Source organism: Hyaena hyaena, unplaced genomic scaffold, assembly GCF_003009895.1.
Source record: "Hyaena hyaena isolate Hyena2069 unplaced genomic scaffold, ASM300989v1 scaffold_32, whole genome shotgun sequence".
NCBI classification, from domain to species: domain Eukaryota; kingdom Metazoa; phylum Chordata; class Mammalia; order Carnivora; family Hyaenidae; genus Hyaena; species Hyaena hyaena.
In genome coordinates this window covers 431,398-503,486 of record NW_024080663.1, presented here as the reverse complement: position 1 = coordinate 503,486, position 72,089 = coordinate 431,398, and the positions used below count along the sequence as shown (strand labels likewise).

At 38.5% G+C, this 72,089-nt stretch overlaps 2 protein-coding genes and 1 pseudogene across 2 annotated transcripts in view; all 3 read right to left on the bottom strand.

Moving 5' to 3' along the window:
- Positions 1-3,346, bottom strand: part of LRRC39 (leucine rich repeat containing 39) — a 20,404-nt gene extending 17,058 nt beyond the window's left edge. Inside the window, exon 1 of the mRNA XM_039228439.1 lies at positions 3,248-3,346. The gene's annotated coding sequence lies outside the window, so the exon portion shown is untranslated. The remainder of the gene's footprint in view (positions 1-3,247) is intronic.
- Positions 3,347-6,456: 3,110 nt separating this feature from the next.
- Positions 6,457-6,735, bottom strand: LOC120229431 (annotated as a pseudogene).
- Positions 6,736-18,376: 11,641 nt separating this feature from the next.
- DBT (dihydrolipoamide branched chain transacylase E2) lies at positions 18,377-69,823 on the bottom strand. The gene is made up of 11 exons (XM_039228482.1): positions 69,773-69,823; positions 64,495-64,618; positions 60,825-60,900; positions 44,497-44,678; positions 34,589-34,710; positions 29,852-30,068; positions 29,041-29,207; positions 25,931-26,008; positions 24,136-24,327; positions 23,924-23,995; positions 18,377-19,223 (listed from the first exon to the last, which is right to left on the bottom strand). The coding sequence occupies exons 1-11, from the start codon at positions 69,821-69,823 to the stop codon at positions 19,056-19,058; spliced, it is 1,449 nt and encodes a 482-aa protein (XP_039084413.1). The 3' UTR covers positions 18,377-19,055.
- Positions 69,824-72,089: the final 2,266 nt, after the last annotated feature.

The following is a 72,089-nucleotide window of genomic DNA, read 5'->3' as shown; positions in this document are numbered from 1 at the left end:
GATGTAATATTGAGGATTGTGACCTGAATCTCAGAAAGGAAAGGAAAATAAAAATAGGGGAGTGGTTATGTAAATTATAGTAGATCCATTTGATGGAATATTCTTTGCCTTACAAATAATTGTACTGATTTTTCTTCAAATTGTATTAGCAATAGTGAATTTGATTCACAATTAATTGAATTATTTCCTTCCAAATTCAGGAAGTCAAAGATGTCCACACTCACAACTATTTGACATTATACTAGAATGCTGAAGAGAAAGGAAGTAAATAGACAGGTATAAAGTTTGGAAAGGAAGAAGCGAAATATGCAGCAGTGTGGGGGAACAGGTACTTTCATACTAAAGGTGTCCATATTTGTTGTTCTCCATGGAAAGAAATTTGGTCATATCTATCAGTCTTACAAATGCACATTCACATTCCTAGGAATTTGTACTGCAATATTTTCAGTTGTAAAATTACATATTATACAGTTATTGACTGTTTTTCATAAAAGCAGAAGATGAGAAATAATATAACTTTTGATCAGTAAGTACATCCATATCATGGGAAATCATATAGCTCCATAAAGGAACTAGAACATTTTATATACTGATGAGCCATGATCTACAAAATGTTGGATGATTTAATATACCATGATTTAATTTTCCCATCCCAGTGAATATGGATATTTGGGTACCAGAGTTTTGCTATTATGAGCCATCTTATTTCCAAAATTCTTGTCCTTAACTTCATGGTGCTCAAGTGGGGCACCGTGCTTCTATTGGGTGTATATGTAGGATTTGAACTGCTGGATCATAGTAAATGTGAATGTTCAAATTTATAAGATAGTGACAAATTGTTTTCCAAAGTGACTGTGCCAATATATACTCTTACTACATTGATGTACATCCTCACCAACACACTGCTGTATGAAATCTTATTATGGTCACAATTTATACTTCCCTGACTACTAAATGCCATAATTTAATACATAATGATTGTCCAATTAAATAAAAGACAAAATCCTGTGTATTATTTATAAGAGGCACATCTAACATAAAAATAGGAAAAGATGGAAAATATAACATAGAAAAAGATCCATGCCTAGATTTATACCCAAGAGAAATGAAAATGTATGTTCACACAAAAACTTGCACGTGAATGTTGAAATTGCATTATTCACAATAGCCAAAAAGTGGAAACAAATGGCTATAAACTGACAATGGATAAACAAAATGTGGTATATCCATACAATGGAATATTATTTGCCCTAAAAAGGAATAAGTACCAATACATGCTACATTGTGGATGAACTTTGAATGAAAGTAGGCTAAGTGAAAGAAACCAGACTCAGAAGACCATGTAGGATCCCCTTTATGTGAAATATCCAGAATATGTAGATCCATAGAGAAAAAAAGTAGATTAGTTACATCCAGGGACTATTCAGAGGGGGAAATAAGGAGTGACTTCTAAGGATACAAAGTTTCTTCTTTGAGTGATAGAAAGCAACTTTTAAAATAAGTCAACCTATAAAAAAGCAAGAAAGACTTATTTATGGCTAAAGAACAGAATGGAGTAAGTATAATACATCTTGAAAATATAAAAATAAATGTAACAGAATGTGGAAAAAGGAAATGGAGGTGTAGAGGAAAGAACACCAAAAGCCACATCTTCAAAGCGGGGAGTCATAGACACTGTCTTATTTTATGCAACGAACTAGAGACTGAAGTATTTAAAGTTCTAAAGGTAATCAGGAGAAAAACTAAAAATAAGTATGTAACTCTGGGAGGCTCTAAGTGAACTTGAGCATCATCTTTTGAAAAAGAAAACAGGAACAATGGAGGTAACTACTGAAAACCAAATCCTGAAATGGTTAAAATGCTTACTTCTAGGGTGATAGAGAGAAACGGGGTAGAGAATATTGCTTTCATTATTAATCTCCTCTAAATTATTAATTTCTTTAAAAGAATGCAGTGTGGGGCATCTAGGTGGCTCAGGCAGTTAAGCGTCCGACTTCGGCTCAGGTCATGGTCTCACGGTTTGTGTATTCGAGCCCCACTTCAGGCTCTGTGCTGACAGTTAGCTCAGAGCCTGGAGCCGGTTTCGGATTCTGTGTCTCCATCTCTCTCTGACCCTCCCCTGTTCATGCTGTCTCTGTCTCTGTCTCTTTCAGAAATAAATAAAACACTTAAAAATTTTTAAAAAAGTATGCAGTGTGAAAAAAATAAAAGTATGCAGCGTGTATGACAGACAGAGACAGAGAGAGGGTGGGAGAAAAACTATTACAGAAGAAAAAAAATTTACAATTTTAGGATGAATATGTAATTGCCAATGTTCAAAAAATTTTAGGACAGGGTCCTTATTTTAAAGCAATGCTTGCACAATTTGCATAGGAACAGATTGCAAGATCTTCCTTTTTGTGAACAAAAAACCTTAGCATACAGGTGCCGATAATCCAAACCCCTGGGTATATCACAGTCAACCTGCAATTTACTGTCTCAGATTTGAGCAAGGTTGAAGTGTTTGTCAAATAGGAAAACATTGTAAAAAAAATTTTTATATAGTTTATTTATTTTTGAGACAGAGAGAAACAGAGCATGAGCAGGGGAGGACAGAAGAGAGGGAGACAGAATCTGAAACAGGCTCCAGGCTCTGAGCTGCCAGCACAGAACCCGACGCGGGGCTCGAACCCATGAACCGCGAGATCATGACCTGAGCCTAAGTCGGACGCTTAACCAAATGAACCACCCAGGTGCCCCAAGAAAGCATTTGTTAAAATCCCAAGTATCTACATGTAAATGTGTATTTTTAAACATATATAACCATTCATATGGTAATTTGGTTTCTCAATTTGCCATTAAACTTTATCCAGCCATCAGTTTTCTCATAACAGCAACCAGTTCCCCTTCGAGGAAAACAAGTCAATAATGACATACGTATTTCTGCCTCTACCATAGGATTGCGTTCCCTCCCATGACTACCACAACACAAAAGCACATAGTATGCCAAGGACATAACTGGGAGAGTCTGCTTTCCAAAGGCAAAAAAAGCAAAAAACGAACAGACAAAAACAAAACAAAACACTAAAAAAAATGCTTCTTAACTTTTAGAGAAATCCATGAATGACTATCAAACCCCAAAAGAGACTTTTAAATTCAATTCCAAGTACAGTTGTGCATTCCAGCAGATTCAGACCCAGTAAAGGCATCATCAGCAATCTCTTTCCATGTGAAGAATGGGAAAAAAGTGTTTTGGAAAAATACTTACCACTGTCAGATGACACAGAAGCTGACATACCCAACGTTAGTGATTATCAGCTGAGAGAGGATTTCAGGGAGAATTGTTTTCAATGTGGGTCCGGATGATTAAAATCCTCAGTCAGACTTGTAACCAAGTGAAATGTAATGTCAGCCTTGTTCTAATTTTAGATCTTGGACAAAGCTGAGAATAGCAAGAATCACATGGAGCTTCTGTGCAAAGATCAAGTGATAACGTATGTGCATGCATTTTTCCACACTGCAAAATGCTGTCTACAGGCCCTTATAAAACTATCAAGCAGAACTATTTGTAAGCTCCAGATATAAAGAACTCCTATTGAAAGTCCTTCTACTTTTCATGACTTACACATTTTGAATATTTGATAGAATTTAATTCATCTCTTCCCAGCAGAGAAACCTGAAAATTTGAGAATGTATGGCATAACAAAAACCCTACCTGGTAAACCACAGATGTGTAAATATTTAAACTAAAAGTAAATGCTTCAGAAAAGAAGAAAAGTGAAGATGTAGACAATAATGGGAAAAGAGGAGCCCCAAGCCCCTGATGCATCCAGGCTCAAATTTAATTCCCTCTCAACTTTTTTCTCTTCAGCCTTCACAGGTAGGAGGTAATTCTGTGTTCTTTCAAAAAAATTATGGGGGTGCCTGGGTGGGTCAGTCGGTTAAGCGTCTGACCTTGGCTCTGATCATGATTTCATGGTTTGTGGGTTCAAGCCCCACATCAGGCTCTGTGCTGACAGCTCAGAGCCTGCTTTGGATCTTCTGTCTCCCCTTCTCTCTTCCCCTCCCCAACTAGTGCACATGTGCGTTTTCTCTGTCTCTCTGAAAAATAAATAAACATTAAAAAATTATTTTGGGGGGCACCTGGATGGCTTGGTTAAGCGTCCAACTTCGGCTCAGGTCATGATCTCGTGGTTCGTGAGTTCAAGCCCTGCATTGAGTTCTATGCAGGCAGCCCAGAGCCTGGAGCCTGTTTCAGATTCTGTATCTCCCCTCTCTCTGCCCCTCCCCTGCTCATGCTCTGTTTCAAAAATAAAAACTATTAAAAATGGAAAAAAATATTTTTTGATATTGGTAATATAAGCACATGGACCAAAATTCAAAAGATAACGAATCCCCACCTAATCCCAACTCTAGCCACTTAGTTCTCTTCTCTGAAGGCAACCATTATTGCCACTTATTTGTGCCACTTATTCCAAAGATGGTCTGTTAATTTACAAACATAAATGTGCCTACATTCATAAAAAGCACACCCCATGCATGCTCTCTCTCTCTCTCTCTCTCTCTCACACACACACACACACACACACACACGCACAAAATGCTAGCATACTATGTATATTTTTCTGTACTGTGTTTTCTTCACTCAGAAAATCTTAGAAATTGTTTCATGTTAGAATAGAGTTGTATAATTCTTTTAAATAACCATGTAGCATTTTGGTGTGTAGTGGACCATCATTTGTTTAGTTATTTGGACACTGGCAATTTTAGTGCTTTTATTTTATTTTTTTAAAAATTTTTTAATGTTTATTTTTTGAAGAGGGTGGAAGGGTAGAGAGAGATTGTGGCCTGAGCTAAAGTCAGATGCTTTATCAGTTGAGCCACCCAGGCACCCCAATTTTAGTGCTTTTAAATGCCTGATTATTCCACAGACATTCTCTAATGCTTCTGTAACAAATAAGCTCAGTTACAAGGGCCACTTAAGACCACAGAAAGAGTAAAGATCACAGAACCTGAACTCTAATCTCCCTTTCCAGAGCGTCTGTACCATTATACACTGTGACTTCCCTGAATATGTTCATACAGTAACATTAAGGTGCAGGGAGAAGTTTTGTTTCTGTTAAGAAAAGTACTAAATTGTCTCTTTGGAAACAATTTAGATTTTTTCTGCCTTTGGCACTGTCTACCATTCCATTTTACTTTGACAGTGTTTCTAGAAAACCCACAAATCCCAAGGTTCTCTCTCTTCCCCTTTTCTAGCTAATTTCCTATGCTCTCATCTAAAGAGGCAATACTATACAGAGTGACACCAACTGAGACATTGTGGAAGTGACTTAATCTAGAGAAATATCAGGGAAAGTGGAAAAAAGTGAACAGATTCACAAGCTATTTATGAGGCATTCTAGACAGAATTTCAGTGATTTGGGGACATAGCGGGTGAGAGAGAAGGAAGAGACAGGCACTATATAGTCCCCTCTCATAGTCTGATGATCCTCCACGTTAGTGAACCCCACTTTGCCAAAGTAGAATTAGGGAGAGAATCCCAGCCTCCCTTGCTGAAGAACTGGGAAATGTGACTAAGGTTCTACTAATCAGGTGCTGTGATTTAGAAGCAAAGAATGTGGGGAAACTCACTGGGTGGCTCAAGTTCAAGTTCATTTTTGCTGGTGTAGGTGTAACAGAGGCAATATATTCTAGGGTCAGTTTTAGCAGCAGGAGTTTCTTGACCACATGGATGCAGCTGGTTCTGGGGGCATCCACAGCAGCTCCCTTACCAGGCCAGTTCCGTGGTGTCATCCCTTGTTTGGTGAATACCCCTTCTTACTTAAACATGCCAGGGAGAATACCGTCATCTGTATCTAAGAAACTGACACCACTATTTTAGCTATTTCTTGGTGTATTTCCAAAAATATGCTTATGCTGCTATTTTTTCATATACTGACTTCAGAATCATCTATTGACTTCATACCGTAGAAGATGAGAATTCTGTGGTCTTAAACTACCCACTCAGTACCATCTACTTCCCCTTCTCCAGTCCTCCCAATATAGTTATATCAAAATTGTTAAATCAGTATTTATTACTATGTAAATATTATTCATAGCTGATCCAAATAATGGAAGTAATTACATTCCTTTCCTTTTGTACTTTTTGGGTCTTTCCTGGAGTTGTATCCTTTTTTATTTGCTTTATTTTCTATGTACCTATCACTATATTTTTATATACTTTTATTTTCATCCAGCCAGATTTATTGAACATAATAAAATTCTGTACACCAAGTGACCTAGACTTTTCTTTCTAAAATTTGACAAGTCAATTTGTTGAGTGTCCAAAAGCAGCTTACTGTAAAATAATAGAAAAGTGCCCAATGCACACTAAATAAATGGCCTAATGACTGGAACTTTAATAGTTCTATTAGATAATTAACATAGGTAGGGTTGAACCCTGATGGCAGGCTGATGTAGAACTGATAGGAGACGTCAAGAGGCCATTTTGTGCACTGCCACTGTGATGCCATCATGTCCCTGGACCATAATGTTTCCATTATCTGATTCTTGACACACCACAGGAATATCGGGGGGGTGGTCTGAGGTTAGCTTAGCTGCTTGCCGGGCTAGAACACTGATCAAACAGCATGCTCTTTGGACTGGGCCCCATGGCAGCCCAGATCAGGTTTTTGTGAAAATGTGCCACAGGCCCCCAGCAACGAATGAACTCCTCATTGTGTCTTCCAAGTGCTACTTGAAGGTCCTCTCCATCCTGCCTGCCATGAGCCCTGGCCTACATCGTTATATACCTGAATATCCTTGGGAAAGTCACATACTCTCTCAGCACTTCAGTTTCTTATTGGCAAAATGTAGATTAAAAATAAGAGCTGAATCTTCATGGGCTTTTGTGAGGATTAAATGAGTGAATACACAAAAGAGCTTGGACAGTGCCTGAACACAGTAAGTATTCAATAAAGGTTAGTTCTTTTTTCAAATTTTTTAATTTATTTTATTAAAAAAAGTTTTTTTTTAAATAAAGGTTAGTTCTTATCACTACCTTCCAACAGTAAAGCCAGGAAAGGAGAAGATGGGAATGGATATGATTGCCGCATGATCATGGAAGAAGGTTAGCTAACTCTGAAAGGATTTTCTCCTGAGACTGAGACAAAAATCAAAGACAATTTTACATTGGAGGAGAGGTAAATGAGCTCATCTTAAATGGCTTCATTCTTCACACAAAGTTATGTATCTCATAGTAGAATGTTGCACAAATTGGATTATCTTCTCCTTCTAGCATTGTGTGTTTCCCAGCTGCTTGGGTTTGCATTCTGAGGTCCCACAGAGATATATTTCATCAGAATCTATGGCCCTGGGGCACCTGAGTGGCTCAGTCGGTTAAGAGTACAACTTCAGTTGAGGTCATGATCTCTTGGTTCGTGGGTTCGAGCCCCATGTCAAGCTCCATGCTGATAGCTCAGAGCCTGAGGCCTGCTTCAGATTCTGTGTCTTCCTCTCTCTCTGCCCCTCCCCTGCTCATGCACTGTCTCTCTCTCTCAAAATAAATAAACATTAAAAAAAAAAAAAAAGAATCCATGGCCCTAACTACAATTGGAATGCTTCTGTTTAGAAAAATGAAACAAATTTAGGAAAGCACCAAGTGGGATGGTCAGGTAAGAGAAGGTATAAAAGCACATTACAGGGGTGCTTGGGTAGCTCAGTCACTTAAGCATCTGACTCTTGGTTTCAGCTCAGGTCATGATCTCATGTTTCGTGGGTTCAAGGTCTGAATCAGGCTCTATGCTGATAGTGTGGAGCCTGCTTGAGATTCTTTCTCTCTTTCCCTGTCTCTCTCCTCCTCCTCAACTCATGCTTTTCTCTCTAAATAAATAAACTAAAAATAAAGCATATTACAAATAAAATGTCATTCCAAAGAACTCAAAGCAGGATCTCAAAGAGATATCTGCACACCCATGTTCATTGCTTCATTATAATACCCAAGAGATAGAAGCAACCAAAATATCCATTGACAGATGAATGGATAAAGGAAACGTGGTGTATATACACAATGGAATATTACACAGCCTTCCAAAAGAAGGAAATTCTGTCACGTACAACATGGAATGAACTTGAGAACATTATGCTATGTGAAATAAGCCAGTCACAAAAAGAACAGTCAATACTGTATGATTCTACTCATATGAAGTAGCTAAAGTGCTCAAAATCTTATAAACCCAAAGTAGAAAGGTGGTTCATGATATGAGGAAATGTACATGATACCATGTTACAAGAAAGAAAGGATATAGCCTCTTTATTCTACTCAGGCCTTCAGTTGACTAGATAATGCCCACCCACACTAGGGAAGGAATCTGCTTTATTCCGACTATAGATTCAAAGGTTAATTTCATCCTCTCAACCAGAAACACCCTCACAGACACACCCAGAATGCTTGGCAAAGGTCTAGGCATCCAGTCAAGTTCACACATAAAATTAACCATTACAGTATCTCTATTTAATGCACGAAGAAAGCAAAGTTTAAAGACAGTGAGGGACTTGTCAAAAACATACTGCTGGAAAATAGCTGAGCTAAATTCCAGTCATGATGGATTTGGCTCCTAGACCTTGACCATTGGGTTATTCTACTTCCTTTAAAAAACAAGTTTATGGAAGTTACATGAAATTATATTGGTAGTGGACACCAACAACATCAAAGCAATTTTTACTATTGCTTAATACATTTTTAGAGGGGCCGGGAGACAGGGAGGAACAGAGGTAAAAGCAGGGAACTGAGATTCAGGCTACATAACTCCATTTCCTTTTCACTCTATTCCATCATGACTTTTATTATACATAAGCATACATTTAGAGAAAGATTATAATAGTTTTAAACGTAAAACAGTAAGATAAAATAGTTATTACTTACTGTTTTTAAAAGCATGTTTTTTTTAAGCTTACTGATTTATCTTCTATAATCTCTATACTCAATGTGAAGCTCAAACTCACAACCCTGAGATCACTCTTCTGACTGAGCCAGCCAGGTGCCCCTAAAAACATGATTATATCAGACCCAGAGCGTTTTTTTACAAAGTGAAATAGAACAATAAAACTAATGATCATTTAGTCAAGCTTTTTCCCATAAATTCTGACAAGATCACAATACTATAAGGAATCATACCAAGAATACAAGCATCTACTTTGTATAACCCATTTATTCAAATAAGAACAAGAATGGGGCGTCTGGGTGGCTCAGTTGGTTGAACATCCGACTTTGGCTCAGGTCATGATCTCATGGTTCGTGGGTTTGAGCCCCGTGTCAAGCTCTGTGGTGATAGCTCAGAGCCTGGAGCCTGCTTCAGATTCTGTCTCCCTGTCTCTCTTCCCCTCCCCTGCTAACACTCTGTCTCTTTCCCTCAAAAATAAATAAACATTAAAAAAAAAAAAAGAACGAGAAAATAATGGAACATAGGGAAAAACAATGGAAAATAAGAGTATATTACCTTGTGATTTTAATCCATAAGGCCCTTTTTATGACTCGTTAGAGTCTCTTTTAAATTTTTAAATTTTTAAGAGAGAGCTTGCACGCACAAGCAGGGGAGGGGCAGAGAGGGAGAAACAGGGAGTCTCAAGCAGGCTCCATGCTATTAGCACAGATGCTCGATGTGGGGCTTGAACTCACAAACTGTGAGGTCATGACCTGAGCCAAAACCAAGAGTTGGTTGCTTAACCTATTCAGCCCCCCAGGTGTCCCTTAAACAAGAATATTTTAAAACCGATTTGTTGAGCTATCGAGTTTTCTGGAACATTGATATTCTAATATTCTCTTATATGAAAATGCTCCAGTCAGGTTGTGTGTGTGTGTGTGTGTGTGTGTACAAGAGAAGGGCAAGTAGACAACATGCTTGCCAAATATTGGGGAGTCACTCTTTCCCACACTTTGATACTTCTATGAGGAAGTTACAGCCACATACTAACTTGCACCACTTGGTCTGACAAAATAGGGACATTTCTTCCAGAGAGGATAGGAAACGCTGTTAGACACCAAATACTTCCCTGAAGCTCAAGTTCTCAGACCCTAGCCGGTCTCACATAACTTCTGCCACCTGACCCCACAGAGTTTGTCTTTAATAACTGACATATTAAGTTATTAAAATGGCTGAGAAAAAAGTTTAATTTTAAATGCGAATTATTTTTTTCTGTTATTAAATATATGTTTTATAACCAAAAGTTAATACATATTAACAAATCAAAACCGCAGAGATACCACCTCATGCTGGTCAGAGTGGCTAAAATGAGCAAATCAGGAGGGTCTAGATGCTGGCGAGGATGTGGAGAAACGGGCACCCTCCTACACTGTTGGTGGGAATGTAAACTGGTACAGCCCCTCTGGAAAACAGTGTGGAGGTTCCTCAAAAAATTAACAATAGAACTCCCCTATGACCCAGCAGTAGCACGGCTATTTAAGAAAAAAATTCATCTGAGCTAATAAGGAAAAAAAATGTACTTATGACTTTAGGGTTTTGTGCTGGTTGTCATTTTACACACACACACACAAACACACACACACACACCCCATTTCCCCTAACCTAATCAATAGTGGAGACACAAGAAATTAGTGTATCCATACCATACACTCATTTATTCTCCAGCCTACAGGGAATTGGCCATAAATTAGAAGGTGATTTGGAAATGAGTTTAAAATCTTCATTTGAGAAAAGCATGCTGGGAGTTTTAATACGTCATTTAACAAACAAAATATATGTGAACCAAACATCATTTCTCTTATGACTAAGTTGGTGCCATAGTTTTCTTGTGTAAAGAATGTTTCGCAGGAAATATAAAACCTAAGCAGTAATCAGAATATTATTCAACTTTCTGCAGCAATTTAAACCTCAAATCAGATGATCAAAGAAGAGAAGCCACTGCAGACTTGTTTCAAAAGAAAAAAAACAAAAAACAAAAGAAAAAACAAAAGAAAGAACACCACCTCTCATATGCCAACCAAATAATGATCCTAAAATTTCACTTTTGGTCAAATAAAGTATTGTAGGCCACATAAAAAAAAATATGTTCTTTTTGCTTTTATTTTTCTGCACAGCATTTTAGTTCTACAGACAGAAAAGCTACGCCAAACTTTTAACTCTTTTTTTTTTAACCTTTTTTTTTTTTAATGTTTTATTTATTTCTAGGAGAGAGAGAGAGACAGCATGAGCAGGGGAGGGTCAGAGAGAGAGGGAGTCACAGACTGAAACAGGCTCCAGGCTCTGAGCTGGCAGTCAGCACAGAGCCAGACGCGGGGCCCGAACCCACGAACCGCGAGATCATGACCTAAGCGAAAGTCGGACGCTTAACCGACTAAGCCACCCAGGCGCCCCAAAACTTTTAACTCTTTAACAACCCCCACCTCCACCAAAATCTTTTGGAAATACCATTTTATTAAAATTAGAATGCATTACATTTATATGCCAATAGTTTTCATTTTCACAACCTTATTAGGGAAACTAGTGCAGCAAATGACCATAGTGGTTTTAAAAAATTATGCTGTCTCTGTGACAGTTTGTTCTGCTCTGCTGTCCAAGCAATGTGTGACCAATGGGGGCCCTTCTAAGCTTGCGCCAGAAACACAATGGGACCAAAGCCAGGTTCCTGTGCAATTTGTGAAGGCCTTGGTTTGCAGAGTTATTAGTGTGGCGACTTAGCTCATCGACTCCTCTGTGTCGCATTTGAATAACTAATGTTTCAAATCATTAGTCATTCTGATTTATATTCATCCCTGCAGTTTCCATTAACTTAATTACCCGTGCCATCACATAGCTGCCTTTGTTAAAGCAGTTTGAACTCTGGCTTCCCTTTCCCAGGAAATGAATTTGCTAGGTTTTCCCAGATGATTGCACTCTTGCAACTTCCACACAGATTTTATAACCTCGATTTTTTTTTAACTTTCCTTTTTGCCACAGTTTGAGAACTGTTTAACACCTATTTAGAACATATTAAGAAGCTTCCTGCAGCAAATTCCAAGTGACGTAGCTTACCGCAAATTTAGCATAGTCTAACGGCTCCTCTGGAAATACAGTGGGTGGAGGCTTTGGGGCTGCTGCAGGGGCGTCGGCCTCCCCCTTCTCAGCCTCCCCGCCTCAGCCTGGGATTAGCTGGAACCCTTCTTTGACCGTCCTGACTTTGCCTCTTATCTAACCTAAATTCTTGATCTCCCACCTGTTCTCATTTCTGCTGTCCTGTCTCTCGTCAAGGCCCAGAACAGCTGTTCCCAATGCTTTGTGTTGTAACATTCCACATGATACTCAGTAAAAGCCTGATATAGATGGCCTCCTTATAACAGAACTGCAATTACTCTTGCTCATGATTGGGATTTGTGGCTCTCCTCTGGACTGTCTCCAAATTCTCCTGCTCAGTTCTAGCAAGCTGGCCTAGAGTCCTCTCACAAGGGTCTGACTAGCACAGGAATTAGCTCGTGGTTAAAACCCTTCTGCTCAGGGGGCGCCTGGGTGGCTTAGTCGGTTAAGCGTCCAGGTTTCGCTTAGGTCATGATCTCGCGGTTCGTGGGTTCGAGCCCCACGTCGGGCTCTGTGCTGACTGCCAGCTCAGAGCCTGGAGCCTGTTTCAGAGTCTGTATCTCCCTCTCTCTCTGACCCTCCCCTGCTCACGCTGTCTCTCTCTCTCTCTCTCCTAGAAATAAAAAAAAAAAAAACCCACAAAACCCTTCTGCTCAGGACTGGAACAGCCTCATAATGAAGTCATTTTCATTTCATTCTGACCTTGCAATCATCAAGGATTCATGCTACCTTCAGTGTTCACCTAAATGGTAATACCTTCTGGAATGTAAAAGAGCTGTGGTGATTTTGTGGAGATAACAATAACATGAGTCACTTCAGGGCTTGGCATAAATAATTCAGAACTGACCTCTCTGATGAGGTATCCCTGAAACTTGTGGTGACCTTGAGACGCTAAAGAGTGAAAATGGGGGCCTAGAGCTCAGGAGAGAGGTGGATGTAGAGAGCACTATTTAGGAGACATCTGGGAGACAGGTGTGGCCAAACCCTTTGCTGAGCACACTGTGATTACAGGTGAGCAGCGGGGAAGGAAGCCAGGTCACAAGGGGTTCAAGGCCACCCATTCCAGAAGTCAGGCAAAAGTAAGTGCAGCGGCAGGTATAGGTAAAGCTAACAATATGATAACGGAGTGTTTTGAGCCTTCTGTTTAGGTAGAGGGAAATTAGCTTTAGAGAAATAGAGAGCTTCTTGGGGGAGGGGATTATTTAAAAAATAAGAACAGTTCAGGGCACCTGGGCAGTTCAGTAGGTTGGGCGTCTGACTCTTGATTTCAGTTCAGGTCATGATCTCACAGTTGTGGGTTTGAGCCCCACATCAGACTCTGGTACTGACAGTGTGGAGCCTACTTGGGATTCTTTCCCTCTCTCTCTCTCTCTCTGCTCCTCACACGTGTGCATGTTCTCTCTCTCTCTCTCTCTCCCCTTCTCTCAAAATAATAAACTTAAAAAAAAGTAAGAACAGTTTTCTCCCTATATTTATTAGTTAGGGCAGCACTATTCAATACCATTTTCCATGGTAATGGAAATATTCGATATCTGCAATGTCCAGTATGGTAGACACTAGCCACATGTGGCTCTTCACATTTAAATTTCAATTAATTATTGTGGCTATTGAGCAAGTGAAATGTGGCTAGTATAACTGAGAAGCTGAAATTTAATCTTGTTTCATTTGAATTAACTGAAATTTAAATGTGAAGAGCTACATGTGGCTAGTGATTATTGCATTGGACAGCTCAGAGTTAGGGTTATTACTACCTAGAAGATTAATCTCAAAATATCAGTGTCTTAAAACAATAAAAGTTATTTCACCTGTATCACTCCAAACCAATCAGTGCTGGGGTGTGGTGGTGGGGAGGCTTTTTGCCAACTATTCATTTGGAGATGTTCATTTCTTCCATCTTGTGTGGCTGCCATCTTCAACATAAAGTCTTCAAGGTTGCTATGGAGAGGAAACAGAGGGAGTATGGAGGATCTCTTGGGGGGTTCTATGGGTCACATTTGGAAATGGTTTACATCACTTCTACCTATTCCAATGGCTAGAAAGAAATTATATGGCTCTACCTAACCACAAACTAAGACAGAAAATATTTAACTGGGTGCCCAAAAAGAAAACAGGTTTATAGGCATACAACATTACCTTGAGACATTTATTAACAAGAAAAAAAATAAATTTGCTGAGGGTTCTGGGCTCAGTCTCCAATAACCTCTCCATGAGGAACTGGAAATGAATCTTTTTTTTTTTTTTTTTACAAATAGTTTATTGTCAAATTAGTTTCCACATAACACTCAGTGCTCATCCCCATAAGTGTCCTCCTCTATGCCCATCCCCCCCTCTCGGAACTGGAAATGAATCTTAACCAATGTGCTGGAGAAGTACATTTGGTACAGTTCTAGATGTGAGGAAGAGACTAAAAGATCAAAATGGGCCATGGGATTAAATATAAAACAAGGATCAGGAGGAAGAAATGGAATTAAAATAGTGAACAGGAAGCTGCTGATAGAGAATCACATCTTCCTCAAAAAGAAAAACAAAGTGTGAGAATATGGACATTCTGAGGTGAAAAGGGGAGAAATGAAAGATCCCTGGGTTGAATCACCTGTGTTCTCTGCAGACAGAAGGAAGAGCTGTCCGCTGGATACAGTAGGGCTGCAGGGGTCCATTTGTGTAGGTGCTTAAATGAAGAGAAACGACTTGGCACAGGCACTGTGAAGAATGGTGAGACTTTTGCTGAAGAATTTGGAAGGAACCTATTTAACCTGGAGACCATGATCTCTCGTAGGATGTCAGGTAAACTGAAATGTGCATTTTCTTTTTTCCTTAATAGGTATCCCTATGGTAAGCCATAGCATCCTGTTAATCTTGGTTTTTCATAGAAATGGGCTTGGAAAACGTAACTTCGACTTTTTCCTTCTGCCATAATTAATATATCAGTATAAGCATAAAACCTCAAAGCTAGTGAACAGATTCTCATGCAAAAATAGATTAGCATGCAAATTTTTTAAGAAAGATGAATAGACTTGAATGCTGACAAAAACTGAGGACTGATGGATGTGGGGGGGAGGGGGGGATGGGCATGGAGGAGGGCACTTTGGGGATGAGCACTGAGTGTTATGTAGAAACTAATTTGACAATAAACTATTTGTAAAAAAAAAAAAAAAAAAAAAAAAAAGAAAGATGAATAGAAGCTACTGAAGCTAGTGATTCATATTTTGACATCAGATGAATTGTCAACACTGCATCATTGGACATTTGAGAATCACATTACTTCTCATTAACATGGAACTAAAGCTAGGAAGAAAATATAAGTATTCTTTGTCAGAGAGACTGTAAAATCTTGGAATCACAACCGACAGTTTAATATTATCTTACTTACCTCCCATTCCCTATTCTACCTCTTCAGCTTCCTCTCTACCCCTCGTCTTAAAGAGCCCTTTTAGAAAACATTCATTATTTACTATGAGGTGGGGTGCCAAGGCAACATCTCACTTTATGTGGTTGACTTTTATTTTTTCATCTGTCCTGATATTCTTCCAGATCCCCTTTCTTATTAGTCGATGTGCTTAAATGGGGCTGACTGATTCCCAGGCTCTAGAGGTGACCGTTATGATTCAAGCCTGGCCAATCAGGGTATTATATTCCCTGGTCCACATTGATAAGCATGAACCAAGCCAGACCAATCAAAACCTTGGGATTTTAACTGGAAACAATGTGAGTTCTAAGGAATGTAAGTCTGGGTACTTGTAGCCATCTTTGTCAACACGCTGGGACAGCTTGACCTGAGAATAAAGTCAACATAAGGCAAAAAAAAAGATCCAAGAGTTACTGAGTGAAGAGACAGAGATATAGAGACAGAGGCACACAGAGACAGAGCAAAAGAGAGATGGTCTTGAATTTATTAAGGCCCTGGATCCAGCCATACCTGAAACTGATGCCCCTGAGGATTTCAGTGACATGAATCAAGTTCCCTTTGCAATATATCCTAGTAAGAATTAGGCTTTTGCCACTAATATTGAAAAAAAGTCCTGACCGTTACACTTTAAAAGTACAGGTTCATGCTGAAGAGGAGAGAAATTCGAACAATGGAATGCAACAAATAGGCCTTGCATTTTTACCCCCCTCAAATCTTTGACCTTTTTGATAGTGATCCTTGTGACCTGTCCCCGGGGACAAGAACAGATGAGAAAACAAGAGAAAGGAAACTCTCTTAGACAGCTTAGAGGAGACCTGAAGAAGGATAATGTAAAATCTGGGCTTCGTTAGGCAATTCACTTGATAGGGTCTCAACCCATTACTACTGTCTGTTGCTTACTAGATTAAGTCAGAGAAGTTGATCAGAGTTGTGTTAAGATGTGATGTGATAGACTAGCAAGTGGGCTCACATGGGTTGAGCCTCAGTTTGCACATTAGTGGCTATGGGACATTAAAAAATTGTTATGTATCTTCTGGTCTTCTATAACCAGAAATGGATAAAATATCTTCTGTGGCAGAGATGGCAATAATCCCTAGTATTCATCCTCTCCTTCACCCTGAGTAACACAATATTTAGCACATGCCCTCTCATATTAAGCACATGCCCTCTCATTTCCCAGCTTCCTTTGCAGCTAGGTGTGGCCTCATGACTAAGTTATAGTCAATGGGAGGTAAGGGGCAGTGTCTAGTGTAGCTTTGGGGAATCTTCTTTAAGAGACAACGGATCATACGGTTCTTAGAAGTCTGCAAATGCCGTTAACAGGGAATTGGTTAAATTATGGTACCTCCTCTCCTTTTTTTTTTTAATGTTTTATTTACTTCTGAGAGAGAGAGAGAGACAGCGTGACCAGGGGAGGGTCAGAGAGAGAGGGAGATACAGAATCCAAAACAGGCTCTAGGCTCTGAGCTAGCTGTTAGTACAGAGCCCGACACAGGGCTCAAACCCACGAACCGTGAGATCATGACCTGAGCTGAAGCCAGACACTTAACCGACTGAGCCACCCAGGCGCCCTTGGTGCCTCCTCTCCTAACCCTCCCAGACAGGATTAGCAGCATGTATTAGATGCCCTCCTAGCACCCTGGTTTTTCCCCAGTTAGACACGTAATGATATTTTAACCTTTTTTTAATTATGTCATTTTTTGGATAGTTTTTATTTATTTCTGAGAGAGAGAGAGAGAGAGAGAGAGACAGTGTGAACAGGGGAGGGTCAGAGATAAGGGGAGACACAGAATACGAAACAGGCTCCAGACTCTGAGCTAGCTGTCAGCACAGAGCCCAGTGCAGAGCTTGAACCCACGAACCATGAGATCATGACCTGAGCTGAAGTTGGATGCTTAACCAACTGAGCCACCAAGGCACCCCTTACTTTTAAAATTATTTAACACCTGCCTCCTCTGCTAGACTGTAAACCTGATGGAGGTGGGGCCATGAGGGGAGGCCAGTGCTTAGCACCAAGCTTAGTACACAGTAGACGTTTAATATCAAATGTATAACAAATACAACAGAATATTATGCAGCCATTTAAAAGTATGATAATGTAGAGTTGTTTATTGACATGTCAAATTACTTGTAATATAATGTTAAATTAAAAAATCAAATTATAAAATAGTAGATAAAGCACGATCTGATTTTTATAAAAAGAAGAGCTATGTATACAGATACCTTGATCAAAATGTTAATAGCGGTATGATCCTGGATGACTTTATTTTCCTTGTGATTCTTTGTACTTCCTAAATTTAAAAAATGATAGCATTCATTTGATCCATTATTTTCTAATTTACACATAATTTTCATCTTGAAAAAAAATCAAGTAGATTTAAAACAACTTTTTTTTCCTCACAAAATTTCACTTGAGCATACAGTAGTCAATTACACAACATTAGAAGCAAACTGGATTTCTGAATGCAAATCAAAACGTTGGATTATATTCACTTTGATGCTATTTCTGATTAAAGCGGGGCTCTTACAAAATGATGATGATGATATCTTCATATTTATATGAGATTATTTTAATGTCCATAATTACCCACTAGACTCTTCTCTCTCCTCTTATGCACATTCCTTCTTAGGATATGGAGAATGGAATACATCTTAATTTCTTATTCTATTCTATGTGTTAGCTGAAGACAAGAAAGATAAAAAATAGTTAAAAGGCAATGGACTTCTAAATGTAAGACAATGTCAGCGGCTGCTACATTTAAAGCACTTTTCTTACATGAGGCAAGTTTGCAGAGGTGAAGATTTTTTCCTAACAAAACACCAAAAAGTTACCAAAATTCTAAAAGTGTATCTATTTTAGACAAACACTTTTGATGGCCTTACTGGTTATAAAACTATAACTGGGCTTTTTTTTTCTTCTTTTAAAGAAGTTCTACACCCAAGTTGGGGCTTGAACTCATGACTTCAAGATCAAGAGTCACATGCTTTTCTGACTGAGCCAGCCAAGCACCCCTATAATTGGGCATTTTTAAGATTAGCTTATAATTTTCTCTTTTAAAAGATATTAGTTTATATAAACAAGACATTTACAGATAATCTCTACAGAGCAACATAACTGTGGGTATCTTAAAAGATTAAGTATAATTGCACTTATTATATACAACAGTTAGCATTATTGTGGGGAAATGGAAGACACTTTTGCGTATAAATTCCATTTCCCAACTATGTTATTGAAAAGTTTCATTAAAGGTCAGTCTAAAATTAAAACAAGGAAAAGAAAAAAATAGGGTAAATACTAGATATGGCAATCTGCCTTTTAGTAACATTAATTTTGTTGTTATAAATCTTGCTAGTTTCAGTCCATGGACACAAAGACCTCAGCACCATAATAAGAAGTCATGCTATGACCTATAAAATGTGACAGCCCCAGGAGAACTAGTATACCATTATTTATTTTCTGTAAAGAGTCTAACAGAACAGAGACAAATATTGCGCCTTGGAACCTTAATCACACAATACAAATCATTAATAATACAGATTGTGATGAAGAACGTGTGCTGCGCAACTACGCTCTACATGTTCTCTGGAAGCTGAAAAAGTTCAGTGACGCCTTATAGTCTTCATTTCAGATCTAGGAGCATAAAAGCTGGGTTCTCTAAGTAGGATTTCCACAAATTAGAGAAGCGTGACATTGTAGCACCATCGATAATTCTGTGATCAGCTGACCAGCTCACGTTCATTATCTGTGCCTTATACACTTCTCCTTTCTGGTTAAATCGGGGAAGGGCCTAGAAATAAGGCAAAGAACAGAGTCAGCCTTCACTTGCTCCAAGCGCAAGGTCTAGCAACAGCCATGGTGAAGGATTAGGCAACCCCCCTTCCTGTGATAGAGAAGAAAGGGGCATCCCAAGTGACTTGGAAATTTTTCCCATCTTTGTATTTGCCTCAAGGTTTTCACTTTCTCCAAGGTACTTCCTGTCCTCTGTACAATTTCCATACATACAGTAAATCTCACTTCAGATTTCAATTTTGTTAAAACAAATATTTATTGAGCAGCTACTATATGTCAGGGTACTTTTCTTGACTCGGGCTAAAGCAGAGAACAAAACAAACAATCCTTGCCTTCCTGGAGCTACCATTTTAATGGAGAAAGAGAGACAGTTGACATAAATAAGAAAATACATAGCATGTTAGACAGCGAAAAGTACAAAGGAAAAAATAAAGCCATGTGGAAAGGGGAGAGAATGTAGGCAGTGGCTAGATGTAGGCAGCATTTTTTGTTTGACAGTGTGAGCAGGGAAAGCCTCACCAACATTTCCTCACTGAAGGTGGTGAGGAAACAAGCCAGATGGGTCCTCCAAGAGAGACAGAGAGGAAACATGACTTTGAAGTGTTGGAGGAACAGCAAAGTAGGCAGGGCGGCTGATGGAGAGGCAGGGTGAGAGGTGGGAGATGAGGTCACAGATGGGACAGAAAGAAAGTGAGGCACATTGTCAAGAGCAATGCTTCTCAGTCTGTTTTGGTAAATGACCTATTGTTGTTTTTTTTAAATTTCTAATCCAGGTGCATCTGGGTGGCTAAGTCAGTTGGGCGTACGACTTTGGTTCAGGTCAATATCTCGTGGTTCATGGGTTCGAGCCCTGAGTTGGACTCTGTGCTGACAGCTTGGAGCCTAGAGCCTGCTTCAGATTCTGTGTCTCCCTCTCTCTCTGCCCCTCCCCAACTTGTACTCTGTCTCTGTCTCTCTCTCTCTCAAAAATAAATAAAAAGATAAATTAAATAAAATTTCTAATCCACTGCAAGTTATTTTTAAAAATATATCTAACGTAAATTACAGAAAGAAAATTAAAAAGATATATAAATCATAAGCCTTAACGTCTTCTTATTAGATTCAATAGACCTAAAATCACCTGTCAAACTTCTGTGAGAGCGTCTAAGCGCTACTCTCCCTTTCTGTACTAATCTCACAGTCTGGATACAATCATGGCCCCACACGGGTCCCTGATCACACTGAGTAGCACCAGTGGAGGGCCACACAGGCCACTGCAGCTACTTTGGCTCTGATCCTGAGTGAGGTGAGAAGCTCTTCACCGTTTCCAAGCAGAATGGTCATTTACTGATAGGGGAGGTAAGTTTTGAGGGTGGGAATGGTGAGGAAAGGAACAGGAAATTTAAGATGCCTAATTAATATCCAACCAGGATACATGGATTTGCAGATCAAAGGAGAGAGATAAGCTTGAGTGTCATCAGTATATAAATGGTACTTAAAGCTATAAGGTGGGATCAGATAAAGAAAACGGCCAGAAGGGGGCCCTGAAATACCCCAAAGCTTACAGATTGGGAGATAGGGAAGTTTGAGCAAAGGAGCCTCGGAGGTAATAAGCAGTAGGCAGAAGGAAAGCCACAAGAGCAGGTATTCTTCATGTCACAGTGAAAGATGTTTTCCACGGGGGGGAGGGGGGGTGCTCAACTGACTCCGGTGCAGCCAACAGGTCAAGGACAAGGACTGGGAACTGAGTTATGTGGGGGTTTTAGTCACTTAGACCACTTAGCAACGAGAAGGTCAAAATTTATAGTGAAAACAGGGAATGGCAAAGGAGAGACGACACAATGAAAGAAAGGAATTAAATACGCACTATTTGTTCCTACCAACCAATATTAGAAGACTTACACTCCAAGAACTATTTTTCATAGCTTGATGAAATCACAGGTACAATGATTTGGTAAAAATACATCTATTGAACAGATTTCTGTACACCAATGTTCATAGCTGCCCTATTCACAATAGCCAAAGAAGGAAAACAACCCAAATACTCATTAGAGATGAACAACAGATAAACAAAAGGTGATGTATACATAGGAGTTTGTTGGGCCAATGAAGAACTTCAGGAGATGGATGGTGGTGACGGTGTAAACACGTGAATGTTCTTACTGCCACTGAACTGTACACATTAAAATGATAAATTTATGTTTTGTAGATCTTACCATAATTACGTGTGTGTGTGTACACACACACAATCCAGAAGAAAATACATCTCTTTAAGGAAAAGAAAAACAAAACTTTGTCAGATAGGTATGGTGGCTTGCAAACTGCAGGAAGTCAGAATTCTGAGAGATTCAGGGGCGCCTGGGTGGCTCAGTCAGTTAAGTGTCTGACTTCGGCTCAGGTCGTGATCTCACAGTTTGTGGGTTTGGGCCCCGCGTTGGGCTCTGTGCTGACAGCCAGCTCGGGGCCTGGAGCCTGTTTTGGATTCTGTGTCTCCCTCTCTCTCTGACCCTCCCCTGCTCACACTGTCTCTCTCTCTCTCAGAAATAAATAAAACATTAAAAAAAAAAAAGAATTCTGAGAGATTCAAATGCTGAATTCTTGCTGGGTGGAGAATGGGTGACAGGGAAATTATATTCAGAGACATACCTGATTTGCAAAGAACAGAGTCTCACTATGGGTTTTAGGGTCCTTTTTCCCTAACTCCTCCATGTGCCAGAAGGAAAAGTAGATGCTAGGAAAAGGGAGTAACGTACCAGCTAAAGTATTATCTGCAAGAAAACAAATCAAAGGGGGCGCCTGGGTGGCTCAGTTGGTTAAGCATCCGACTTCGGCTCAGGTCATGATCTCACAGTTCGTGGGTTTGAGCCCCGCGTCGAGCTCTGTACTGACAGCTCAGAGCCTGAAGCCTGTTTCGGATTCTGTGTCTCCCTCTCTCTCTGACCCTCCCCTGCTCACGCTGTCTCACTCTCTCTCTCAGAAATAAATAAAACATTAACAAAAAGAAAGAAAGAAAGAAAACAAATCAAAGGCTGAATGCGGGGTGCCTGGGTGGCTCAGTTGGTTAAGTGACCAACTCTTGATTTCGGCTCAGGTCATGATCTCACAGTTTGTGGGATCCAGCTCCACGTCAGGCTCTGGGCTGGCAGCACGGAGCCTGCTTGGGACTCTCTCTCTTCCTCTCTCTGTTTCTGCCCTCCCCTGCTCATGTGCTCTCTCAGTCTCTCTTTCTTTCTCTCAAAAAAAATAAGTGAACATTAAAAAAAAGAAGAAAATATTCTTGTTTAAATTTAAAGATATTTGAAGTACAATTACAGAGGCTTTATATTTTGTGTTTTTTTTTGTTTGTTTGTTTGTTTTTACCTGAGGTCAAGTATCGTGTCTGAATCACATGGCTTTTGAATGGTAGAACCTGGTTCTTTTTTTTTTCCTAAGTCTTTATTTTGAGAGACAGAGAGCGAGTGGGGGAGGGTCAGAGAGAGAGGGAAACACAGAATCTGAAGCAGGCTCCAGGCTCTGAGCTAGCTGTCAGCACAGAGCCTGACGCAGGGCTCGAACCCACAGACCATGAGATCATGACCTGAGCCGAAGTTGGATGCTTAACCAACTGAGCCACCCAGGCGCCCCTATATTCCATTTTTGAAAGAGAATTCTTAACACTGAAAAGTTATTGATCTGATGAGGGTAAGGCTCATATTTACGTTTCTTGGAACGCTAGTTCTTTATTCTAAGTCAGTGTCTCCTAAAACATGGCTTCAGGTCACTCAGGTTGGAACCACCAGAGTTCTTTTTTTTTTTTTTTTTTAATTTTTATTTTTTTTTTATTTCTAGGAGAGAGAGAGACAGCGTGAGCAGGGGAGGATCAGAGAGAGAGGGAGTGACAGACTCTGAAACAGGCTCCAGGCTCTGAGCTGGCAGTCAGCACAGAGCCCGACACGGGGCTCGAACCCACAAACCATGAGATCATGACCCAAGCGAAAGTCGGACGTTCAACCGACTAAGCCACCCAGGTGCCCCTCACCTGAGTTCTTATTTAAAGTGTTAAGTTCTGGAAGCTCTGTCCCCAAGGCCAAGAATACTGCATTTTCTTTTAAAACTTTATTTATTTTGGGAGAATGAGAGAGAGAGGGAAAGAAAGAGAGACAGACAGAGAGAATTCAAGCAGGCTCCACACTGTCAGCACAGGTCCCGACGTGGGGATCAAACCCACAAACAATGAGATCACAACCTGAGCCAAAACTAAGAGTCAAGATGCTTAACTTGGGGAGCCACCCAGGTGCCCCAAGAATATTGCATTTTTAACTAGTACTCTCACTGGTTCTTGAACAGAGTGAAGTGTGAGCAAAATGCTCTAAATGGTGTCTCACTGTGTTATAAACAATCATTTGTACTGGCCTATTATTATCTTTGGTATTGGGAAATAAAGGTATTTTGATAGAAGCAGATTAGCTATATTTGTAGTAATCCAGAAAGACTCTCATCAGTGCCTGGCATAAACCATGATGGTTGATCCACACAGAAGAAGCCAGATCACCACCATATTATACATAAAGGCAGATACTACAATTGCAGGACTACCTCTTAGGAAGAATTAATTGGCTTACTGAGCCAAATGTTAGACTCAGACCTACAAAGCCAGGGGAAAACCTCAGAAATGTCACTCTTTTGTGTTTACTCTCCCAATTTGCTAAAACTCTTTTGCCAGTCATTTAATAAACACACCTTAATTGTTCCGAGAGCCCCAATTGCTACTTCGGGTGGCAGTATCACTGGTTTGGCATAGGTACCACCGATCTAAAGAAAAAAAAAAGTAAAAAGAAAGAGTAGAAAAATTAAGCATTTGAGGAACAAATGGCAAATGAAATATTTTTCACTGAATATATGATCAGAAACTGTAAGTTACGGTTTATGAATGTGAACATTTCTTTACTCACTGATCCAATGTTGGAAAGAGTAAATGTTCCTCCTGTAAGCTCGGTGGTGCTGAGCTGACCTGCAGAGCCCAATTTCTGAAGGCGGTTTAGCTCGGCGGCGATCTCAAATATAGAGCAGATCTGAACGTTTTTCACATTAGGGACAATCAGCCCCTGTTCAGTATCCATTGCGATACCAATGTTGTGAGAAGCCTAAAAAAAAGGATACAGGAAGCCTTTTCATAAGTTAACAGAAAAGAAGAGAACAATCTTCACTGTCTTATAAAAACAGCAACCACAAACTGTTTCTACCAGATTGGTGATGATTTAAATAAGTTTTAAAGAATTTTAAAAGAAATTTTGCAAAAGATAATGTCTTATTGGTAAGAATATAGGGCAACAGGCTATTTCTATACATTACTAGTGGATGTATAAGCTGGTGGGTATATAAGATTTTCTGGGGAATATTTATCAATATATACCAACATTTATATAACTTTGTGTTTAGGAGATAAATACAGAAGTATAAAGAGGTACACAGGGATAGTGAATTCAGACTAAGTCTGAGAAACTGCAAACAATCAAAATGTGCATCAATAATAAGCCACTGGTTAAACAAATAACAAAATCATATTTATTGACGTAATAATGTCCATTAACTATTAAATGAGAAAGAAATAAGTTTTAAAAACTTTAAGTTATTAAGACAATACATATAAATACACATGATTTTTTTTTTAAAGTACGTGAAAATAAAATCCTGGAAGGATGCCCATCTTCATAAAAACAGTAAATTATTTGGGGTCACGGGATTGAAGATAAAGATGGTTACATGGGACTGAAGATAAAGATTCTTGTCTGAATTTTTTTTGCAACAAGTATATACTCAATCAGGAAATTGTATTAATCATATATATGAATCATATCATATGGGAAGATTTTATTTTATTTTATTTTATTTTTTTTATATTTTTGTTTATTTCTAGGAGAGAGAGAGACAACATGAGCAGGGGAGGGTCAGAGAGAGAGGGAGATACAGACTCAGAAACAGGCTCCAGGCTCTGAACTGGCAGTCAGCACAGAGCCCGACGCGGGGCTCGAACCCACAAACCGCGAGATCATGACCTAAGCAAAAGTCGGATGCTTAACCGACTAAGCCACCCAGGCGCCCCCATATGGGAAGATTTTAAATCCAACCAGTTAACATAGCTAAGCTCACTACCAGGTTGTATGTTTCTAATGAGAACTATAAATAAGGATCAGCATCTCCAAAAGTGTTCTCAGTTTCAATAAATCTTCAGTCCAAACAGAAGAGTTCACTCAAATGGAATCCATACTTTCATTACTTTTCCTATTTCTGTTTAAATTATTCTGGTTTTAAAAACTGCAAGAACTCCATTTTGAGAGAGGTTATTTCTCTGAGAGGAGGGTATGCACAATGGTTAACCTAATCCATTGCCTGACAGCCATTTATTTCCATTATTTTAAGTAATAAACCAAACGGGCTTAAAAATGGTCCTCCAAACCTCCAATGGTCTTTGTGTTTGAATACACAGACCGTGAGATCATGACCTGAGCCGAAGTCGGCCACTTAACCGACTGAGCCACCCAGGCGCCCCTGAACAGTATCCTAATTAACCAAGAAAACCATTAACAACAGCAAGAAATTGTACCTTGGTTCAATATTTTTATCCCATACCTTTAATCTAGTCTAAAAAAAAAAATCACTATTTGAGGTACAAAAGATTTTCTAACCTACAAGTACATCTGCACTATTTTCTGTATTTGCAAGAACTTGGCAGAACACAGAGCCGACCTTATATGTTATGTTCTGGCAGTTTTCATCCACAGAAGCATTAAGGATAGGAAACTGTAGTAGTCCCAAGGAAGCGGCCTGTTGAACAGAAAGAGAATGAAGCATTAGCGCTTTTAACTCAGGACACTGGAAGCAGAGGTGGGTGGGAGGGAATGAGGGAGTGATCTCTTAATTTACATGGAGCTTAATTTCATGTCTCTATGTACCTAGGCCTATTACTCCCAATGTTACTTCCAAGCAAAGTGCAGCCAGGTCCCCCTAATCACCTAAGAAAAAAAGATAACGTTGTCAAGAAGCTGTAAACATCAAGGAGATTTTCAAAATAACTATATAGACTGACCAAAGTACCAAAGAAAATGTCTAAATTCTATGTGATTTCCTCACTTACACATAGAATCTTACTTGAGAAGTAAACTTGCAGTTCAAAACACTGAATTAAAACACAAAAAGGTAGTAGCTGTTTCCCTGTGGAGAAGGAACAGGTGATTAAGGGTTTCCAAGGGCACAGATCTCGCTGGCGTTCCACTTGGTGTCCGGGGCCAGGTGAAGGGCAGACCTGGTGCAAACAGTTACTTTGGAGTCCACCTCCCCAAACTCTCCCTCCTCTGCCTTCTTCTCCCTTAATCTCCCTGTCTTTTTTCCTCTTCTTACTTTGTAACACTCCTCTTCTGTCCATATTCAAGTTTTCCTAACTGTTCCCTAAATGTTCTCTGTATCTGTTTCTCTGCCCACCCAGGATCTAATCAAAGCTCACACATTGTATTTGGTTGTCATGCTTGTATTCAGTTTAAAAAATAGGAAAATAAAAATGCTTAAGATTGTCCTTAAAATCCAGCCTCCTTTAGTCCAATTAAGAGCCCTTTATATGCACCGTGTTAATATTTGTCTGTAGGTCAGTGGACGTGTCAGGAAAAGAAATCATTTCCTTGAACTGAAGAATTAAGGCAGGTTTTATTAAGCATTTGATTTGACAACTGTAACTTTAATCTTCTGTATATAAAAACCCATAGCTAAGGTTAAAGTGTTACACATAAAAACGGTATTTTGAATGTAATCCAGATTTTGTAAAAGAAGAAACAAAGTGTGTATCCACAGATACGAGGTCATTTTTTCCTTCTACAATACACTGTACTATTTTCCAAATGTTCTGAAACTTATTTAGGCAGAAAAAAATGTTGTTTTAAAACAAATAAAGCACACTAAATTTTATTTTCAAAATAAAGATATTTCATTCAGACTGGAACAATGAAGAAAGATAATAAAATAAATTCAATATATTAAAAAGTTGGTCTCTGATTGCTTCAAAACAGACATCACTGGCATCACTCACATTATTTTTAACTCTTCATTTTCCAGCTCTTTCCCTCAGCCTACAAATCTCCTCCAGTTTTTCCAGGAGGGAAGGAGGGCAAGTGGAACCTTTCTTTACACCAAACAACCACTATAATTGCCCTCTGTGCCTATGCTCTGCCTTTTACCACATATTTTTAGTGTCTCTTCTTCCTCAATTTCTATTCATTCACCAACTAACTGGAATCAAGCTTCGACCTCAACAATACTTTATTCAATCAGTTCTGGCTAAGGCTCCTCATGACCTCTTCATTACTAATCCAATAACCTGTTCCCATCCCAACTTTTTTTTTTAAGGGCTTTATAATTTATTATTTTTTAAGTAATCTCCACACTCAACATGGGGCTTAAACTCATGACCCCAATATCAAGAGTCACATGCTCTAATGACTGAGCCAGCCAGGTGCCACCCATCCCAACTTTCTTCTTGTCTTTTGGTGTGAGAAGCTGAAGGAATGGCCCCAATGGTTCAAGCCTCTCTTGTATCCATGCCCTTTGGTACTGCTCGGAGCTCAGTCATGTGCCTTGCTTTGGCCAATTAGATAAGAACAAGCTTGATGCGGCAAAGCTTAGAAAAAGTGCCTGAGTGTTTCTGCTTCCTCTCTTCATCCCTGCCAGTACTATGAGCAGGCTAGGATGCTGGGGGGAAAGAAAGATGTAAGGGAGAGAAATGAGTTATCCCTGCCAAGGCCAATCCTACACCAGCCCATCCACCCTACTAGCTGTCTGTAGACACAGAAATAAGCTCTGCCAAGCTCAGTAGACTGGTCCTGCTTACCTGTGAACTCATGAGAAATAATAAATGGCTGTTATTTCAAACTACCAAATTTGGGGGTGATCTGTTACACTGACTTCTAGGAGACTCTTTCTTGGTTGTCATACCACTGGCCCCACTCACTCTCTTCTGCTGAAGACAGTGAAGGAGACCACTGAAAAGAACTGGGGAATAATACAGTGATTTCATTTATGGAAGATCAGTCTCAGTGCAGTATGGAGAAAGGGCTAGAAGGAAGCCAGCCACACTAGAGTTAGAGATCCAGTATGCATTTTTGAGTGAAACAGACCAGAACCCGAAACCTGGCTTTTCCACTCATGAGTTCAATATATCCTTGACAGGTTTCTCAACTTCTCTGAGCCCTAATTTCCTTAAACAGAAAGTGAAGATAACAATATTTGCATGTCAGGGTTATTCTGAGAATTAACAGAGATAATATATACAGCATGCTTAGCACATAGTCCGCCACAAGGTACCTGCTTCATAAATGGTTGTTAATGTGAGCTAGACATAGAGCTGATTAAAGTCAGCTGAGTGTCTTGTGTTTGTTGTTGTTTAGTTTGTTTCTGACTCTCTTGTTTTATACTGGTCCCAAGGCCTAGAAACAATTCCCAGGACATTCAGTATAAGTTTGTTGAATAAATGAAAATGAATACACGTCAATGATATGCAAGATCAATACCAAGTCTCATTTTTGTTCAAATCAGGATTTTGCTGGAGTGATCATTTCAGAATTAAAGGCTTTACTTAACTGGCAAGACAGTCCTTTAGCTAGCTCAAAAAGATGAGCTGATAAAAATACGACACAAATGTCAATTTTATAAAATCCTATGAAACAAAGAAATGGTGCACTTGTACATTTTTCTAACTATGTGATATGGTGTAAGTTAATGTTTTTCTCTAAATTCATGGTTAATAGTGTATATTTGCAAACCAAAATTTTAAGGGCCTATTCAAGCCCTGTTTGACACAAATGAAATCTCACCTTTAAGAAGAAGGGCATAAAGGAGAGATTAATTCCACGGGCAAAAGCAATGGGTTTTAATTCTTCTCGTAACTTAACCAATTCAGTAAGGTCAACCTCATCACAATACCCAAAGTGAGGTATCTTTAGGGCCATAGTCATGGTCTTGACCATTGCTTTGTGAAAGCCTGGAAAACATTAAATACATATATATTTTTTGAATTCTCAAATCATTTAAAGCTTTTTATTGAAATTGAACATTCTCTAATGTTATTTACTTTTCCAACTAAACTTTTCCTCTTGAGGCTACCATCTTCATTCCATAAATTGAAAGACACTAATTCCAATGCTGAAGCACTGACTACAGCATAGCACCCAGGGTCAAGTGTAATAATATTAGGAAGTAACTGCCTTCAATGCTGTGGTATATAAAGAAAATATATAAAAAGATGCAAGCCATGCATTTACTTAATGGATTTCTTGCAAAGCCATGCTTCTGGAAGTTAATTATCCTAAGAGTTTATAAATAACCAATCAGAGCTAGTTATTTTCAAGGTAACTAAAAATTGTTAACATCTTAAGTCTTCAAAAAGAGCAATTATCAGTATACACGTGTACAATCCAAGGAACCTGCTAACATATTACTCTTCAGACATTAGCAGAAATGCACTGAAACTTTTCCTGGAAAAAATTGTGTTATTCTACCACTAAAAAAGGGGGAATTTGAACTTTCCTGTCAGTAAGAATTGAAAACACCATACTATACATATGGATCTACTGAAGTAAATTTCCCCAAAGAACTTGTCCTAGTGTCTTACATTACTGTCATTACCTTTGATGGGTTCTGTTTTGTCTTTGCCTGTGAATACTGGAAGTTTTGATATTGGTATAGGAATAGTTCTGTCTTTTGGTTTGGGTGGAGGTGGCGCAATTTCAGCTTTTGGTGAAGGAGGTAAAATAGCTCCAGTCTGCTTTTCCAAATAGTTGAGAATATCTTCTTTAAGTATTCTGCCATCTTTTCCTGAGCCAACAACTTCACTCAGCTTAATCTAAAAAAAATGACACATCTTAATGCTAAATATAATATTTTCTAAAAATAAATATGTCCAATATTTAAGTTTCTAAATGGAATTTAACCAATTGAAAATTTAAAAAAAGATCTCTGCCCAACAAATTAGTATAAGGAAATAACATTTTTTAATATCCTAATAGAATGCTAAAAGAACTATAGCTGCCCTTCATATGTAATAATTTGTTACTTTTTAAAATTCATTTGTTACTTTTTTTAAAGTTTATTTTTTAAGAGAGAGAGAGGTTTATTTTTTAAAGTTTATTTTTTAAGAGCTCTCTCTCTCTCTCATAAGCGGGGGCGGGGCAGCAAGAGGGCGACAAAGGAACCAAAGCAGACTCCTCATTGCAGCAGAGAGCCTGATTTAGGGCTTGAACTCAGGAACTTCAAGATTATGACCTGAGCCGAAGTCAGACCCTTAACTGAGCCACCCAGGCACCCCACATTTGTTACTTTTGTATATACTGTTCATTTACCAATGCAGTATCTACACTGCATATAATACACAGCTATGAAAACTTAAATTTTTAAGCAACCATTTTTAAACTTCTTGCATAGTTCTCACTAGATTTCTTTTTTGAGACTATATAAGAAGTCAAAGTTTAAAGAGTTAAACACTGTGACAAATGTCGGCCAATGTTTCTGATGGACTCAGTCATGTCAAGCAGTGACTTAAGCAGCCAAAGGCATTGCAGCTAACAGCGGGCTGCATCACCCAAACCAGCGCAGTACTAAGGACTGATGACAGTAAGGTCATGTGAACCGGAAGAACCAGGAACTGATTTGAACCAGAAGAGGCCTGTCAAAGCCGAAGACTAATTAAACTCCTTTAAACAGAGAAGACTTCTGTAGCCAAAGCTCTGCAGATGCTGACCCTCCCACATGTGACTGCATTGGAAAGGCAGTTATTACCAAAGGTTCACCTGACTGACCTCTGAACAGAGGAGACCCTATCCCCTACTGCATGAACATGATCAGCAGCGTGTGCCCAGAGCTGACCTAGATCTGAGTGCGCCCTCACCTCTGCTCTCAAATGCATACTCGGGAACTGACTTCCAGTTGGATTTGTTAACTTCTTACCCCTCACTGTATCTTGTTTGTTGTGCTGTATTGTGACATGTGTGAAGCCAAGTTAAATGCTTTATGATTGGATAAAGCTGACACTGTGGAAAGACACACTCATGTACATGCCTTTATGGCACGTTTGAAACAACTTGGCTATCAGTAAACCAGTAATAGTTAAAATAATCACCATACAAAAGCTTTCTTACTTTTTTTCTGATAGTTGTTTAAGAAAGGGAAGTAGAAAACACTGAAATGAGGGGCACCTGGGTGGCTCAGTTGGTTAAATGTCTGACTTCGGCTCAGTCATGATCTCTAGGTTTGCAAGTTTGAGCCCCATGTAGGGCTCTGTGCTGACAGCTCAGAGCCTGGAGCCTGCTTCAGATTCTGTGTCTCTATCTCTCTCTGCCCCTCCCCCACTCATGCACACTCTCTCTTGCTCTCTCAAAAATAAACACTGAAAAATATTGCAATTAATTTTACTGAGACATATTTGAAATGTTGAGTTTCTCAGCCCAAGTTAAATGACACATATATGTTTTATTATTGCTTTCTACAGAATAATAAGTGATATAACTCCACTTTCCAGTAGACACTCATTGTGAGATTGTGATTTATGACAAGTATATTTTTGGTCTTCCTCCCAATTTCAGGCACAGAACTCCTAAAATCCTTGAAATGACCAACGATTAAAAAAAAAAAAAGTGTCTTTTATGATGTGAATGAAGCTTTGTAAAGCCCTTAGGGAACCTAAAGATGAAGGCTGGTTGCCAGGGGGAACCAACCACGTGATTAGAAGTTTGTACCTTTCGGTACCCTTATCCCAAACTCGGTGAGCAGAGAGGACAGGAGGTTGGATCAGTCGCCAACGGGAGCAGAGAGGACAGGAGGTTGGATCAGTTGCCAACGGGTTACGTAATGAAGCCTCCAAAAAAATCCAACACGCTTGGAGGTATTTGGAGAGCCTTCATGTTGGTGAATAATGGAGATTTGGGGAGAAGGGAGCACCTGGAGAGGGCCTCTATATCTCTTTCTTCGTATAGCTTTCCATCCCTCCATCTGGCTGTTCCTGAGTGTATTCTTTTCTAATGAGTCAGTAATCTAGTGAGTACATGAGTTTCCTACATTGTGTGAGCTGCTCTAGCAAATTAATCAAACCCAAAGGGGGGATTGTGTGGACTTCTCATCTATAGCCAGGAGGCCAGAAGTATAGGTAATAACCTGGGGTTGCGACTGGCATGCTAAATTGGAGGGTGGGCCAATAGAACCTTCTGTCTGTAGGCAGTGGGTCAGAAGCATTGCCGATAGCCTGGCGAAAGGGCATAGGAAGTGTTGTGGGGGGAGGGTGGGCAGTCTAGGAGGATGGAATTATTAACCTGTCAATTCTGGCACTGTCTGTGAGCAGACAGTGTCAGAACTGAGCTGAACTGGAGGATACCCAGTTTGTGTCCAGAGAATTGCTTGCTGCGGGGACCTTGCCCACCCTTGGTATACACATTGGAACTGGGCCCAGGAACCAAAGTTTCATGATTTTTTTTGGAAACATTGTGATCTGGCTTTATTTAATCCTCTTCTGTGTTTGGTTACAGACATAGTATATTCTTGTTAAATTTAATTCTGTTTAAATAGACATATAAGATTAGATGATGGCTTCATACTCGGTGTGTATTAATTAATTCCTCAGGGTTTAATGAAGTCCTGCTTCATTTGTATTACTGTTTCTCTAAGGATGACTTCAGAAGAATAAAAGACTTAAAAAAAAAGACTTTATCATGTCAAACATTTAGTTTATAACAAAGAATTCTGAGAATTAAAAAAAATGTTTAGGTAATTTCAAACAACTGTAAATGGCATTGGTTTGTAATTTGAAAACAAATTCAATTCATAAATACATAAACTGTTAAAAAAGAAAAGGTGATTTATAATAACAAACCTAGTGATTTCCAGTAATTACACAAATCTCTAGTTATTATATACATCTGTAAGAAATGGCATAGGAAAACAAAATCATGCATTGCTATAGGTAGTTTTTCTATATAATTAAGAAAAAACCATTAGTAAAAGAGTTTATAACTTTCAAAGCAATACACAAGTTTATTTCATCTGACGCTTGTAACAATGTAGTATTCTATGCTATTTTTTCTATTTTCTATTATGCTAAATAGTCTTCATATTTGAACACATTGAAGCGCTGCATAAATTTTCATTAAGTGTTTATAACATAACTTACCCAAGCATATCCCTCATTTTGAACCCATATGTGCCTTCTCACTTTGAGCTATATAAAACACTTGGAAGAATGTATCCTAGATTATTTCCTTGGGATAGTTTCCCAATGTTAGGATAATAGTCTAAAGGGAAATGAACATTTTAATAACTCATTACATATTTCTAAAATGTAAGCTTCTTTTTTTTCCCACTGTAACTTAACTACTTCTCTCAAAAACAGACAAAAATCCTGCATTGTGGGGTATAGTGGAAAGAGCCCAAGTCTGGAAAAGACAAATTCCCAGTTCAGCTACTTACTTGATTTTAGGCAGCTTAATCAACTTCTCTGCCCTTTCTCATCTGCAAAATGGGGATAATTCAAACCACCCTGCAGGATGGCTGTGAGGATTAGAGAGAATGTGTACACGGTGTCTAACTCATAAATGCCCAAACAACAGAGGCAATAGTTGTTGAGGCAGTATATAATGATTAAGGGCACTGGTTTTAGAGTCACAGAATCTCACTTCAGGATCCTGGCCCCACCACAGCGTGAGCTGTGTGATGTTGGACCTGTTACTTGACCCTCTCCAAGTCTCTAAGTAGCTCCCATAATTTACAGCATTGTTGTAAAGATAAATGAGATAACATGTACACACTTATTGCAGTACCTGGGGGCCACCAAGCCCTGGCACGAAAGCACCAATGACTGGCTGATAAGGAATACAAAAGGCTGGTCTGCTTGCCTCACCTCAGTACAATTCTCTGGTGTTCCCCAGCTCCTGTGGATCAGATCATTGAGATCACATGGTTGCCTGGCCCACTTCCCTTCTCTTCCCTTCTCTATCTTGCTTCCCTCATTCCCAGAAAAGGTATTCTCTCCCTCAGTCAATCTATTACCTGCACCCAAACCTCTGTCTCAAGCTGGCTTCTAGGGTACCTGATCTAAAACACCAGTATTTACAAGTGTTCAAAAACTGGTAGTCCTGACTCTTAGGCTCTAAGAAAGAATAATACACTCACACTGCTCAATTAATGTAAGTAAGAAGTTTGCAATTTCTTCTCAATTCTCACTGGTGCTTTTATGCACCAATCACTTTTCAGTAACACACATTTTCTTTTTCCTTTAATCTCAGTTTGAACCACCTCCTCAGGGGAGAGTTCGCTAATTTCTCATAGATACAAATGCATATTTTCTGTGTAATCTCACACTTAAATATGAAGGGAACTTACATTGTTTTCCATTGCTAGGCGGCGAACCGCAGGAGTGGCCAGTGTTTTCTGGCCCTTTATCTCTTGGTGTGTGTGTTCATCATGGGACACGGCAGGGGTTTCAACAACATCTTCCTCTGAATCTGGTAACGAGGTAAAATGGTACTCTTTAGTTGAAAATATTAAAAAATAAAGACAAAAACAAGCTTAGTGGCTTATAATATATAAATAAATTCAACTGAAAATTTATAGTCAGAAGCATACTAGCCAGGCTACTTCAAAATGGGAAAAGACAACTACACACTGGGGAACAATAAGGGGAGGGAAGGGGTGTACTGGCACCTGGTAGTTTAATGATTATTACCTGGTGTTTACTTCATTTCTGTTAAAATCATGCAGCAGCTACAAGTTAAAACAATGAGAGCTTCTTCAATAATTTTTAAACATTTTGTATTTTAAACACTTTCCTTATAAATTTACATTTACAAATAGTAGGAGTCAAATGTAAGACAAATTCCCTGAAAGAATCATGTAAAATCTGTGACAATCTTAAAAATGTTTTCCCAAAATAATAAAGTACTTAAAATTTTTCTCTGCTCTGAATATGACTTATGCGATGCTGTGGAGGATTTTATTTTCATGGCTGATGCTAATTCGGTTGGTTCATTCTCTAAATCTGGAGTACCGATAGAAGAAAAACTACCCCAGGCATGTATTTTCCAGGCTATTAGCATATATTTTTGCAACCCAAAATAAAAAAGCATTTGAGAGCATTTCATTGTCAAAGTCTGACGCTGGGAAATCAATGCTGCATAGTGAAAATCTCTGCGGGAATGAGTGCATTAGAGACCAAGCCTCTGAAAGCAGGCAATTGAATTTGCTATGACATTTGATTCAAAGCCAATAACAATTCTTTACTGCTGCACCGATGGAAAGACAGTCTCTTCATTCTTCCTCACTGGTCTATGATGAACTGGCCCAGAGGGGCTCTCACATTTCCCCAGAAGGGGAGGAAGGGAAAACAAAACAACACAACTTGTATTGCCCATGAAGGGTAGCAGAATATGCCATCCCAAATATGCCCCTTTGGTATACTGATTATTTTGAGCTGCAAGCACTTGAAAAACAGCAAATGCAGGGAGAGGCATTCTCTGAACTCTCATGCGCCTAAAGATGGATCTTCCAGAAGGAACTCCACTGTCATAAATCCCCTCCCTAGGAGTTTCATCCACCAGGGAAGATTGACTCTCATCATAAAAGAGGAGACTAGAAGTCGGGAAACTTTGTCCCACACCATCATACCTCCCATCTATTCTCTAAGGGCCCATTCATCTTCTACGAAAATCACTTACTCTCCCCTAAGAGGCCTTCTCCCACTTCTTCCTCTATACAAATGCTATTTAAGCTTGAGCTCTAAAGCCACCTTTTTGAGTTACTCATTTTTCCCTGGGTGTCTCCCAGGTATAGATGAGGTGTACATGTTAATAAACTTCTCTTTCTCTCTGGTTAATCTGTCTCTTATTACAAGGGTCTTAGCTAAGAAATCAGAAGGTTAGTGGGAGAATTATTTTTCCTCCCCCGCAACCACCTAAAAAGTAAAAAATTTTACTGCACTACATATGTAATATCATAACTTAATCTTTACTCCAACTGTATAAGATAGGCGTTCTTATCCTATTTAATGGATTAAAAAAATTTTGGGGCGCCTGGGTGGCTCAGTTGGTTGAGTGTTCGAATTCAGCTCAAGTCATAGTCTCATGGTTTGTGGGTTCGAGCCCTGCATCAGGCTCTGTGCTGACAGCTTGCTCAGAGCCTGGAGCCTGCTTCGAATTCTGTGTCTCCTTCTCTCTCTGCCCCTCCCCCATTTGCACTCTGTCTCTCAAAAATAAATAAATGTAAAAAAGAAATTTAAAAAATTGATATTGAAAGATGAAGGGACTGGCCCAAGTTCACACAGCTAATAAAACTGTGAAGAGCTAGGATTCATTCCTAGGGTTGATTCACCCTGTGCTGTATCCATTAGTTCATGGCACTAGTGAATTTTCTTTGTAGTCAAAGTAGCTAGAATACAACTCCTATTGTTCAAGGCATAATTTTGTTGTAACTTGAGAAACGCTGTGGTAGTGTCCACATCTGTTAAAATTACCAGAGAAACTAGTAAGAAAGAAGGAGCATTAGGAACCAAGATGAAAAGGGAAACCAAGGAGATTCAAATGTAGGAATTCCAAATCTAATCTGATTTATTGTGTATTTGCTGAACATATGAGAAATGTATAAATGCCCAAATATATACAAAAGTTATAGGTTTCCAAAAGATCACTGAAAGTATGGCTACTCACCTTTCTGGAAAACATTCTTATACATGACAAAGTAGTACTGCCTTTTAGAATAATTTGGGTATACATATGAATAATTAGACAAATTCATTGGTGAGATGTCATTCATATTATGTTTTTTGTAGCAATCATGTAGTTGGTGGAAGAAAGCTCTTTTCAGCAACAAAGTACCACCCTACTATGTAGGACTTTAAATCATTTTCTAAGTTTTTATATATATTTTTTCTCCTGTGATGATCACAACACGTTACAGGAATGCAGGGTGGATTTCTTAATCTATCAACATATATATAGATTCAAAGGAGGATGGAGTTAAGGCTAATCTAAAATTTCATAACTCTCCCCAAGGGATGTGATTTTCATGGTTCTAGCACTATACTGATATGTGGGATTTTGTTCTTTCAGTAGTGGACATAGAATACACAGTTTAAAAAGACTTAATTAAATGTTTTAAAGGAACAACAAAAGAACTCTGGTAAATAAGTAAGTTTTGTTATGAAAACTGTCAATTTAATGTTGTGAAATTCCTGGTGTGAAGCAAATTTATAATAGAACTATTATTTCAGATTAACTAAATCAAACATTTGAATTAGTAAAAATATTAAAACTGAGGGGTGCCTGGGTGGCTCAGTTGGTTAAATGTCCGACTTCAGCTCAGGTCACTATCTCATAGTCCGTGGTTTCAAGCCCTGCGTGGGGCTCTGTGCTGACAGCTCAGGGCCTGGAGCCTGCCTGGGATTCTGTGTCTCCTTCTCTCTTTGTCCCTCTCCCATTTGCACTCTGTCTCTCTCTCAAAAATAAATATTTTTTTAAAAAAATAAAAAGATATTAAAACTGAAATTGTCACATTCTTGGGTAGTCAATTCACATAATTTGGGAAATTCTTGTGGAGAAAACGTTTTGTAGCATTAGAGCACTCAAGGTTATTTGACACAATGCATTTTCATAAAAAAATTAATTTTTTAATTTTTAATTTTTGAAAAATTTTTAACATTTATTTTTGAGAGACAGAGACAGAGTATGAGCAGGGGAGGGGCAAAAGAGGGAGACACAGAATCTGAAGCAGGCTCCAGGCTCCGAGCTGTCAGCACAGAGCCCGATGTGGGGCTTGAACTCGCAAGGTATGAGATCATGACCTGAGCTGAAGTCAGATGCTTAACCAACTGAGCCACCCAGATGCCCCCATAAAAAGTTTTAAACTATGGTCTCTGCAAAACTGCTTAGGAAGAGCTTTCTTCATAGAACAACTGTCAACTTTAGTTTTAGTTCCCATATAAATCATCATGAATTGAGAGCTGATGATACTCCAACCAATGAGATCTCATTGCATTTTCTTTTTCACTTCAAATTCTTGAAACAGCTAATACAATCAATTCAGTCTATAACTGGCTGAACAAAACTAGGTTATACCTACCATTTCGTTGTGCGCTTATTATGCTTGCGCAGTATACCATGCAACTTATGCCACTGGGTATAATTTAATTAAATGACAAGCTACGTTTTTGGAATGGTTTTATGTCAAAAAGCTTTTCTTTGGGGCACTGGGTGGCTTAGTCGGTTGGACGTCCGACTTTCGCTCAGCTCATGATCTCGCGGTTCGTGGGTTTGAGCCCCGCGTCGGGCTCTGTGCTGACTGCCGGCTCGGAGCCTGGAGCCTGTTTCGGTCTGTGACTCCCTCTCTCTCTGACCCTCCCCTGCTCATGCTGTCTCTCTCTCTCTCGTAGAAATAAATAAAACATCTAAAAAAAAAGATACATTAAAAAAAAAGAAAAAGCTTTTCTTTAACTCAGAACATTGTATTAATCCTGGTAAATATTTTAATATTATAAACTCTATGGGACACCTAACTGATATTGTTATAGCAGAACTTCACAAATATGCATATCAACAGTGTTAGAAACTCATTCCCAATGTTCTAGAGGCAGAATGGAGCTGATACCCATAGACTCTGAATAGAATTTTCAGTGTAACAATTAGGAACATGGCCTTTAGAATTAAACAAAGCTAGGGTGAAATTACAGTTCTATCAGTTACTGGCTGTGTCACCATAGGCAAGATATTAAACCTCTGTGAGTCTCAGTGTGGCACGTGTGAAATGCAGATTAAAATCTACATAATTTAATCTATATGCTTATATGAAATGATGTATATATAGCATTAGCACAGAGAAAGCATTCAATCAATGGTAGGTGATGATATTAAAGGATAAATGCAATATAATGGAAGAATAATAATAGTTTTATAAAGAATTCTGCTATAGTTTATGTTCTTTCCTCTCTTTCCTTAATATTCCCCATGTTGGCAAGACTTCACAGTTAGGATTAATTAAGTATGGTAACCTCTCATTTATCTGGTGGTCAAACATTCTGGCAACTTAATCCTGCACATAGCTTCAGGATCAGAATACCTAAAATAGCTGCCACATGGCCTCAGCATTAAAACCATACCCTTGCTCCAGAAAATAGGAATATTCATTAACATGTTTTTGCATCAAAAAAGATTTTAGGGGGCACCTGGGTGGCTTAGTCGGTAAAGCGTCCGACTTTTGCTTAGGTCATGATCTCGCAGTTCATGGGTTCGAGCCCCGCGTTGGGCTCTGTGCTGACTGCCAGCTCAGAGTCTGGAGCCTATCTCAGAGTCTCTGTCTCCCTCTCTCTCTGACCCTCCCCTGCTCACGCTGTCTCTCTCTCCTAGAAATAAATAAAAATATTTAAAAAAAAAAAGATTTTAGGCTATACTCAATACCCTCACTTTAAAAAGGAGTAAAATATATAAAGTTAAAAAAAATTAGGGTGCCTGGGTGGCTCAGTCAGTTAAGCACCTGACTCTTGATTTCAGCTCAGGGTCATGATCTCACAGCTTGTGAGACTGAGCCATGTGGTGGTCTCCATGCAGACAGCAGACAGCCCTGTATGGGGCTTGAACCCATGAACTGTGAGCTGAACCTGCACTGAATTGGGACACTTAAAGCACTAAGCTGCCCAAGCGCCCCCAGTAAGCTCTTTTCAAGGAGAGGTCTGTCTATAGTCAAAGCACTCATAGATGGGGCTTGAACATCACAAGTAGAGTTTCCCTCATCAAAATTACCTTGATGCTCCAGCCTCGGAAAATAGACACCACCATGTTACAAAAGATAGTACCACAGAATATCAATTAAACAAACATTAGAAGACAGGATTAATTTCTAACAGATGTCTAGTTTTGGGGCACCTGGGTGGCTCAGTTGGTTAAGCATTCGACTTCAGCCTAGGTCATGATCTCTCCATTCCCGAGTTTGAGTCCCGCGTTGGGCTCTGTGCTGACAGCTCAGAGCCTGGAGCCTGTTTCAGATTCTGTCTCTACTCTCTCTCTCTCTCTCTGACCCTCCCCTGCTCATGCTCTGTCTCTCTCTCTCAAAAATAAACATTAAAAATTAAAAAAAAAAGATGTCTAATTTTGATCTTATAAAGAGAGGGATATATAAATGTCTCATAAGTTGAATCTACTGTTCTATAGGTTTGCTTATATACAGGTTATGCTTTATGGTTTATTCTTACAGTAAAAAAATACAACAAAACATAAATATAAAAGCAAAATAAAATTATAGTGCAAGATAATCGTTCAGAATACACTGACTGGCAAATGAAACTGAATAGTTAGCAAATGATCAGTTCTCTATAAGAAATATTATCAGATACTTTTTATTCTGAACATAACCTATGCAATCTCATTTTTTTTCAGACATGCAACAAACTGCTCAAACTTAAATTATAAAATTTGATAAATTGTGGAAGATGTATATACCCATAAACATCATCACCACAATCAAGATAAGGAGCATATCCACCAGCTCCAAAAGATTCCTTATACCAAGGCAAATTATGATCAGTTTTCTGTCATTACAGATTCGTTTGCGTTTTCTAAAATTTTATACACATAGATCACACAGCATGTTTTCTTTTTGGTCTGGCTTCTTTTGCTCACCATTATTTCTTTGAGAATCGTTCATGCTGTACAGATTAATTTTTGTGAAAGAATTCTCTAGAAAAAACACCCATATTCTGAAAAAGTTCTATATTTTCGTAATTTGCTATATATGGAGACTTATTAAGTTGAATCTCATTTGAAATGACAAAATAAACTAAAAATAAAACCAAACAATAAAAAACCCGTAAATCTCAGGTCACTGAGATGGCTTGGTCAGTTGAGTGTCTGACTCTTGATTTCGGCTCGGGTCGTGATCCCCTGGTCGTGGGATTGAGCCTCGTGTCAGGCTCTGTGCTGAGCATGGATCCTGCTTAAGATTCCGCTTTTCCTTTGCCCCTCCCCCCAGCTCATGTGTGCACTCTTTCTAAAATAATTTTTAAAGTTTTTTTACAAAAAGTAAAAAAAATCTACAAATCTCAATTGTTTACTTGTTCATATAAATAATCTTTTTTTTTTTTTTTTGGATAGTCTAGATTGGTATCTACATCTGGTTTAAAGCACCTGATGGGGGGGCAACTGAGTGGCTCAGTCAGTTAAGCGTCCGACTTTGGCTCAGGTCATGATCTCACTGTTCGTGGGTTCGAGCCCCGCATTGGGCTCTGTGCTGACCATCAGCTCAGAGCCTGGAGCCTGCTTCAGATTCTGTGTCTCCCTCTCTCTCACCCTCCCCTGCTCATGCTGTCTCTCTCTCTCTCTCTCTCAGAAATAAATAAAACATTAAAAATTAAAAAAAAAAAAAAGCACCTGATGGGGTGTTCTACTTTAATGGCATTCATTATAGTGTTCAGCATCTTTGCTTGTCTGTTTGAGCCAGACTGCTGCTCCCTGGTGGTCTAATGGTTAAAATTAAGTGCTCTCAGTTTGTACCCTCTTTGATTTCTAGACCCTAACTAAATTAAAAAAAAAAAAAAAAGAAGTCATTGATCCACCAAAATAATTGTGTGTTTCAGGTAATTTTAAAAGATGAAATCGTTTTTGGTTTTAATATTGTTAAATTGTGCCTTTCAATAGAAGTTTGGAAGTCAAGATAAGTTTGGAAACTTTGGAAATCCCCTACTACCTAGATTATGGTCTCTTGTCCATGCCATATTAAAAGGAACAAGAGCCCTAAAGAAATAGAAAATTCCAGATCTGGGGCAGGGAATGTACAAGGTGAGTTTCGGATCATCTTCTTGTGTCAAAAGCAAGGAAGCTTTTGAAAATTAATGAGGTCATGTTAAAAGAACACACAGGACAATCTTGAAAGGGTCACTCCTACTAGCAATTTGAGCACTAAAAAGAATGATTATAATAGATTAAACACAGCAAATCAACTGAGTATACACAAAGAGAAAGTTGGAAATTTAATATCACTTTTTGAAGGGATTATCAAAGCAACTCCTTGGTAAGGGAAAAGAATTAACCATTTATTCTGTTTTTCCACTAGGAACTGTATTTCAGAGAAACTAATAGGCCCAACTGATGAGGGTGAAGCTCCCCTTTACAGAATAATGCAGCTAATAATGTAAAGATAATGACAGAATCAGAAATATCATCATTCCACAACCACTAAAGCAGTTGTTGATTTAGGCAAGGATTCTCAAATGATTATAAACCACTCATATAGTGCCAAAGTAACACTCCCTGGGTAACTTTCAGGTCATAAAGGATCCGATCTCTAACTACAATGATGGGGCAAGGCTATCCAGATCCTAATTCACTGTTTAAACTGAGCATCACTACAGCAGGTCATCTAGATGTTATGTGTGTCCTGATGTGAAGCAATATGAAGTACCCAGTATCACCCATGATATATTCTAGGCAAATATTTAACTTGAACCTAGCCTTTGAAACTTGCTTTCAGCTTACAGGAATTTACCATGGTAAGAACAAGTCAAACACCACCATGAGAAAGCAACAGGACATATCCCAAAGATGTGACATTCTGCATAACAAGTGGCACAGTCCCTTCTGTGAGTCATGGAACAAAACGTGGGACAGTGTTAAGTCACGTGAAGGGAGACCATGGGCAATGTATAGTCCCATATTGGCCCCCAGCTTGAAAAAGCAACTGAAATTTCTAGGACATTTTGGGGGCAACTGGGGAAATTTAAATATAGTCTGATTATCAGATAAAATGAAATCATTGTCATGAAAACAGCTATGTGTTAAGCAAACAGATTCAAATACAGCAAACACAATATACTACTCTGGTTAAAAAAAAAAAACCTACTTTGGTGCATATGTGTGTGCTTAGAAAAATGTCTGGAGTGATATACATTCATGTGATAAAAGTGATGATTTCTGAGTAGCAGGAATATATTTTCATTTTCTTATTTTGATTTTCTGCATTTTATAACTTGCTACAGTGCACATATGTCATATCCTACTTTTATAGTAGAAATTAAATACATCAATAAGCCATCTTCCAAATTCTGGAGGCAACATGTCATAGTGGAAAATAATCTGGACAAAGACAGGACATCGGTTCAAAATTTGGCTCTATGACTGACTACTGGGAAAATTGCTGAACCTCTTTAGGTTGTGTTTAGTTTCTTCATCTGTTAAACTGAAGTACTTCACACGTAAGGATAAATTAAAAAAACAGTGAAGCTTTTCATAAACTGTCAAGTATGACTGTGGAATTAGTGGTTGTTGTTATGGTTAGTATTAATTACGTAGTCTGCAGCACAACAAGTCAACCAGCCCCTGTAATTCAGATGTTTTCTAGACTTTGGAATGATACTACCAGAATATCTACTTCCGCACTTCCCAGGTAGATTGCCGGCTCAGGACTAGATCACAAAACTCAGTCCGCCTCCAGATCCATCCCCACATCCCCCACAGCAGAGCTGTTTCCTAGATGACACAACTTTAATGCATCACATGAGTGGAGAACAAGGAAGTGCTGAGGTAGACAGCCAGCTGTCCGCCAGCACCAGGAGAGCCACCGTTCTAGCTTTCCTCCGCAACGTTCTCACAACGAATTCGCTCTTGTCAGGACATCTACTGCTTCTAAGTTCCATGGTTGTTGCGTCTTCTGAATGCTAATTTCTTCACTTTTCCTTATGATTTTCCTTCTTTTCTCTTCCAGTTCCCTTTCAGAAGTTTGGCTTTCATGACCATTACCAAGGAGAGAATTTTTTTTTAAATATTTTATGTTTTTAAGTAATCTCTATCCCCAGTGAGGGGCTTGAACTCACGACCCCAAGATCAAGAGTTGCTCCATTGACAGAGCCTGCCAGGTGCCCTAAGAAAGTGTTTTTGTTTTTGAATTGGTGGAAAATAGAACAATCCTATCATGTTAGATTTAATCTTCTGCATACTCCGGTTTTTGTTATTGGTGACTAGTATTCAGGACCTGAATCTTTAATTCCTGAGAAGGCCCATCATTCTTTAAACACTGGGGTTTCCAGAAGGCAGGCCTCCAGATAAATTCGGTGTTGATGTATACATTTCCAACATGGCAACTGGTCAAAAGACAATCATTCATCACAGGGTATCTTTTCTAATTTCCCGATTTCAACTTCTAAACCACCAAATTAAATCCTGTAAGTTATTAAAAGTAAACATCTCTTTTAACTGGTACCAATGACAAAAGGACAACAGTAATCAATTTGGCAAAATAGATGAACACATTTACAATACCTTTTAAAGCTTCCGTTTCTATGTCTACTAATGGCTTTCCCACATAGGCAATATCGTCTAGATTATAATACAGTTTTTTAATGACTCCATCATAACGACTAGTGATAGTAACAGAAGCTTTATCACTTTGAACTTCACAGATGCTATCAAACTGAGACACTGTATCTCCTTCTTTTACGTACCTAAAAGAAAAAGACACAAAACACTTTTTTACATGACCAGTTGTAAATATATAATACTAATCATCCTAACAATGTTAAATGCTACACTGAATTAGATCAGTATCCATCTAGCACAGCAATGAGTCCCAGATGTGCACCAAAGAATGTTTCAGAAAAGAATACAAAGACTTCCAGAGTCTCTTTAATGTATCTTCCAAAACTACTAAAAATTTAAAAACCGTTTGTAGATCTATAATCCAAAAATTTAATTACATTTTCAGGTGTTATGGCTCACCCAATTCTTGGAACAGTTCTAAAAATATGTTTTAAAAATGTTATTTCCTTTTATTGTTTTATATTAGCCTTTGTCAAACTTTAAGAGATGCCTATTATTTCTATAATTAAGTCCAAAAATTGATATCCCTAATGCATATTCTTTGTAATTGCATGAATTTCAGATTGAGTTTTCTCAATCTTTCTTTCTACAATTATTTTAATCTGTCATTTTATATGAGTCTATTTTTTTCCCTTAATCTTAGGTATGCTTTATAAGACTTTTCTAGATATTCTAATTTAGCGAACAGAATAGGAAGAATGGCCCCAAATCTGAAATTCAACATATAATTTTGATTCTAATATCATTCTTTTTTTTTTAATGTTTTATTTATTTCTGAGAGAGAGAGAGAGAGAGAGAGAGAGAGAGACAGTGTGAGCAGGGGAAGATCAGAGAGAGGGAGTGAGACACAGAATTGGAAGTCGTCTCCAGGCTCTGAGCCAGCTGTCAGCACAGAGCCCAATGCGGGGTTCGAACCCACGAACTGTGAGAACATGACCTGAGCCAAAGTTGGACGCTTAACTGACTGAGCCACCCAGGTGCTCCTCTAATACCATTCTTGACCTGTCTAGCACATTTATGACTTAGTAGCATCAATTCTTCATTAAGATAATTGCTCAGTCATTCTTATTCTTTGTCTTCCTGTCTTAACCAGTTTTCAGTCCATAATAAAACCTCACCCATGACATAGAAACTAGGTTTAAAAGCACATACAGAAAACTCACACTTCTAGAATGGTGGGCTAAGGACCTCCAGAATTCTGCTCTTCTATGAATGTAACAAGTATACTGGCAGAGATTGTTAAAAATGGACTTTTTTCAGAATTCTAGAAATCACAACAAGGCGTGTGAGGACCAAGAAAAACTTATTCAGGAAAACTGGCTGAACCTCATTAAAAACAGCTAGTTTTATTTTATTATTTTAAATTGTTCTATTCTCATTGTCCTTTCCTCTGCTCAGCATTAGTCATGAAAATCAGCAGCCTTACAGCTAGGGTCGCCTGGGTGGCCCAGTCAGTTAAGCATCTGACTTCGGCTCAGGTCGTGATCTCACGGTTTGTGAGGTCAAGCCCCATGACAGGATCTGTGCTGACGCTCAGAGCCTGGAGCCTGCTTCAGATTCTGTGTCCCCCTCTCTTTCTGCCCCTTGCCTGCTTGTGCTGTGTCTCTCTCTCAAACATAAATAAACATTAAAAAAAAAAGAAGAAGAAGAGAAAAAAAAATCAACAGCCTTACAGCCATACCAAGGGCAGACCCAAGTCTGGAGTTCCACAAAAAACAATACTCCCAGAAAACAGTCACTATTTGACTGACTCATTGGGCAGCTCTCTGAAAAAAAATCCCACTCACAGATCTTGTTCTTGTTTGATCTGACTCTGCTTTCTCCGGGTGTTTGCTGAGAAACAGTCCACAGCAATTGTTTAAAATCATGGCTAGCGGAGGCAATAAAAAAAGTTGGGGCAAACAAGAAGTTCTAAAAGGAAGATCTGGGTAATGAGATGTCCATACATCTTACCACAAAACTGCCACATTACTTTATGTAAAATATCCAGCTTTCAACATAAAATTACAAGACATGTAAAGGACCAGAAAAGTAATGCATGTGCAAGGGGAGGGGGAAGAGTGGTCAATAGAAATCATCCCTGAAGATGCCAAGACTTTAATTAGCAATAATTAATGTTATGGAGTGCCCAGGTGGCTCAATCAATTAAGTGTCCAACTCTTGATTTTGGCTCAGGTCATGATCTTGTAATTTGTAGGACTGAGGCCTGCATCGGGTGTGTGCACTGACAGCATGGAGCCTGCTTAGGATTCTCTCGTCTAACCCTCCTCCGTGCAGGCACATGCTCTCTTTCCCTCCCTCTCTCTCAAAACAGACAAACTTTAAAAAAAAAAAAAATGATGTTACTAATTAACTCTAAAAGTTAAATTAAATCAACAATTAAATATACAAAGAACTAAAGGAAACCATATCTAAACAATTAGAAGGACACAGGAGAAAATGGTGTTTTTTACCAAATAAAGAATATCAATAAAGAGATTCTTCAAAGATATAATGGCTAAAAACTTTCTAAACTTGATGAAAACACTAATGTACATATGCAAGAAGCTCAACAAACTCCAAATAGGACAAATTCAAAAGAGCCACATGATACATCATAATCAAACTGTTGAAAGACAAAGACAGAATCTTAAAATCAGCAAAAGAAAACCACATTCATCAGGTACAGGAACCCTTATAGGATTAACAGATTGTTTCTAGTCAGAACCATGGAGGCAAAAGGGAGTTGAATGATACATCCAATGTGCTGAAAGAAAAAAAGACTGTCAGTCAAGCATCTTATATCTAGGAAACTATCTTTCAGAAATGAAGGAAAAATACATTCCCAAATAAATTAAAACAAAATTTGTTTCTAGTACACCTGCCCTATAAGAAATGCTAAAAGGAGTCCTTCATGCTGAAACAAAAGAACACAGCAATTCAAATTCACATGAAGAAATAAAGAATACCAATGTAACTACATAGGTAAATATGCAAGATGCACTAATTTTGTTCGTACCCTGTTTTAATTCTATCGATTTACAAGTGCATAAAGCAATACTCTGAAAACTGTTGCTGGTTTATGTAGAAAACCCAAAAGAGTTGACCAAGAAATTGCTAGAACTAATACATGAATTCAGCAAAGTTGCAGGATATAAAATCAATGTGCAGAAATCTGTTGCATTCCTATACACCAATAAAGAACCATCAGGAAAAGAAATCAAGTAATCAATTCCATTTATAATTGCACAAAAACATTAAGATACCTAGGAATAAACCTAACTAAAGAGGTAAAAGATCTGTACTTTGAAAACTATACAAAACTTTTTAAAGATATTGAAGAGGACACAAAGAAATGGAAAAGCATTCCATGTTCATGGATTGGAAGAACATTGGTTTTTTTTATTTAAAAAATTTTTTTTAACGTTTATTCATTTTTGAGATAAAGACAGAGCATGAGCAGGGGTAGGGGCAGAGAGAGAGGGAGATACAGAATCCGAAGCAGGCTCCAGACGCCAAACCAGCAGCACAGAGCCCAATGTAGGGCTCGAATCCACGACTGTGAGATCAGGACCTGAGCCGAAGCCGGACACTTAACAGACTGAGCCACCCAGGTGTCCTGGAAGAACATTATTAACATGCCTATACTACCCAAAGCAATCTACACATTTAATCTCTATCAAAATACCACCAGCATTCTTTGCAGAGCTAGATCAAATAATCTTAAAATGTGTACGGAACCACAAAAGACCCTGGAGAGCCAAAGCAATCCTGAAAAAGAAAAACAAAACTGGAGGCATTACAATTCCAGATTTCAAGCTATATTACAAATCTGTAATCATCAAGACAGAATGGTATTGGCACAAAACAGACATATAGATCAATGGAACAGAACAGAAAACCCAAAAATGGTCCTACAACTGTATGGTCAACTCATCTTCAACAAAGCAGGAAAGAATATCTAATGGATAAAAGATAATCTCTTCAACAAAACAGGGCAACAATATGCAGAAGAATGAAACTGGGCCTTTTTCTTAAACTATGCATAAAAATAAATTTGAAATGGATGAAAGACCTAAATATGAGATAAGAAAACATCAACCCCCTAGAGGAGAACACAGGTAGCAAACTCTTTGACCTCAGCTGTTCCAAGTTCTTACTAGACATGTCACCAAAGGCCAGAGAAACAAAAGCAAACGTGAACTACTGGGACTTTATCAAGATAAAAAGCTTTTGCAGGGTGAAGGAAACAACCAACAAACTAAAAGACAGCCTACATAATGGGGAAGATATTTGCAAATGATATATTTGATAAAGGGTTAGTAATTAAAATCTATAAAGAATTTATCAAACTCAAAACCCAAAAACAAACAACCCCGTTAAGAAACTGGCAGAAGACATAAACAGACATTTTTCCAAAGAAGACATCCAGATGGCTAACAAACACATGAAAAGATGGTCAACATCACTCACCATTAGGGAAACAGAAATCAAAACCACAATGAGATACCACCTCACATCTGTCAGTTGGCTAAAATTAGCAACATGAGATACAACAGGTGTTGATGGGGATGCAGTTCTCTGCAAGAGGGAATTCTCTTGCACTGCATAATGGGGATGCAAACTGGTGCAGCCACTCTGGAGAACAATATGGAGGTTCCTCAAGAAACTAAAAATAGAACTATCCTATGATCTAGCAATTGCACTATTAGGTATTTACCCAAAAGATACAAAAATACAGATTCGAAGGGATACATGCACCCCAATGTTTATAGCAGCATTACCAGCAATAGCCAAACTATGGAGATAGCCCAAATATATACAACTGAATATTATTCAGTCATCAAAAAAAGTGAAAAATTTTCCATTTGCAATGACACGGATAGAGCTAGAATGTGTTATGCTAAGCAAAATAAGTCAATCAGAGGAAGACAAATATATCATTTCACTCATATTTGGAATTTAAGAAACAGAACAGAAGAACATATGGGAAGGCGGGGAGTGGTGGGTGAAGGGAAAAAAGGGAAACAAACCACAAAAGACTCTTAATGATAAAGAACAAACTGAGGATTGATGGAGGGAGGCGGGTGGGAGATGGGCCAGATGGGTGATGGGTATTAAGGAGGGCACCTGTAATGAGCACTGGGTGTTGTATGTAAGTGATGAATCACTGAATTCTACTCCTGAAACCAATATTGCACTGTATGTTAACTAACTAAAATATGAATTAAAAAAAATTGATGGCTTTATAATGTTTAAATATGTACTACATATGATAATAATAGCAAAAAGGAGGAGAGAAGGGAAAAATCTATACCAGAGCAATGTTGTTGTTGTTTTTTTTAATTTTTTATAGTTTATATATTTTTGACAGAGAGAGACAGGACATGAGCAGGGGAGGGCCAGAGAGAGAGGAAGACACAGAATCTGAAACAGGCTCCAGGCTCTGAGCTGCCAGCACAGAACCTGATGTGGGGCTCAAACCGATGAACCGTGAGATCATGACCTAAGCCAAAGTCGGATGCTTAACTGACTGAGCCACCCAGGCGCAATGTTTTTAATGCACTGTTTATTTATTAAAAATTTTTTAACATTTATTTATTTTTGAAAGGCAGAGAGACAGAGAAAGAGCAGGGGAAGGTCAGAGAGAGAGGGAGACAAAGAATCTGAAGCAGGCTCCAGGCTCTGAGCTGTCATCACAGAGCCTGATGCAGGGCTCGAACTCACAAGCTGCAAGATCATGACCTTAGCCGAAGTCGGCTGCTTAACTGACTGAGCCACCCAGGCACCCCTTAATGCACGATTTAAACTAAGTTGGTATTAACCCAAACTACATTGTTTTCATTAAGCCACAGGGCAATCAATAAGAAAGTAACTTAAAGTTATATATAGTAAAAGAAACAAAATTAAAATGGTACAGTAGAAATATCTATTTATCACAAATGAAGGCAGTAATGGAGAAATACATGAACAAAAAGCACATAAAACATAGAGAAGACAAACAGCAAAATGGCAGATGTGAATCTTACCTTATCCATAATTACATTTTATGCAAATGGCTTAAAGATGCCAATAAAAGACACAAATTGGAGGGGCGCCTGGGTGGCTTAGTCGGTTAAGCGTCCGACTTTCGCTTAGGTCATGATCTCGCGGTTCGTGGGTTTGAGCCCCGCGTCGGGCTCTGTGCTGACTGCCAGCTCAGAGCCTGGAGCCTGTTTCAGTCTGTGACTCCCTCTCTCTCTGACCCTCCCCTGCTCACGCTGTCTCTCTCTCTCTCCTAGAAATAAATAAAACATTAAAAAAAAAAAAAAGACACAAATTGGAAAAATGGATTTCAAAACATCATTCTACCACATGCAATCCACAAGAGAGACAAATAGGTTGAAAGTAAAAGGACACACACAAAAAATATCATGCAGGAGGGGAAGACAGTGGTGGAGTAGGAGGACCCTAGTCTCACCTTGTCCCACAAATAAGATTAGATAACTATCAAATCATCCTAAATACCCCAGAAATCAATCTGAAGACTGACAGAACAAACTCCACAACTTACAGGTGGAGAAGAGGCCACATCGATGAAGGGAGGATGTGCAGAGTCATGGTTTGGGAGAGAAACAGATCAGCCATTGCATGGAGGAGGGAGCCGCAGTGGCAGAGAAGGGTTAGAGACAGACTATCACACAGGGGAATGCATGGGGAAAACTAATTCGCATAGCAATTGGCTTGGAAAGTGAGATGGGCTGAATTTTGGGAGCTCCTGAAACCAGAGGGCCTTAAAGCCTGGAGTTTTAAAGGTCAACAAGCTTGCCTCTGATACAGTCTGAAGGCATTGGGGCTGCTCTTAGAGAGAAGGCAGGGCAAACCGTCTGCAGACATACAGCATGGAAACAGTGACTTTAAGAGCACCTGGGTCACAAGGTGGGAAGGTTATTTGTTCATCTCAGAGTATGTCCCAGAGAGGGCAGCATTCACAGAGAGAACCCATAGGAAACAAAAGAATTAACAGGTGCCATTTCCCTCCCCCACTGCTCAACAAAAGCACAGGACCACCTGAAGGAGGCAGTGCAGTGCTGACACTCAGAATTTAGCTTGCTTACAGAAAGTCCCACACCCACCACCCCATGCTCCAATGGAGCCACCCTTTCTTGTCATTCTTGCCTCAGTGCCAGCACAGTGGGCCGCATCCCCAAGAAAACCAGCCCAAACCCCTACCATCACTGTGTCTCCCAGTCTGGGAGCTTGCAAAGCCTCGGTTCCAGCAGTGGTGGCAACAGGTCTCATTGCACAAGCAGACCAGAGCACATCTAGTTAAAACATACCACAGTCAGGTCAGGGACCAAACAAACACTGCCCACAACAGACAAAGAAAGCTTCTGCAGACAATTAGCCTGAAGGATAAAAGGGCCAGAATAAAACAGCAGAGCACATTCCACACACATTGGAGAAACTCCCAGAAGCACCAGGCCCTGTGGAAGAGAGGACACTACACGGCAGGTCACTACAGGACCTCTTCTTTATAAGGCCATTACCCTCAAGAACAGGAGATGTAGCTGACTTTCCTAACACAAAGAAACAGGCACAGAGACTAAAACAACATGTGAAGACAGAGAAATGTGACCCAAATGACAAAGCAGGAAAAAAGCTATGGCTGGAGATCCAAGCAAAAGATATACAAGTAACATGCCTGATGGAGTGTTTCAAGCAATAAACATAAAAATACTTATTGGATTTGAGAAAAGAAATCAAAAAGGACCAGTCAGAGATAAAGAGTACAATAAGCAAGATTAGATGCACATTTAATACAATGTACAGCAGGCTGGAAGAAGCAGAAAAATGAATTAATGATCTAGAAGACACAGTAATGGAAAGTAATCAAGCTGAGCAACCGACTTAGGGAAATCAGTGACTCCATCAAACATAATAACATTCGTATTATAGGAGTGCCAGAAGAAGAGAGAGAAAAGAGTGCAGAAATTTATTTAGACAAATATCTGAAAATTTTTCTAATCTGGGGATGGAAATAGATATCGAGATCCAGAAGACACAGAGAACCTCCCCCCCAAAATTGACAAAAGCAGATCCACACCAAGCTGGCAAAATACAGTAATAAAGAAATTTTAAAAGCAGCAAGACAAAAGATAGTAACATACAAGGGAAATCACATAAGGCTATTAAAAGATTTTTCAGCAGAAACTTTCCAAGCCAGAAGAGAGTGGCATGATATATTCAAAGTGCTGAATGGGAAAAATCTGCAGCTAAGAATACTCTATCCAATAAGCCTATCATTCAGAATAGAAGGAGAGATAAAGAGTTTTTCAAATGAACAAAAATTATAGGTGTTATGGCTACTCAACCAGCCCTGCAAGAAATATTAAAGGGGTCTCTGTGTGTTTTTTTTGTTTTTTTAAAAAAAATTTTTTTTTAATGTTTTATTTATTTCTTGGAGAGAGATAGAGAGAGACAGCGTGAGCAGAGGAGGGTCAGAGAGAGAGGGAGTCACAGACTCTGAAACAGGCTCCAGGCTCTGAGCTGGCAGTCAGCACAGAGCCCGACGCGGGGCCCGAACCCATGAACCGCGAGATCATGACCTAAGCGAAAGTCGGACACTTAACCGACTAAGCCACCCAGGCACCCCTAAAGGGGTCTCTTTGAATGGAAAGGATAGACTGTGAGTGAAGGTATAAAGGCAGAAAACACAAAAGCAGTAAAAATGGATACTTCTGTAAAAAAATCAGTCGAAGTACTCACAAAATATAAAAGGCTATAAACTATGACACCATATGCCTAAAACATGGGGAGCAAAATGTGTTCAAATGACCATTAATTTAATTTAGACTGCTATACACAGAAGATGTTATATACAAACCTAATTGTAATAACAAATAAAAAACCACTAATAAATATGCAAAGAATAAAGAGAAAGAAATCCAAATATATCACTAAAACCCCAGCAAACCATGAAAGAAAGATAAGAAAAGTTCAGGGAAAATTTTCAGAAACGACCACAAAACAAATAATAAAATGATGAAAAACACATATCTATCAATAATTACTTTGAATGTAAGTGGGCTAACCATGCCAATCAAAAGACACCAGGTGACAGAATGGATAAAAAAACAAGACTCATCTATATCCTGCCTACAAGAGACTCATTTTAGACCTTAAGATACCTGCAGGTTGAAAGTGGGGATGAGGAAACATCTATCATGCAAATGCATGTCAAGAGAAAGCCGGAGTAACAATACTTATATCAGACAAAATAGACTTTAAAACAAAGGCTGTAACATGAGACAAAGAAGGAAATTACATAATAAGAAAGGGGACAATTCAACAAGAAGATATAACAACTGTAAATATTTATGCACTTAGCATGAAAGTACCCAAATACAGAAAACAGTTAATAACATAAAGAAACTTATCTATACAATGGAATACTACATGGCAATGAGAAAGAATGAAATCTGGCCATGTGTAGCAAGATGGATGGACCTTAAGGGTGTTATGCTGAGCGAAATAAGTCAGGGAGAAAAGGACAAATATCATATGTTTGCACATATAGGAGGATTGGGAGGAACTTAACAGAGGACCATGGGGGAGAAGAAGGGGGGAAATGGTGGGGGAAAGGAGGAGAGGCAAACCATGAGAGACTCTTGAATGCTGAGAACAAACTGAGGACTCATGGGTGTGTGTGGGGGGAGGAGGGAGATGGGCATGGAGGAGGGCACTTGTGGGGATGAGCACTGGGTGTTATGTGGAAACCAACTTGACAATAAGCTATCTGTAAAAAAAGTAAATAAATAAAATAACATAAGAAACTAATCAATAATAATACAATAATAAATGGGGACTTTAACATCCCACTTACACCAATGGACAAGATCATGTATACAGAAAATCAATAAGGAAACAATGGCTTTGAATGACACTCTGGGCTCATGTATTTAACAGATATATTTAGAACATTCCATCCTAAAACAGCAGAATACACAACTTTTTCAAGTGCACAGGGAACATTCTCCAGAATAGATCACATATTAGGCCACAAAACAAGCATTAACAAATTCAGGAAGACTGAAGTCATACTATGCATATTTTCTGATCACAATGCTACGAAACTAGAAGTCAACCACAAGAAAAAATATGGAATGACCACAAATACTTGGAGGTTAAATAACATGAATGGGTCAAACAGGAAATAAAAGAAGAAATTTACAATGTACATGGAAATAAATGAACAGGAAACCACAAGGTCCAAAGCTTTTGGGATGTAGCAAAAGCAGTTCCAAGAGGGAAGTTTATAGCAATACAGACAGACCTACGTCAAGAAGCAAGAAAAATCTCAAGTAAATGATCTAATCTTACATTTATAGGAGCTAGAAAAAGAACAACAAACAAAACTGAAAACCAGCGGAGGGAAGGAAATGATATAGATTAGAGCAGAAAAAAATGATATAGAAACTAAACAACAACAAAAACCAAAACCCACAATAGAACAGATCCATGAAACCAGGACCTGGTTCTTTTGAAAAAAATCAATAAAATTGATAAGCCTCCAGTCATATTTTTTAAGGCAAAAAGAGAAAAGACTCAAATAAATAAAATCACAAATGAGAGAGAAGAAGTAACAACCAACACCACAAAAATAAAAACAATTATAAGAAAACATTATGAAAAACCATCTGCCAACAAACTGGGACAACCTGGAAGAAATGAGTAAATTCCTAGAAACATATAAACTACTAAAACTGAAACAACGAAGAAATAGAAAACTTGGACAGACAACCAGCAAAGAAATGGAATCAGTAGTGAAAAAACTCCCCCCGAACAAAAGTCCAGAACCACACACCTTCACAGGCAAGTTCTACCGAACATTTAAGGAAGAGTCAATACCTATTCTTTTCAAACTAGTCCAAAAAAACAGAAAAGGAACGAAAACCTCTAAACTCCTTCTAAGAGGCCAGCATTACCTTGGTACAAAAAAACAGATAAAGACTCCACTAAAAAGAGAAGTACAGGCCAATATCGCTGATGAACACACGTGCAAAAATGCTCAACAAAATACTAGCAAACCAAATCTAACAATACATTAAAAAAATCATTCACCATAATCAAGAGGGATTTATTCCTGGGTTGCAAGCATGGTTCAATATTTGCAAATCAATCAACATGATACATCACATCAATAAGAAAAAAACGTAAGAACTATATGATTGTTTCAATAGATACAGAAAAAGCTTTTGACAAAGTACAATATCGATTCATGATAAAAACCCTCAACAAAGCAGGTCTAGAGGGATCATACCTCAACATAATAAAGGCCATATAAACAGCTAACATCGTCCTTAATTAGGAAAAACTGAGAGCTTTTCCCTAAGGACAGGAATAAGATAAAGATGCCCACTCTCACCACTTTTATTTAACATAGTACTGAAAGTCCTAGCCACAGGAATCAGACAACAAAAAGAAATAAAAGGCCTCCCAGTTGGTCAGGAAGAAGTAAAACTTTCACTATTTGCAGATGACATGGTACTATATATGGAAAATCCAAAAGACTCCACCAAAAAACTGCTAGAACCGATGAACGAATTCAGTAAAGTTGCAGGATACAAAATCAATGTACAGAAATCTGTTCCATTTCTATACAGCACTATTGAAGCAGAAAAAAGAGAAATGAAGAAAATAATCTCATTTATAATTGCAAACCTAACCAAAGAGGTGGAAGACCGGTACGCTGAAAGCTATAAAAACCGATGAAAGAAAATGAAGATGATATAAAGAAATGGACATTCCATGCTCATGGATTAGAAGAATATTATGAAAATATCTATACTACTCAAAGCAATCTATATATTTAATGCAATCTCTATCAAAATACCAACAGCATTTTCCACAGGAGTAGAACAAATAATCCTAAAATTTGCATGGAGCCACAAAAGATCCTGAAGAGCCAAAGCAATCTTGAAAAAGAAAAGCAAAGCTGTAGGGTTCGAAATTCCAGACTTTACAAAATTCCAGTTACATTACAAAGCTGGAGTAACCAGAACAATATGGCAACTGGCACAAAAATAGACACATATTTCAATAGAACAGAATAGAAAATCCAGAAATACACTCACAATTATGTGGTCAATTACTCTTTGACAAAGCAGGAAAGAATATTCAATGGGAAAAAGACAGTTGGTGCAACAAATGGTGTTAGGAACACTGGACAGGTACATGCAAAAGAAGGAACTGGACCACTTTCTTACACTACACACAAAAATAAACTCAAAATGGATTAAAGACCAAAATTTGAGACCTGAAACCATAAAAATCCTAGAAGAGAACATGGGCAGTTACTTCTTTAACATAGGCTATAGCAACTTCTTTCTAGATACGTCTCTTGAGGCAAGGGAAATAAAAGCAAAAATAAACTATTAGTACTACTTCAAAATAAAAAGCTTCTGCATAGTGAAGGAAACAACCAACAAAACTAAAAGACAATGTACTGAATGGGAGAAGATATTTTTAAATGACACATGTAATAGTATCCAAAATATATAAAGAACTTACAAAACTCAAAACCCAAAAAACAAATAATCCAATTAAAAACAGGGCAAAAGACATGAACAGACATTTCTCCGAAGACATCCAGATGGCCAACAGATGCATGAAAAGATGCTCGTCATTACTTACCATCAGGGACACACAAATCAAAACTACAATGCAATATCACCTCACACCTGTCAGAATGGGTAAAATCAACAACACAAGAAAAAACAGGTGTTGGTGAGGATTGGAGAAAAAGGAACCTTCATGCACTGTTGGTGGGAATGCAAATGGTGCAGCCAATGTGGAAAACAGTCTGGATTTTCCTCAAAAAGTTAAAGAATAAAACTACCCTACTATCTAGCAATCATACTACTGGGTATTTACCCAAAGGATACAAAACACTAATTCAAAGGGATACATACACCCTCTGTTTAAAGCAGTACTATCTATAATAGTCAAGACATGGAAGCAACCTAAGTGTCCACTGATCAATGAATGGATTAAGATGATGTGGTATATATACATATAATGGAAAAAGCCATAAAAAAGAATGAAATCTTGCCTTTTGCAACAACACAGATGGAGCTAGAAAATATAATGTTAAGTGAAATAACTCAGTCAGAGAAAGACAAATACCATATGATTTTACTCATATGTGGAATTTAAGAAACTAAACAAATGAGCAAAGGGGGGAAAAAAAGAGACACAAGCCAAGAGACTCTTAATTGCAGAGAACCATCCCATAGTTACCAGAGGGAGGTGGAGGGATCAGTGAAACAGGTGATAGGGATTAAGGAGTGCATTTGTTGTGATGAGCACCAGATGAGAGATGTAACTTCGAATCACTACTTTGTACACTTGAAACTAACATAACACCGTATGTTAACTGGAATTAAAATAAAAATTAAAAAAAAAAGAAAAAGCATATACCTAATACATATCACCACACTTACACCATATACACCCACCACACATATATTACACACACACCACCAGACACCAAACTCACATCACACATATACCACACATGCCCTACACATATACCACTCATACCACACATGCACATGACCCACACAACACACACAAAATACACAAATACATGTATCTCACTAACATACAGCACACATATAACCAACACACAAGAGACAACACTCATATAACACACACAACAAACAGTAATGCAACAGACACACATTTCACAAATATATTATCCATACACCATGCATACACACCACACAGTCACACATAAAACATACCCAACACACACACCACACATAGATTACATGCACAAACACAAATACTGTACGTATTTGTACACTCACACTCAGCATATACCACCGCACATAAAAAAACACTTCATACATACCCAACACACACACCACACATAATTACATACACCACCACACACTCCACACACACAACACTCACAAAATGCATAAACTACATACAAAATCAAGACATATACCACATTATTGTCTCATAAAAATCATGCATTTAGCACATACACATCACACAACACCACACATTTGATAATACATACAAAACACACATACCACACACACACACTAAAAAAATCATGCAAACATTAACCCACAGCGAGTTGGGAGTGGCTGTACCAGAATCAGACTAAATTGGCTGTACTAATATCAGACTAAGTTGACTTTATGATGAAAGGACATATATAATCCAAACTTTTGTTGTGGAAGTTTATCAAAGACTTTTTGAAACTGAAGTATTTTTCTTCTTTATCCATATATTTGCTCCTACAAATTCTAAGAATAAAGGTTTTACTACCACTTATATAAACATGTCACCTTCTGTTAAATCATGTTTGCTGATACATTCAAATTTCTGTTCTCTGTGTATAGCACAGAATTCTGCTTCTTAGCATTTTACAAACTGTATTACAACACAGATTTTTTTTCCCCTTGAGCTGAGACTTATAGATATTAAGCTAGAGAAAAAGCACACAGATTCAAGAAAGCTGTTAACATTTCTTAAGGAACTTCTAAGAGCATCTGGGTGGCTCAATTGGTTAAGCATCTAACTTGGGCTCAGGTCATGATCTCGCATGAGTTAGAGTCCTGTAACGGGCTCTGCACTAACAGTGCAAAGCCTGCCTAGGATTCTCTTCTCTCTCTCTCTGCCCCTTCTCCACTTGTACTCTCTTTCTCTCTCTCTCTGCCCCTTCTCCACTTGTACTCTCTTTCTCTCTCTCTCTCTCTCTCTCTCTCAAAATAAATGAATAGACAACAACAAAAAAGAGCTGAAAAACTTTGGTCCAATATGTTTTTTTCATTTAACGAACTATTAATTTTCATTAGGAATGAAATAATCTCCTTTTCCAAGAACCTTAAAACCTTATGTCAAGTAAATAACTCTAGAGAATTAATACAAGGTAGAAATTAAGAAATGTGAAAAAAATCATCTACAAAGACTAGTCTTGGTCTTAGAAAGAATGTATCAGTAACTTAAACGTCCATAATACTTTGCAGATTTTAAATGTATTTTCTATACATTACATTATTTGATCCTCAGTAACCCTCGTGAGGTGGCAGGGTAAGTACTGTTACCCTCATTTTAGACATTGAGAATCAAAGGCTCAGTAGAGACAAAGTGAGTCCCAGGCAAGATGGCTCAGTTTCAGAGGCAGGCTCTTCCGGTTTGAGGTCCACTGCCGTTTCCTAAATCTCACTGTGCCACCAGACATGTAACTGCAAGGCACAGTTATGCCCTTATCCTTTTGTAACTTACAAGGCAATAATAGGGAGAGATAGAGCAAGAATGTTCAGGTGGCTGAATCAGATTCTTGAGGGGATCTTCAATAGTGTAAGACTACGGTGACAGAGTATCTATTTATTCATCTTAACTGATACCTTTAAAAATCAGTTCCCCACCCAGAAGTGTTTGTTTTTTTCTTTTTTTCAAAAAGTGAAAGATGGTAAAGAGGCAGAAGGAGGACTAAGGCAGTAGAGGGTTTTTTACTTCTGTTTCAAGCCTTTTTCTGAAAAATGTTTAGCCTTTTCAAAACCTATTTTTTGATTGATACCTGTTGGTATTATATTTGAACCTATTTGAAAAATATAGGCAAACTGTCAGGGAATGGTGAGTCGAATGTACTTGCATTCTTACTGAGGTCATTTCCAGTACGGTAAGGACAGCTTAGACTCTATTATGATTTTAAAATAGTTTGGAAAGAAATAGTAAGTTCGTACACAAATGCCATTCAAACACCTGGTCATACCAAGTTAACATCTGTTACAGGTTAATTTCTAGGTTTTAGCAGATGGGGTGCTTGGGTGGCTCAGTCCGACTTTGGCTCAGGTCATGATCTCACGGTCTTTGGGTTTGAGCCCCACATCAGGCTTTGTGTTGACAGCTCAGAGCCTGGAGCTTTCTTCAAATTCTGTGTCTCCCTCTCTCTCTGTCTCTCCCCTGCTCACACTCTGTGTCTCTCTCTCTCAAAAATAAACATTTAAAAATTTTTTTTAAATTTCTCTTTTTTAGCTGAAGTGATGGGTGGGCAGTAAAAAATTTTTTAAGAGAAGAAAACATAATTCTTAATAACTTACATCAAATAAAATATCCTGATGTGTGATAAATTGTATTAACAACATATTAGCAATACAAAGTACCTTACTGCTTTAAAAAAGAAAAAAAAACACTGTTAAAGAAAGAAGCTTCTCAACTCAAATAATTCCTACTTATTTTGGCACACGTTATTTTTACATTGACTGAAAATATTTTTCAGAATAACTTACCATTCCTTAATAGTTACTTCTCTAATCCCTTCTCCAATGTCTGAGAGTTTGAATTGAACAATCTGTCCCTGCAGAGCTTCAAGGAAAAATGACAAATGATCTCATTAAATACGTAATATATTTCTAATAGATACTTTTATAGCTAAAATTAGAAAATATTCTCAAGCAGAAGCAGATACTATTGCACTTCACAGACAAAAAAGCATTTTATAATTTTTAAAAGCATAATTGTCATTCATAACCATCAAAGATTTAAATAAATTATTCAGGGGGCGCCTGGGTGGCTTAGTCGGTTAAGCGTCCGACTTTCGCTTAGGTCATGATCTCGCGGGTCGTGGGTTCGAGCCCCGCGTCGGGCTCTGTGCTGACTGCCAGCTCAGAGCCTGGAGCCTGTTTCAGTCTGTGACTCCCTCTCTCTCTGACCCTCCCCTGCTCATGCTGTCTCTCTCTCTCTCCTAGAAATAAAAAAAAAAAAAAACATTAAAAAAAAATTAATAAAAAAAAAGGTGCTCCTCTATCTTTAGACAGCTGTTAATCAAAATTGCTTATAAAACACACAACAAGCTGATTAAGGTAGTAAAATTTTCTTTAATAAATATGAGGAGTCAGTTAATGGTTAAGAAATACAAATACATTTTTGATACGGAAGTATTAGGTACCTCTTGTTTCTTCTCTATCTAGTAAGTTGGGTCCTCTCACAGCCTGCTGTTCATAGTATAAACTAGAACCTTTCTGAAAAAATAGTTTGGTGTTAAGTATCAAAAACTTCTAAAAAAATAAAAAAAGAGGGGTGGCTGGGTGGCTCAGTCAGTTAAGTGTCCAACTTCAGTTCAGGTCATGATCTCATGATCTCACAGTTCACAAGTTCAAACCCTGCCTCAGGCTCTGTGCTGACAGCTGAGAGCATAAAGCCGGCTTCAGATTCTCTGTCTTCCTCTCTCTGCCCCTCCCCCATTCATTCTCTCTCTCTCTCTCTCTCAAAAATAAATAAACATTAAAAAAAAAAAAGCCCTTATCTTTGACTCAATAAGCAATTTTACCTTTAAGGCTTTTCTCCCCTGAGGAAATAATTAAGATAGGTACAAAAAGATTTGTGCTCAAGAATAGTTATCACAGAGTTAAAATGAAGACCTGGAATATCAATCTAAGTCACCAAAAACTGACAAGTAAATATATTATGGCACTTCTATACAAAACAATATTACACAAGGAACATGTGCAAGAAGAACATGGAAATATTGTGCACAGTATGGTCAGGGAATAACACACAACTCCGTATGGCTGAAGATAATATATGTGACAAGAAATCGGCCCAGATTTAAAAAGGCTTTCTTTGGGGTGCCCAGATGGCTCATTTAGTTAAGCATCTGACTCGCAACTTCAGCTCAGGTCATGATCTCACAATATGTGAGATCTCTCTCCTCTGCCTCCCCTGCTCGTACATGCACTCTCTCCCACAAAATAAATAAACTTAAAAAAAAAAAAAAAAAGACTTTCTTTGCCATGCCAACGTGAGGTGTATGTAATTTATCCTAAAGGTAATCAGGAGCCAGTTGTAAGTAAATATGGTCATAAATATTTTGCAGCTGCTCCCATAAGACATAGAGTCTGATTCACCACTAGTTAAATCTATGCTGGCCTATCACTTGCTTGGACAATAGAATATAACAGAAATGAAGTTGTACAAATTCTGGAGCCTAGACCTCAAAGGGCCTTGCAGCTTCTTACCCCTCTTGGAATACTGCCTCGAGATCCCTGAGTATGGAAGCCTTCTAGTCTACTGGAGGATGAAAGGCTACGTGGTGGAGGAATAACATGCTCCACCCGAAAGCCAGCACCACTGTCAGATGTGTATGTGAGACCATCTTAGACCCCCCAGCCCAGATGCTCCTCTAGCTGAATACAGCCATGTTAGCGAGTTCAGCAGAGTGAAACCAGCAGAGAGGCACCCAGGTAACCCTGAGAATACTGAGAAATAATAACTCATTGTTGCTTTAGGTCACGAAGTTGTAGACAGAGTTGTTATTCAGGAATAATAAACCAATAGGGAGTACACCTGCAATTTCAGATCTGTAACTTGAGATCTGTAGTTTAGAAACAAATCTCTCTGGCAGGAATGTAATGGATGGGGTTGGGGAGGAGGGGACAGACAAAGTAGTTAGGAGGCTACTACAGGTAAGAAACGGTAATATATTTATATATTTTCAAATCTGTCTAAAAAAGAGAAGACAAATTTAAGAATCACGTAGGATATAAAATTAATAGATCTGGGTAATCAGTTTGATGTGAAACAGGAATCAGGAAGACTCCAGGTTTCTAGCTTAAATATTCAGAGTGAGGGGATATAGGAAAGAATATATCCAGAGCACCAAAACAGTGCCTTGGCAGATAGTAGGTGATCAATAAATATTTGTGTTAAATGGATATATTCTCACAACAATACTATAAGTTAGATATGATGATTAAACTCATAATACAGATGATGAAATAGAAAGAAATTAAATAACTTGTTTAAAGTTACACAGCTAGTAACTGATAGACCAAGAACCCAAAGCTCAAGATAAGTGTGCAAAGTGTAGAGCAGGAAGTTGGAATTTCTGCTTGAATGACCTCTATTTTCTCTGAGAAGGGAAAAGATCAACTTTTAAAAATAAAAATCTGAGCCTGGGTGGCTCAGCTGGTTGAGCGTCTGACTCTTGAGCTCAGTTGTTTGAGCATTTGGCTCAGGTCATGACCTCAGGGTTGTGAGATCAAGCCTCTGATCAGTCTCCACAGTGGGTGTGAAGCCTGCTTAAGAGTCTCTCTCAATCTTGCCCACACCTTCCCACATGCATGTGTGTGCATGCACAAGTTCTCTGTCTCTCAAAGTAAATAAAAATAAAAATAAAGTAAGTAAATAAATCTTTTTAAAAAGTGGTGAAGACAGGGTTTATATATCTTAGGATGTTGTGAAAGATGACCTATAAAAGGCATAGAAGGACTGACTAATCTCAGGGGTTGGATCTGCCCAGAATTCCCCCATTTTTCACTGCTCGCACAGACTAAGGCACCAAGTATCTGTCGAAAGCTTAACGATGTAACAGAAATCTAGGGTTCATTATCAAAGTTCTAAATGGAACATTGGGGAAAAAAAGTTTTAGTGCACTTGCCAGATCTAATACCTGAAGCCTCAAGTTCTTTACAGAGGGTAGAAAAAGATGGGAGAAAGGTAATTAAAGGTAAAAGTCTGGGAACTTTGTGCTTTTAGAAGCACCTCAGGCTGGTTTTATCACACAATCTTAACACAACAGACTGAGGTACATGTTTCATCCACTCAATAATACAGTGACAAGACGAGGATACATTATTGTTTGTTTTATATTGTGTTGACTGCTAAGTCAATAACTGACCTGACTATTGCACTTAGCTGAGTCAGATGAAAAGAACAGGTGACCCAAGACAATCCATTTCCCACATTTGAAGACATAAGCATTAAGGGAAAGATGTGAAAGAGGAGAGGGGTCACAGAAAAAATATAAGAAAAGGACAGATTCGGGGAGAGCAAAGAGACCCAAGCTAGACAGAAAAAGTTAACTTTTTTTACTTCTATAAGTCTTCAATTACTTTTTAAAAAGTTCTGAGTAAGATACAAAACCTTATTTCATATGGGCTATTTTGAGATCATACTTACCAGCAGTTGTTTTTAGCAACTGATGTGGATGACTATACTTGAATGAAGTATAACCAAGGAAACACACATATTTTGGCTTCAAAACATGAACATTACTACGGGTTTGAAAGTAGCGAACACAAATCTAAAGATGGGAAAACAAAAAAAGTAAAAGCTTTTATGAATGTTCTTGATGGCTTATCTCTGTAAGTATATATTCAGTTTCAAGTTTATGCTAAAAGTGGAACAGTCATTATCAAAATACAAACAATATAAAATTATCTAGGCCAAAATCTGAACTGGCCAAAACCTGTTGTCAGGGACAATCAAGTTTATTAAGATTGGTTATTTCTTAAGTACTGTATTTCTGTTCAAGAAATCAAAGGAATCTGAACTCTAGCACCCAAAGAACATTTTGTTGTTCTAGTATTTCATAAAATTATATCCTTGGAGTCAGATTTATTTATGTGCTTTTGATCCTTGTCTAAAATTTCTTATAAAAGTAAAGAAATTTTAACAATGTATTCTGTACAAACACATCACTTTGTAAGTATAGTTCAGTCATTAAAGACTTCCTAAAATAAAACTTAAAGAATTCAAAACTGACTTTTAGTATCTAAAGACACTGAAAAACATGTACAACGCTGTACAGAAAGGTTTCCTTACTGGAATTTACAGATGACTCTTTAGATGCAACTATTTTATATAATATCCTAGACTAATGTATGACAATATATAATAGAAATAAGTGGGCCTGAATTTATTTAACTTAATATATTAAAACCTAAATGTCTGAAAGGTAGACTATTTTATTTTGAAAGTTAATATTTCAATGTTATTAATACCTGGTTAACTACATCACACTTTTAAATGTAATGTATAGAAAGTTTTAATCTTCTCAATGTATCTAAGAATACTGTCATGTACTTAAGATTTTTTTTACTAATGTAGGAGTTACTTTTACTTAAAAATTACTTTATCGTCATGTACTTTATACTTTATACATTAGCCCTTAAAAGTTCAAAGTTATGTTATAGTACACAGTATGTTTTACAGTCATATTATAATATGTATTTATAAATAAGAATTTTGTTCTTTTTCTGACAACAAATAATATAAAAACAAATATTTGGTTTACTGATAGGAATAATACGCTTAACTTACTATGTGAAATTTCACCATAATTTCCAAGCTGTTACTGATTTCTGAAGGCAAAGAAAAACTAAAGATCCCCTTTCTAAAACACAAATAATCTTAAATCGTGCATCTTAGTTTTATTTTAAGAGCTAACCTGAAAACAACTAATCTTTATAATATCTGTGTTTTATTATTCTTATTAACATTGGATTAACATTCAAATCTAACTCAAATTGATAGCTTAAAATTTAGCAGATTGTCAAAGAATGCTTTCTCCCAAGCCCCCATTTTTTGTGTCTTTCCTTTCTCCTTCAACTCCCATAACCCTGGCTCTTGGTTGACACCAAAATCAAAGATGTAAATCAACCTTTGCTTCATCAGACATTCATAAATTTAATTTAGGGCCAGTAAATGGAAGTTTTGAATTACACAGGTTCACCTTGATTTGAAAAAAATAGTTCTTTTAAAAGAACTTTGAAAGAAAATTAAACTAATAGAAGGTCCTACCTTCAACATCACAAGTTTTATTGAAGATCTACTAATCAGGCAAAGGGGGCATAAACTACCAAATATTTATTGAATGCCTTCTATCTGCTGGGTACTTTAAATGCACCATCTTCTTCTCATAGTTATCTTCTAGAATAGGCATATAAGTCCTCTTTAACACATGAGAAACGAATGATCAGAGAGGTAAAGTGATTTGTCCAAGGTCCCATGGCAAACAAAAGGCAAAATTCAGCTCTGAAACCAAGTAAGTTTGACTTCAAAGCCAAAGCTCAATCACAAAACATTGTTATAAGTAGGAGAAATAATCCCTGCTTTTTTCCTACATTGGACAAATAATCCCAATAATCCCTGAATTTATGAGCTAACTGAAACACACACACACACACACACCTGCATGGGCATGTATGCTCTATTTTTTGTAATAAGTATCGGCAGCAGGTGTTAGAGGAATTTAAGCGTAGAGTTTTTTTTGTGTTTTGCTTTGTTTTTTCCCAGTTGGTTTGACCTAGGAAGGCCTCTTGGAGGAAAAGTTGAGGACTTGCATCATAAGTATTAATAATTAAAGAGCAGAAATGCACTTTTAAGGCAGAGGAAACAGCATAAAGGAACTGCTGTGGGAACTTGTCTCCAGGGGCACTGAATGGCTTGATCAAATTTATAAAAGGGAGCAGTGTAAGTGGCTCAAGGGCCAAATTATTGATGACTGTAAATGTCAAGTTAAGGAGTTTGAACTCCTACACTATAGGTTGTTGGAGAAAAAGGATTAAGAAATTAATCTAGTTGCAGTTTGTTGATTAGATTATAACAGATAAAGCCAAGTAAGAGAGGAAAAAGAAAGTAATATAGTATTTAAGGCATGAAAGAACAGGCTCCTGAAGTGATTTGTAGTGGAAAAAGAGAAAGCAACTTAAGTGCAACAGGAATTAAGTCATAAACAGCAACTAAATGGATTAAGAGAAGGCTAAAAAACATGAATGAAGTTGCTGAATGGAAAGATAAAAAAGCAACAGGAGGGAGAAAGAGAAAAAATAATTTTTCAAGTCAAAAAATATATTTTTCCTGGAAGCAGAATATAAAAAATAGGAGATGAAACAAAGGTTTAGCAGACTCAAGTAAGGAAATAAATAATAATTAAACAGGCATTTGTTGAGCACTCCTGAAAACAGGAATCGTGCTGGGCTTGGGAATTCAAAGCTAAGTAAGCTACAGAATACAGTCCCTGAATTCAAACTGCTTCATTACAGGAAGACAGTAAAACAGAAAAATTCAGGGTTAATTCAGTATAAGTTAATTAAGAGTCAAATGCATGTAGGTAGAGAACAAAATAGGTGTTAATTCCTTCTCTTATGGAACATACAGTCCATGCCTTCAAAGATAAAGACAAGGACATTGGTGATTAGGACATAGTGTTACAATGGGAGAAACAGAGTGTTAAAGGAACCCAAAGGAGGGAACCTACCTGGGGAAAATGAACTTGAAGTAAGATCTAAGGGATTAGTAGGAGTAATCCAGAGGATGAGGTGTGTTAGGAGATGAGGCCATAGGGAAGGAAGGCAAGAGTCTTTAAAGCAGAGGAAATACATGTGCAAAGGTCTGGAGTTTGGAGTCAAGAGAGAGCAGTGTGCTCAATTAAGTGAAGTTCAATACAGTTCCCGTGTAGTTTAGTATGGGGTAAGGGTGAGGGACGTGTCAGAGTGGGGGGTTGGGATGGATAAACTTCAGCAAAAATGAAGCCTGAGAGATTTGGAAAGGTCCAGATCATACACTGCCTCATAGTCTTGTAAATTTTGGACATTTTGCTGAGGGCAGTTTTAAGCAAGGAAATGACATTCTCAAATTTGTGGCTTACTTTTTAAGGTCATCCTGGCTACACTATGGAGAATGGGTTGGAGAGCCATCAGATTGGAGGCAGAAAGTCCAACTAGTCCTTACCCTGGACGGACCAGGATAGCAGCAGTTAGGGGCACAGCAGAGAATTATAACTATATTTTGGAGACTTACAGGCTAGAATCAAAAGAGAAACAGGTCTGAGGGTTTAGTTCTGGAACCTAGAATCCGATGTGCTACTGAGGCATTACGGCAGACACTGTGATGGGGCTACAGCTAGCAACAAGACTGCTTGTGCCAGCTGTGGCCACGTAACATAGTCCTGACCAATGTGTCTGACCACCCCTTCTCCTTCCTGCCTTTAATATGAAGTTGTAGCAGCCCTCTTGTAACCATCTGGAAAAGGCCACATGACTTGCTGAAATGACAACCTTGATAAATACGAGCCACTTAACCCATGCCAGCTTCCATCGAACTTCGGGATGCATAGATATTTAATTTCCCATTTATTGGCTGGGTTTTTATTATTTGCAGCTGAAAAATACTTAATATGTATGTACGCAATTGGAGATTCCTAGGACAGTAGAATATATATGGGACTGGAGTAGAGCTGGCTTGAAGACTGGGGAACTTTAGGAATCATCAGCACATAAATGGCAACTAAATTCAAAGTGGCTGAAATAGTCCAGAAAGTGCCAAAAGTGCTGAGGGCCAAAGTCAGAGCCCTTAGAAACACCTATACATATTTAAAAGTTGGCAGGAAAATAGGAGATTAGGATGAAGTGGCAAACATAGAAGAAAAATATTAGGAAACTAGTGTTAACGGAAGCCAAACAAGGAGAACTCTCAAAAGAGAGGCCAACACCTAGCAAGGTACAAATCTCAAGTTACACAGTATCCTCTGAGAACTCCTTTCAGACCCCTGAGACCCCTCCTATGTGTTCCTGTAACTCTATAAAGTCCCATCATAGCATTTCTCAAGCTGTTATAATAGCTTGTTTATGTCTCTCTCTCTTTCCTCTGTCTTCCACCAAAAGGCTGAAACTACTCTGAGATGGCGGTGGTCTTATTCATATTTGCATCCCTAGTGGCTAGCACAGTACCTGGTACACAGCAGGCTCTTGACAAATTTTGTAAAATCAGGGGTCGATCACTGTTAAGATCTTAGGGAAGTGGGGTGCCAGAAAGTAAAACCCTGCACAAACAGGATGAAACACTATGATTACTAGCATATTAGGTGTTTGGTGCTAAAAGGTTGTTGAAAGGAGGGAACTTCAGGGAAGACGGTGGTGGGTCGGAGCTCTGGTGATAAGAAGGCTGGAAAGATACGTGGCGCAGACACAGGAGAGAAATACAGGTCCACAGATGACGTGTAAGCCTCTGCTCCTCGGAGGCAAGAGTCCATGGTGTTATGCTTTGCTTCATGGGTCTCTGCCTCTAGACTGTAAGTTCTCCGAGGCAGGGGTCGTGTTGTCAGTGTTTCGCACAGTGGGTGCTTAATGAATATATAGCTCCACATCCCCAGCGCGTATCATAATGCCTAGCACCTAGATAGAGCTCAATAAAACGCTAACGGGTGAAAGGCCAATTGAGCCTGGGTGGAGATAAATCTGGAACGCGAGCGAGTGGTCCCAGAAGCGTGGCCAGGTGAGGGAGGAGTGGGTCTCCAGAGCCGTCCGCTCACCACCTTCTCGGCCCTTCACTTGGCATACATCCTTTTACCGCTCCATCCCGCGTGCCCTCTCCGCGTGGCACTCGGAAGACAAAGTAACACAGCTCCCCGGGAATACTCCCGACACATCACTCCTTCCTGAACCCAACCGCTTACCGGCCGCCCAGCATTCCGGCTCCAGGTTCTCAGCACTCGCACTGCAGCCATCTTACCCGGAAATGACAAGCGCTCGGCGGTTGTTAGAGTTGTCTCCGAGGGGCGACCTATCGGGAGCCGGGAAACGCACCTCCCCCTGAGCGGCCAATGGCGAGGGACGGAACGAGCCTCCCACCGGACAGCCAACCAGCGGGCGGGGCGGGGCCCGACGGACACACGAGGGGCGGGGAGTCGCGCGCGGAGGTAAAGGAGCGTGCTGGAGTGGGGAGAAGCGGGGAGGCGTCAGCTCAAAGTTAATTTCTGGGACAAGGTTGGGCAAGCATTGCAGTGTTCGCCAACGATCATCTTTTGAGTCCATGACGTGGAAATAGAGTGTGAAGGGACCACAAAGGAAGAGCACTTATCTGGAGAGAGTTATGGTGGAGACCTGAGGGATGACTTAGAAAATATCCCCTTTCAGCTTGTACTATAACCGTCGTGATTACAGAAAATGGGACATTTCTATACTCGGTGGCAAGACGCGGTGCCACTGAGTCTCAGGTCTATGATGGAATACTACCCAGTGACCGATATTTCTTACTCCCACTGAGTGTTCTTGATTACCGAAATTGCCTTTTCAATGTTTTTGGTTTTTTTCTCTGCAGAAGATAAAGGTTACCCTAATGTCTAAAGTAAAGATACATTATCTGTTCTTCTTAGAGAATGTTGTCAGATGCAGCTGCCCAGCATGTGCGATATATATCACAGACATACAACTTTTATTTACTTGCTTCTTGGAGAAAGGTTAAATCCAGGTCAAGTTGGGGGAGGGAGGAAAGATCAGAGTATTGATAGTCAATCTTTCTCAGAGCAACTAGGACTCTAATTTCTAGAAACGTTCAGGATGACATTTGTCTGGTTCTTGCTTTTTAAATGGGAGTTAAAATATGTACAGATGTCTAGAGAATTAAAGAGAAAAAAATGGGAACAAAGACAACATTAGAAGTCCTCAACGTTGAAGGTAAGTTCACAGTTATTTTCACAAATTAACTAATATTACCCAAACTCACACTTTGTTTTGCTTTATTTGCTTTTCAGTATATTTCTCATACATGCAAATTACCGTAAGCACTAATCTAAATCATTATTGTTATAACAAATTTGGGATGGTTAAAAGAGCTTTAATTTTTTTAACTGTCCAATCAACAAAACATTTTATGGGCATTATTAATATATTTGATAATCCCACATTCATGTGTGTTTTTAATTGTTTTATTTAGACAGAGAGCTCATGTGAGTGGGGGAGAGGAGTGAGCAGAGGGAGAGAGAGAAGGAGAGAGAGAGAGGGAGAATCTCAAGTTGGCTCCATGCTCAGTGCCAAACCCTACCTGGGCCTTGATCCCATGACCCTGGGATCACGTCTTGAGCCCAAATCGAGTCAGATACTCAACAATTGAGCCACCCAGTGCCCCTCCCACATGTATTTTAAAAAAGATGGAGTAGCTATGCCTTTGAAGTGAATTGTTTTTCTTCCCAGAGCCCCTATACCATCTTCTTCCTCTTAACTTTCCCTTTAATACTGCCTTCTCCTAAGAAAATATTTGCTTATTGTTTTCGTTAACCCTCTTTTTGCCTCAATGTATTCCTATTTCCACATTCAGTACAGTGTGTGTCCTTATATTTTAGCATTAACAGTTATGCCACCTACTCACTAATCCTTTCACTTGATCTCAAAAGAACCAAAGAACCATTTTTCCTTTTTTTTTAAATTAATAAAACGACTGATCATAATTCATCAATTCCACTGCTAGGTATCTACCCAAGGGAAATGAAAACATATATCCACACAAAGACCAGTACAAGAATAATGGAAATAGCATTGTTTTTAATAGCCAAAAACTAGAAACAGCCCACATATCTTTCAACAGGTGAATAGATGAGCAAAATATGGCATATCCACATCATAAAGTACTATTTATCCTTAAAAATAACGGAAACACTGGTACATGCAATAACATACAAGAAACTCAAAAATATTATGGGAAGTAAAAAAAAAGCCAAACCCAAAGTTCACGTATTGCATGATTCTATTTATATGAAATGTCCAATAAATAAAGAAAGAAAGAAACCAAAAGAAATCTACAGAGACAGCAGATTAGTGGTTGAGCTAGGGATGGGCATGGGAAATGACTGCAAAGGGGCAAGAAGAAAATTTTGTAGTGATAGAAATTTCCAATTATCAAACTGTGGCAATGGTTACATAACTGTAAAGTGTACTAAAAATTACTGAATTAGACAGTTAAAAGAACTGAATTTTATGATATGTATGCCTCAATGA

Excerpts from the sequence above, each read along its gene's own strand:
- DBT (XM_039228482.1), bottom strand. The coding sequence starts at position 69,823 with ATGGCTGCAGTGCGAGTGCTGAGAACCTGGAGCCGGAATGCTGGGCGG. Across the intron at positions 30,069-34,588 it reads GCCTAGCAATGGAAAACAAT|ATTAAGCTGAGTGAAGTTGT; the intron begins GTAAGTTCCCTT and ends CATTTTTTTTAG. Across the intron at positions 26,009-29,040 it reads TTATGCCCTTCTTCTTAAAG|GCCGCTTCCTTGGGACTACT; the intron begins GTGAGATTTCAT and ends TCTGTTCAACAG.